The sequence below is a fragment of the Bos mutus genome, chromosome 6 (assembly GCF_027580195.1).
Source record: "Bos mutus isolate GX-2022 chromosome 6, NWIPB_WYAK_1.1, whole genome shotgun sequence".
NCBI lineage: Eukaryota > Metazoa > Chordata > Mammalia > Artiodactyla > Bovidae > Bos > Bos mutus.
Window position 1 is genome coordinate 54,551,730 of NC_091622.1, and position 72,089 is coordinate 54,623,818.

General features: G+C 37.4%; 1 pseudogene; it reads right to left on the minus strand.

Annotated features, from left to right (window-relative positions):
• Positions 1-46,566: 46,566 nt before the first annotated feature.
• LOC106701556 (endogenous retrovirus group PABLB member 1 Env polyprotein-like) lies at positions 46,567-48,141 on the minus strand (annotated as a pseudogene).
• Between the last annotated feature and the right edge of the window lie 23,948 nt (positions 48,142-72,089).

Below are 72,089 nucleotides of genomic sequence, written 5' to 3' on the forward strand. Positions count from 1 at the left end.
AGTGCTACACTAACTATCCCTATGTCTAGGATAGCTGTTAGTTGTTTCATATCTCATGACAATTTTTTTATCTAGTAGTATTATTTTCTTGTAGAAAGGTATTATATTCTCCATTTACGAATGTGAAACTGTAACTAGTCCATGTAATTAGTGTTAGATGAGTGCAGAGAAAAAGAGAGCAAGCCGGGCAGTCAGGCAAGAAAAGGGAAATTTATTAGAGGGAAAAGAGAGGGTGATGCTGTTAAGGAGAACCAGCATCCTCCCTTTCTGACAGGGTTCTTTTTATACCCCACCAATGAAAACTTCTCCGAAGGTATGGTCACATAGCCGGAGAAAATAGGTGCCAGTGAGAACAGGATGCCATTAGGGTAATTTGGTCAGTCTCATGGATCACTGTGATTTATTCTTTGTTTGTGAGGTCAACATAATGAGACATCTTATCAGTGAGACCCCATGTGGACCCTATCAATTAGACTTCACACATTTATGTGTTTTTAAGAAATGACCCATGTATTACAAAGGCTATAACTCAGAAACCACCAAAAGCAAAAAATGCATAGGGTCAGGCATGTGGGAAGGAAGGTGGCCCTTCCATCCCTCTCTGCCACAGCCCCAGCCCCTTAAGTGTTTGCCAACCCAGAAGCTCTCTCAGCCCCTTTAGTTAGGGCTTGTTATGGAGATTTTCTTATGTAAGTGTGAAAGGTTAAATCAATACCTGTTAATGATCAATTCCACCTCCAGCCCCTGTTCATCAATAGAAGATGGAGAGAAGGGGTGAAAACTTCAACCCTCTATCCATATAACTGTTTCCCCTGGTAACCATTCCCCCATGCTGAAGCTACCCAGCAGCCCCTTCAAGCCCCACTCAGTCATCTCATTAGCATAAAAAGACACATTACTTGAGAAATTCCAAGGATTTTAGGAGCTGTATGCAAGGAAACAAGGACATAGATGAAATATACATTTGTTTTGTCACGAAGGGACTCTCAGTTACAGTACTGGATAAGGAACTATGGCTGTGTTCTCCAGGAGGTCGTAAATGCTGTAAGTCAGCATCAAATATTTGGTGCTGTTTCTCCCTTCAGTTTAGGAACCAAGGGCCAAGATGAGAGCAGCACCACTTAGTATTTGTTTAGTGACTCACTTGCAAACATTTACTTCGTGTCCTTGCAACCTTAACTCTGCTGGTCTCGTCATCTTAGTTCCGAAAGGAAGTGTTTCGGAACACTTAGTCTCCTGTGTTTCCACCAGGAGACACAACAATGATTTATTGAACTGAAAATTAACTGGCACTCACCCTCTATTGGGCTTCTCATGCCTCCAAATCAATGGGAAAGAAGGGAGTTATCATGCTGGCTTGGATGATTAATTCTGACAACCAAAGGGAAATCAGGCTACTACCCCACAGTGGAACTAAGGAAGAATATAATACAGAAGACCCAAGGTGTCTGTTAGCATTACTGCACCCTTGATTTCGGATGCACACAGCAGTAAGCAGCAGCTGGAAGCAAGATGTTAGTTTCCTGGACTGAGAGTCCTAACCACTGAACCACAAGGGCCAGCAGTTAGGCTAGAGTCCCTAGTCCTTGCCTGCCTAAGTCAAGAACAAATTCAGAAGGTAACAAGTAGGTACGGAGAAGGCAATGGCACCTCACTCCAGTACTCTTGCCTGGAAAATCCCGTGGATGGAGGAGCCTGGTAGGCTGCAGTCTATGGGGTCGCTAAGAGTCGGACACGACTGAGCAACTTCACTTTCACTTTTCACTTTCATGCATTGGAGAAGGAAATGGCAACCCACTCCAGTGTTCTTGCCTGGAGAATCCCAGGGACAGGGAAGCCTGGTGGGCTGCTGTCTATGGGGTCGCACAGAGTCGGACATGACTGAAGTGACTTAGCAGTAGCAGCAGCAACAAGTAGGCAAGTTAGTTGACAAGAAAAGTAGATGCAGAAAGGTGCATTGGCAAGCTCAGAGAGAGAGTTGCACCTTTGGAAAAATTAAATCCTTTGTAAGTGGGTAGTTTTCCTGATCTTTATCTTCCCTCAAGCAAATCATCTTGCTTTGTCCCTCACCAGTAAATTGGTCTCAGGACCCTCCCCTGAGGTGCACATGCACCCCTCAGCCAAAATGGATCTCAAAGTGAAGCCTTCTTGGAAGAGCAAGACTCATATGGCCTGGACTTATCCCCTGACTTTTGACCCCAAGGAGCCTCTCTGTGCATGCATAGTGTCTCTCTTTTCCCAAAAAGGCAGGAAGTGGAGTTTCCTTGCTAAGTCGCTTCGGTCGTGTCTGACTCTGTGTGACCCCATAGACGGCAGCTCACCAGGCTCCCCCGTCCTTGGGATTCTCCAGGCAAGAACACTGGAGTGGGTTGCCATTTCCTTCTCCAATGCATGAAAGTGAAAAGGGAAAGTGAAGTCATTTAGTTGTGTCCGACTCTTCATGACCCCATGGACTGCAGCCTACCAGGCTCCTCCATCCATGGGATTTTCCAGGCAAGAGTACTGGAGTGGGCTGCCATTGCCCTAATCCTTTACTAAAACAGGTTTTTGGCCTTCTTTATCCTTGCCATGAGTATTAACTTGACTATTGCCATGACTATTACCTTGAGGTGTATATTTTTCCAGGCAAGAGTACTGGAGTGGGGTGCCATTGCCTTCTCCAATACAAGAGACAAAGACTGGCTATTTACTCGGTTTCTGTTGTTTCTTCCATTCTGGAGAGCAAACAGGAGGCTGATTGTAAATTCCTCAACTTGAGCCCACCTGTATCTTGTCTCAGGAAGTCCAAACAGGAGGCTAGTGGTAAGTATCCAATGTGAGGCCTGCTTCTTCCTTCCCAATGAAATGCAAATATTAGGCTCGTTATTAACATCTAACCTAGAGCCCATCTATCTAGTGCCTCTCTGTGTGATTAAAATCAGTGAAAACTATAACACTCAATCCAGGCTGGACTACTAATGGTTCAGACTCTTCAGGGAAGAAAGTTTGGGTCACCTTACCAGGTAAAGAACCATGACTAATTGAGGTGCTTCCTTAAGGCAAAGAGAATATGGAATGGCTATTGCAAAACAATAGTTATGCATACTAGCTATGACTACATGGCCAGTTACAGAAATAAGGAATGTAATTGTGATGAAGATGTCCTCCTAAATTTGTTTAGAATATTTTCACTCCAATGCCAAAGAAGAGCAGTGCCAAACAATGTTCTAACTACTGTGTAATTGCACTCATTTCACACACTAGCAAGGTAATGCTCAAAATCCTTCAAGCTAGACTTCAACAGTTCATAAACCAAAAACTTCCAGATATAAAAGAGAAGGGTTTAGAGAAGGCAGAGGAACCAGAGATCAAATTGCCAGCATACAATGGATCATAGAAAAAACAAGGGAATTCCAGAAAAAAACATCTATTTCTGCTTCATTGACTATTCAAAAGCCTTTGACTGTGTGAATCATAATAAACTGTAGAAAATTCTTAAAGAGATGGGACTACCAGACCACCTTACCTGCCTCCTGAGAAACCTGGATGCAAGTCAGGAAGCAACAGTTAGAACTGGACATGGAACAACAAACTGGTTCAAAATTGGGAAAGGAGTATGTCAAGGCTTTATATTGTCATCCTGCTTATTTAACTTATATGCAGAGAGTATGTCATGAGAAACGCTGGGCTTGATGAATCACAAGCTGGAATCAAGATTACTGAGAGAAATATCAATAACTTCAGATATGCAGATGATAACACCCTAATGGCAGAAAGCAGAGAGGAACTAAAGAGCCTCTTGATGAAAGTGAAAGAGGAGAGTGAAAAAGATGGCTTGAAATGCAACAGTCAAAAAGTGAAGATAGTGGAATTTAGTCCCATCACTTCATGGCAAATAATGGGGGAAAAGTGGAAGCAGTAACAGATTTCCTTTTGTCAGGTTCCAAAATAACTGCAGATGGTGACTGCAGCCACAAAATTAAAAGATGCTTGTTCCTTTTATGCTATCATAAAAGTAAACAGGATATTAAAAAGCAGAGACATTATTTTGCCAACAAAGTGTAGTCAAAGCTATGGTTTTTCCAGTAGTCATGTATGGATGGATGTTAGAGTTGGACTGGACAGAAGGCTGAGTGCTGAAGAACTGATGCTTTCAAACTGTGATGCTGGAGAAAACTCTTGAGAGTCGCTTGGACTGTCAGGAGATCAAACCAGTCAATCCTAAAGGAAATCAACCCTGAATATTTATTGGAAGGACTGATGCTGAAGCTCTAATAATTTGGCCACCTGATGTGAGGGACCAACTTATTGGAAAAGACCCTGATTCTGGGAAAGATTGAGGGCAGAAGGAAAAGAGGCGACAGAGAATGAGACGGTGGGATAGTATTATCAACTCAATAGACATGCTGCTGCTGCTGCTGCTGCTAAGTCTCTGCAGTCGGGTCCAACTCTGTGTGACCCCATAGATGGCAGCCCACCAGGCTTCTCTGTCCACGGGATTCTCTAGGCAAGAGTACTGGAGTGGGTTGCCATTCCTTCTCCACAATGGACATGAGTTTGAGCAAACTCTGGAAGATTGTGAAAAACAGGGAAGCCTGCGTGCTGCAATTCATAGCATCCCAGGGAGTCAGATATGACTTAGCAGATGAACAATACAACATATATGTATGGAAAATGATTTTTCTTATCCCCTTATTCATGTAAGATAAAATATATTGACTTTATATATAGTACTTAAGTTTTGGGATGTCAGAGAGTCAACCTCAGTTAAGGACTTTGTCTCTTATTCTGGGGAAGAGCAAAATCATTTTTAGTTGTATGCAGGATAGTTGTATCATGTTGGGTGGAAGTATGACCTTGTCATTATTTTTTTTAATATAAATTTATTTATTTTAATTGGAGGTTATTTTTATTTGGAGACTAAATACACTTTAAGGAGATGTATATGGATGCCAAGCTGACAAGGGATATATTTGTGATGGTTAATTTTGTGTGTCAAGTTGACTGGTCCGTACATTGCTCAGCTATTTGGTCAAACATCACTCTGGATTTTTTTGTGAGAGTGTTCTCAGATGAGATTAACATTAAAAAAATATTAAAATCTATTAAAGAGGGATAATAAATAGGTGACATTAAGGATGCAATCAAGCTCTATAGTAAGGTCTTCAAATAGTTAAACAATGCAATTGCTATTTTGGAAAGAATGGTCTTAACAAAAGAAGCTTTTAGATCAATGTTAGGAGTTTGAATTGTTGTGTTTGTTGGAACTCTCCATGAAATGTCTTGCACTGAGCAGGGTTTAAGAAATATTGGCCAATGTCATCTCACTAAGATAAAGACAAAGCCATGGTTCAAATTTCCCCTGTCGGTAACTTTTAATCTACAAAAATTTAGATCATTCAGTTATCCCCCAAATCTTGAGATTTAAATCAGAATTTGAGTAAAGCCTGCACCTGCCATAATGTGAGTGAACCTCATCCAATCAGCTGAAGACCTGAGTAGGACAAAAAAAAAAACAGCGTCCTGAACATTAAAGAAAATTCTCCCAAGAGATTGGTGATGACTGCAAGAGATGAAGGATGTGAAAAGGTACAAACTTCTAGTCATAAAAAGGTAAGGGATGTACATCATGGTAACTATAGTTAATAATACTTTATTGCATATTTGAAAGTTGCACATAGAGTGAATCTTAAAAGTCCTCATCATAAGAAGAAAAAATTGAAACGTCCATATGTTTATGAATGTTAACTAGACTTATTGTGATGATAATTTCACAATACATAAATACAAATATTGAATCACTGTGTTGGGCACTAGAAACTAATATAAAGTCGTATGTCAATTATACCTCACTGAAAAAAAAAAAAAAAAATTCTCCAGTGGACTGTATTTCCTTAAACTTTTCCTGATTATCCAGTAAACTGGCTAGGAAGAAAATACGTATGCATGCATGTATGTAAAATGGATACTGTCTCAATCTAGGGCATCGTGTGGACATTTTATATCTGTCAGGGGCACTGACATTCCATGCAGTGGAAAATTCACATATAACTTTACAGTTGGCCCTTTATACCTACAGTTTCACATCCTCAGATTAAATCATTTATGGACATTGTAGTACTGTACAATGTATTTATTGAAAAATATCTGCATGTAAGTGGACCCACACAGTTTAAATCTGTGTTGTTCAAGGTTGATTGCATATTAGTATCTCTTATCAAAGTAACTAATTTGCCATAAATATCTTGTTTATCTTAAAACATTAGTTTTTTTCTTTTATTTTCTCTCTGAAGTGGGCCATGTATTTCATGCTTAGGAAAGAAAAGTAAATATCTTCGTTAATGTGTCATTTAATAAAATAAAAAAAAAAGTTTAAAATCTATTCTCAATAAGGAAAAAATGATGAAGTTAATTCTTTGGGCATATTTTATTAATGAAATCATCCTAGTATTCCTTTTATCATAATCCTTTATTTTATCTTTTCAGTTGCCTTTTACAAAATTCTGTCCGAAATGATAATTGTTACTCAAGACAATTTTCTCCTAGTAGTGAAATTTCCCATTTATGGTGTTTTCATGGGCACTCTTGTTAATTCCTTTTCAAAATATTTTCTTGTAGATATAGTATTTTGAAATTTTTACAGTTAATCACTTACATGCTAATAATGTAAGTAATTATAAGGAAAGTTTATGCTGATCTTTCCTAATATAGTAAAAAAAATCTATGGTTGGATGTCTAGGCTATTTCAGGGTAGATTAATTTGTTGATAAACAAACTGATAAATTTTTGCAGTGACCCCTGAAGCAGCATAGTATGCTCTGGCATCAAATTTTTAAGTCGATTTTGTATTTGTTGAAATGAATACCAAAGGAACAGTATATAGGATACCAATTAAAGGGAAATAAATATTTCAAGATAATTTATAATTATGGAATATAGAATTTTTCATCCATCCTATTTGCTTTCCAGTGTAAGAACACTGACTTTGCAAGTTTTTTAGGTGGTAGAAAAGAGTATTTCTTGGGGGGAGGGATTGGGGTGTTTTTTTTTTTGCACTACTGAGGAAAATACAGCAATTTAGAAAAGGCTGTATAAGCAACAGTCTACAATTATATGGACTTGGGAAAACCACCTCAAATATTTGAATCTCTGTTTCTTTATACATAATATGAAAATAATTATGCCTACCAAGAAAATTGTTCTAAAGTTTAATAATAAATCATAGGCATATCTGCACCATGTCTGTAAACTTGGTTTATATTTAGCATGTAATTTCACACTATGGAGTGAAACTCTACAAACCCTCAAAAGAGAGTGAAATATGACTAGCGATAAACAACAAACAACTCCATGTTCTTTCAATACATATCTAACTACTCTGTTTAGTTAAGCAGTAGAGGGACCATGTAAAATTAACCACTTAAATTTTAGTGTTTCATCTATCAAGGAGTTACATGTTGTCTAATATTGAGAAAAATGTTTAAAATTTTATGAAAAATTCTATCTGAAATACTGTGAAAAATGTATAAGTAACCTTTTCCCAAATTGGAATTGTAAGATTTAGAGAGTTACTATTAGTAGCTTTTGTGTGTTTATGACACACTGAGGTAGCCAAATTTCAGTAAGAAAATCTAAGGCCCACAAGCAAAGAGAAGGCAAAAATGAGAGATGCATATAAAATTCCACCAACATCTGACACATTGGTTCTAGTTTTATCACAGACCCAAGTATATCACTGGAATGTATTACGTTTTTACATTTCTTTGGCTTCTTAGGTGACATTAGTGGTAAAGAACCCACCTGCCAATGCAGGAGACTTAAGAGATGTGGGTTCAATCCCTGAGTTGGGAAGATCCCCTGGAGGAGGGCGCAGCAGCCCACTCCAGTATTTTTGCCTGGAGAATGCCATGGACAGAGGCGCCTGGTGGGCTACCACCCACAAGATCACAAAGAGTTGAACATGACTGAAGTGACTTACCTTGGCACAAGTAACAAATTATTTTTCTCAGAGCTATGAATGCTGATTAAAATAGAGGATGTATGATCTTATATATTGCTCTGCTGAGTGGATCGATAATGTATACATACACACACTCACACACAAATGTTTATTTTCCTCTGTTGAAAGACATGAGAAACATATTACAGATTTGACATTTAGGGATATGCATGGAAAAGCAGATGCTGGATTTTTCTCTGTTGAGTCCAAACTATGCAAGTTTCTAAGATGGTAGTTCTGTTGTGGGTTTTTTTTTTTTTTGGTTCTCAATTATTTGCCTTTATAGTAGTTGATAAGGAAATCTTGTACTGAATTTCAAAGCACTCCAAGTTTGGGGACATCTCTTCTTCACTGTATCTCCAAAACATTAACACAGTCCATGGCAAATGTTAAGATTTAAGAATAGAATTACTACATACATGGTGAATACCGACATGTGGTGTGGAAAGGTGTTAATGCATCAATGGATAGGCAATGCATGATAGGCTAGATGGGATCAAAAACTAGATTGATAATTTTATTATCCTTCCTATTCCCAGAATGTTTGAATAAATGCATTGTGATCTATGTCTTTCTAGAATAACCTCAATGGTAAAAATGTATGGTTGTCTCAACTCCTACTGTTAATTGCTTACAAAGATGTTAGCAGTCTTTACCCTAAGATGAACAATCCTCAAAAAATCAAGCTTGTTGGTGATCTCTTCTTTCATAACCAAGGAATATCTGATGTGTAACACTAAGCCTCAGGATAGCATATAGAGAATCCCCTGGTGATGGTGGTTTAGTCCCCTGCTGCTGGTGCTGCTGCCAAGTTGCTTCAGTCGTGTCTGACTCTGTGCGACCCCATAGACGGCAGCCCACCAGGCTCCCCCGTCCCTGGGTTTCTCCAGGCAAGAACACTGGAGTGGGTTGCCATTTCCTTCTCCAATGCATGAAAGGGAAAAGTGAAAGTGAAGTCGCTCAGTCGTGTCCGACCCTTAGCGACCCCATAGACTGCAGCCTACCAGGCTCCTCCTTCCATGGGAGTTTCCAGTCAAGAGTACTGGAGTGGGGTGCCATTGCCTTCTCTGGGTTTAGTCCCCTAGGTAAGCATTAATGTCTAGTTCAAAGAACACCTGGGCATTTGGTAAACAGAGCTCATCAGTGATTAATTCACACTAATCAGATGTTATGTAATTATTCCTTGGGGCAAAGCCCATGTGGAACTAATACATGCTAACTTTATTTTATTAAATTTTAAAAATATAACTATATAATTTATATTATTGCAAACACTGAACACCTGTCATGGAAATGTGCAAAATTCCTCAACATACTACCATTTTCACTAATGAGGTAACACATGTCATATAAGTAAATATTAAATATTAAATTCACTCTCACTTAATTGTCTTAAGCCAAATGTTTCAAGTATGTGGTGAATATGCAAGATTTCCATTACATAATTTCAAATTTCTCGTTTTAGTACCTTGTTCATTTGAGATTTTCATAAATTCTGAACTGATTTTGAGATCTCTGTCAAGTTCTGAAATGTCCCCTTATTTGAACTGAAGTTCAAATTGAACCAACTCTTATTTTTAGACCCACATCTTTATTTTTCCTCTTAGCTCTTTTCTCTCAACATTACAAAATACATATGGCTTTATTTAATACCTGTATTAATCCAGTAAAGTTGATTATCATCTCATTCTTTTCTTTTATAGTTTTGCAAATTAACAGATTCTGCCTCTAAAATAAATTTCTCATGTTTTATATCACTTTTGAAATGTGGTAGAGAATACTAAATTTAGAAATTCTTTGCTATATACAGAAAAATTATAATGTAATTTTCGAAATGTTGGCCTTTTCTCTAAGGACTCAGTGAAAAACTGTCTTAGTAGAGAGAGCCATATGAACACAAGTAATCTCTCATAAATGATTTTGAGCTTCCCAATACCTATTTTTTCTTTAATTTTCACTTGTTTTCCAAAAAATACATATAATATGTCTTGACATTTATATTATTTTGCCAGATTGCATGAGAATTCTTTAGATGGCTTGTCTTATTTTGACAGTTTCTTAAAATTTATCTTATATGCACCCATTGGCCATCATCAAAATTTCATTAAATCCAAATGTCAGATTTGGCTGTGTATTTAGAGTAAGAAAGAGATGATGTGAATCTGAAGAACGTATCAGTTTGTGCTTTGAGTGAAGAGAAGGCAAAAATTAAAAACATTTACCTGGCCAAATGCAACTCTGAGTTCAACTGATTATTGTTGAAAGGCAGATCTACAAAGCTTTAAGGGTATTTTGTATTACTTTTTAAAGGTATAGGACGATCTTTATTTTGTGATTTAGGATACTTACTCTGTTTATCTCTGTCTTATGCCAGAAAGTGAGACCTTCTCTACACATTTCAGTATTATTTACATGGGGAATACAGAACAGTGCATAGGTAAATAACTTATTTAGAATTGTTATCACAAATATACACAGCTCAAAGTACACAAACTGCATTCTCCTAGTTCATCCATAGTAAACACATTGAAACAAACTTTTATAACTCACAGAGGTAGTGCATGGATTAGAATAGTAAAACAGTATAGTGAAAAATCAAACATTTGTGTGAACTTGACTTTCTTGAAAGAATAAAAATATAGAATTTTCTGTTTTGAGATAGCACATGATGGAGACATTACTATATTATCATCCTATCCCTGGAATACATCAGGAAAAATAATCTTTAAGAAAGGAGTATTCACTGTGATGGACTTTTAGGTAAGATTTTAAGCTGTATGTGTCATAGATTGTACATGTTCTATCTGTCCAACAAAGTTCTGACAAGCATAGCATGAAACAATATCTTTAAAAGTAGATATTTTACTTTAGATGTATTAAGAAGTATCAGTATATATTTATTGATCTAACATAGAATTAAATCCATACTACCTTGAAATACAGTTTAGTATCATTATGATTCTCTAGACATTGTCCCTGTTAGGTGTCTTACCAACTCTTCTCCATACCCTCAGCCCCTCCATACATACTGACTTGGCTTCCTTAGGATCTCTTAGATTAAACTTAAGGTTTAAGTCCTTATACTCAAGTTTTATTTATTTTGGAATTTTGCAGAAATCATTGACAGCAAAGTCTCTGAGTTACTAAGTGCTTCTGTAATTGTATAGACCAGCTAAATACACTCATACATGACCTTTTCAAAAATCACAGGTTCTCTCCAACAATAACTCAGCCCCAGTCTCTTTCCCTCATTACCTACATGACTTCAGAGATGATTTTTCAAATTGGCATTTGTCTGATTCTTCTGTTGATAAAAAAATAATAATTTTTCTGGATAAAAAGGAGTTAAACATATCTAACAGAAAGTTTTATATTGTGTCTAGAAAGATTGTAAATCCCTTTGGAAGCTGAAAAACTACTCTGTTTTGAGAAAAAAAAACAAGACAAAAATTACCTTTTTTTTTAAGCAGGGTAGAATAATTCTTAACAGGGAAATGGTGTTTTTATACCTATACTGTTATCTGCAAATAACTTAATTTTCTAAATTATTTTGTTGTATGGCAAATTGTACTGTAATAGAATGAAATTATTATTACCTGTGCTTAGAATGAGCTGTGGGGTGTTCATAGAACTCAGTGTAATTAAGAATTCTTTTATACTTATAGCTTTTTGTATGTGAAGTCAGATTGTAAATTTGTAGAAAACAATATTGAAAAGTTTGCTAAATAGTATATTAAAATTTCTTGAGTTCTTATAAGATAGTATAGTATAGGTAGGTTATTTTTTTTTCAGTTACTTTGAAAAAGTATTTCAGTGATTCTAAATTACCTCTAAGAGTAATAGAGGCCAGTAAAACTTTGAAGAAATGATGATGCTGCTTAGTTAAGATGCTAGCTCTTCAGGATAGGCAAGCCATTCATCAGCAAAAAGAAAGGGCAGAGGTTAATTAAACCTCTGGTTTAGAAAAAAACAAAATAAAAGTTATTTACAGTGTTAATTTAGTCACCTAGGTTATCTCTTTTGGTACTGGTAGTAAAATCTCAATCAGATGCTCAAACGAGTCAGAATTGTAGTATCAGGGATAACATTTACTCATTTATTAAAATGGAGCTAAAATAAAATACCCTCCTGCTGTAGCATTCTAATTAGTAATTCAAAAGAATCTTGTGAAGAGTAAAATGACTTCTCCATTCAACTCTTTCCTATTTGTAAACAAAAAGTTGACCACCAAGGTAAAAATACAATAAAAAATTAATTTTTGCTGCTCACATTTACTGGAATAGCATCAGAAAGAACTAAAAATGAAGACTTTTTTTTCCCCTTTAAAGTGCAGTAATGAATTTCTATATGTACTAGCATAAGCAGATTGGGACAGAACCAAAAATTAATCAAAAGCTCTTATGTCAGGCTATTTCTCATCTTTGTATTTAAACCAATGAAAACTCGTGGAAGTATAGAATTAAAACCATATAGATCAGCCACCAACCCTGACAAGTGTGAAGTGCCTGTGAATCCAATAGCTTCAATCACTATGGTTCTCTAGTCAGCTTCCATTCTTACGAAGGTTGCAGTCTTATGTTTAGCAAGTTTTATCTAAGTGCTTTAAAAAATATATATATTTGTCTACTTTTATTTACCAACTTTTGACCTAAATTCTACTCCAAAAGACAGAATAAAGTGTGCTTTCCAACTTGACAAAAATAATTATAGTATGAAATGAAGAGCTATTTCAGAAACATACTGAGTGTCAAAATACCAGTAGAAATATTTTTTTCAGTAAACTATAATCTACATTTATGAAATTACATCAACTTCATCTTTCTGACCTAATCCAACTGATTTTCTAAATTTTGGGGCTTTATCTTAAGCCCTTGGAGCTCATAGCACAGAGAAATAAATTGAAAATAAATTAATGGTATTCAATTATGTGAACATAGCATACTTTGTATAACAACACCTTTATTTTTGAGTATTTTGAAAATATACTATTGATGTAAATGAACACCTTTTTGCCAACCAGTCATTCACATTTCTCTCGCTATAACCTATGTATAAATTCTACAAAAAGAAAATGACTCTAATAAGGAAAATTTGGGGGATTTTAATGTAGACTACCAAATTAATTTCTAGTATATAAATTGAGAACAAAAACAATTTATGTTCTAATGCTATTTTACCACTGCCTATATTGGATGAGGCTGTCCATTGTTTTCATCCCTAATAACAACTCTTTAATTGAAAATTTTCCTTTTTTTGAGATAGATATTATACTTTTATTTATGTTTTTCCTTTCATTTATTCTTAAGCTGGAATATATATGTGACTTTATACACACACACACATATCACACAATGACAATACACCATTAGAATGTAAGCTTGATGACAGCAAGGAATTAGTCTCTCTTGTTCTTCCTCTGTCTGTGACAAACATAGCTGTGCTTCATGTTGCATATAAGCATTAAGAAATGTTTAAATAATGAAGGAGGAAAACAAAGCTTGAGTAATGAACTTATTTGCTTAAAAAAGTTAACATGATCATTAAGAAATCAATAATGCAGAAGTGAACTTGTTATGATTAGCAATATCCTCCCAATTAGAAATACCCCTTAATCAAATGAACTAGCCATCTGTACATGTGATTTGTTAAATTATGATAAAAATATAACGAGTTTGTGTATTCCAAAGACATAAATCACAATACAAACATTGCTATTTCAAATAGTATTAATACACATTTGGGGACAGTGCCAGAGAAAAGAAACAAAGGCTGAACTGTTATCAAAATGGTCCCTTGCATGTTTGAACAGGTGAACCAATTTGAATTAATCATAAGTAGTTTGGTAAACCACTCCACTATTCTTGCATAGAATATTCCATGGACAAAGGAGCCTGGCTGACTACAGGCAAAGGATCACAAACAGTAGGAAATGACTGAGCAACTTGAGCATGCATGCACATACACCAGTGCAAGCACACACGTGCATGCACACACACACACACACACACACACACACATACAAACAGAACCAAAAATATTTGGTGGAAAACAAAAAATTCAGATTCTAGACCAGAAAACATGTCTGCAAAATGTATATTGGACTGAAGTGTCAGAAATATGCCCCCCCATACACATAGATGACTTAAAAACTAGGTAGATATGTGCTTTATTGATTACACCAAAGCTTTTGACTGTGTAAATCACAAGCTGCAGAAAATTCTCCTAGAGATGGGAACACCAGACCACCTTACCTGCCTCCTGGGAAATCTGTATGCAGGTCGAGAAGCAACAGTTACAACGTGACTTGGAACAGCAGACTGGTTCCAAATAGGGAAAGGAGTACATCAAGGCTATATATTGTCACCCTGATTACCTAACTTATATGCGGAGTACATCATGTGAAATGGCTGGCTGACTGAAGCACAAGCTGGAATAAAGATTGCTGGGAGAAATATCAATAACCTCAGATATGCAGGGAAGAAGGCAATGGCAACCCACTCCAGTGCTCTTGCCTGGAAAATCCCGTGGACAGAAGAGCCGGACACGACTGAGCAACTCCACTTTCACTTTTCATTTTCATGCACTGGAGAAGGAAATGGCAACCCACTCCAGTGTTCTTGCCTGGAGAATCCCAGGGACGGGGGAGCGTGGTGGGCTGCCATCTATGGAGTCGCACAGAGTCAGACACAACTGACGTGACTTAGCAGCAACAGCATGAGCAGATATGCAGATGACACCCTCTTTATGGCAGAAAGCAAAGAACTAAAGAGTCACATGATAAAAGTGAAAGAGGAGTGTGAAAAATCTGGCTTTAAAAACTCAACATTCAAAAAAAATTAAGATCATGGCATCCATCCCAACAGTTCAGTCCAGTTCAGTTCAGTCATTCGCTCTTTTCTGACTCTTTGTGACCCCATGGACTGCAGGACGCCAGATCTCCCTGTCCATAGCCAACATCCAGAGTTTACTCAAACTCATGTCCATTGAGTAGGTGATGCCAACCAACCATCTCATCCTCGGTTGTCCCCTTCTGCTCCTGCCTCATACTTTCCCAGCATCAGGGTCTTTTCAAATGAGTCAGTTCTTTGCATCATTTCAGTTCAGTTCAGTCGCTCAGTCATGTCCAACTCTTTGTGACCCCAAGAACTGCAGTGTGCCAGGCCTCCTTGTCCATCACCAACTTCCGGAGTTCACCTAAACCCATGTCCATTGCTTGACTTTCACTTTTCACTTTCATGCATTGGAGAAGGAAATGGCAACCCACTCCAGTGTTCTTGCCTGGAATATCCCAGGGACGGAGGAGCCTGGTGGGCTGCCGTCTATGGGGTCGCACAGAGTCGGACACGACTGAAGTGACTTAGCAGGCAGGCAGGCATGTCCATTGAGTCAGTGATGCCATCCAACCATCTCATCCTCTGTCGTCCCCTCTCCTCCTGCTCTCAATCTTTCCCAGCATTAGGGTCTTTTCAAATGAGTCAGCTATCCACATCAGGTGGCCTAAGTATTGGAGTTTCAGCTTCAACATCAGTCCTTTGTGTCAGGTGGCCAAAATATTGCAGTGTCAGCTTCAGCATCAGTCATTCCAATGAATGATCAGGACTGATTTCCTTTAGGATGGACTGGCTGGATCTCCTTGAAGTCTAACGGACTCTCAAGAGTCTTTTCCAACACCATAGTTCAAAAGAATCAGTACTTCCACACTCAGCTTTCATTATAGTCCAACTCTCACATCCATACATGATTACTGGAAAAATCATAGCTTTGACTAGATGGACCTTTGTTGGCAAAGTAATGTCTCTGCTTTTTAATACGCTGTCTAGGTTCATTGTAACTTTTCCAAAGAGCAAGCAACTTTTAATTCCATGGCTGCAATGACCATCTGAAGCGATTTTGGAGCCCAAAAAAATGAAATCTGTCACTGTTTCCATTGTTTCCCCATCTATTTGCCATGAAGTGATGGGCTAGATGCCATGATCTTAGTTTTCAGAATATTGAGTTTTAAGTCAACTTTTTCACTCTTCTCTTTCACTTTCATCAAGAGACTCTTTAGTTTTTCTTTGCTATCTACCATAAGGATGGTGTCATCTGCATACTTGAGGTTATTGATATTTCTCCTAGAAATCTTCAATCCAGCTTGTGCTTCATCCAACCCAGCATTTCACATGATGAACTCTGCATATAAGTTAAATAAGTAGGGTGACAATATACAGCCTTGATGTACTCCTTTCCATATTTGGAAACAATTGTTTTTTCCATGTACAGTTCTAACTGTTGCTTCCTGACCTGTATACAGATTACTCAAGAGGCAGGTCAGGTGGTCTGGTTTTCCCATCTCTTTCAGAATTTTTCAGAGTTTATTGTGATCTACACAGTCAAAGATTTTGGTGTAGTAAATAAAGCAGAAGCTTTTTTGGAACTTTTATTGAACTAAGATGTTTTTCTGCAACTCGTTTGCTTTTTTGATAATCCAATGGATGTTGGCAATTTGATCTCTGGTTCCTCTGGATTTTCTAAATCAGCTTGAACATCTGGAATTTCATGGTTCACATATTGTTGAAGCCTGGCTTGGAGAACTATGAGCATTACTTTACTTGTGTGTGAGGTGAGTGCAATTGTGCAGTAGTTTGAGTGCTCTTTGACATTGCCTTTCTTTGGGATTGGAACAGAAACTGACCTTTCCCAGTCCTGTGGCCACTGCTGAATTTTCCAAATTTGCTGACATATTGACTGTAGCACTTTCGCAGCATCATCTTTTAGAATTTGAAATAGCTCAACTGGAATTCAATCACCTCCTCTGTTCATAGAGATGCTTCCTAAGGCCCACTTGACTTCACATTTCAGGATATCTGGCTCTAGGTGAGTTATCATACTATCTTGATTATCTGCATAGTGAAGATCTTTTTTGTATAGTTCTTCTGTGTATTCTTGCCACCTCTTCTTAATATCTTCTGCTTCTGTTAGGTCCATACCGTTTCTGTCCTTTATTGGGTCCATGTTTGCATGAAATGTTCCCTAGGTATCTGTAATTTTCTTGAAGAGATCTCTAGTCTGTCCCATTCTACTGTTTTCCTCTATTTTTTGCATTGATCTCTGAGGAAGGCTTTCTTATCTCTACTTGCTATTCTTTGGAACTCTGAATACAAATAAGTATATCTTTCCTGTTTCCCTTTGCCTTTCACTTCTCTTCTTTTCAAAGCTGTTTTTAAGGCCTCCTCAGACAACCATATGGCCTTTTTTCTTGGTGATGGTTTTGATCCTTGCCTTCTATACAATGCCATGAACCTCTGTCCATGGTTCTTTTGGCACTCTGTCTATAAGATCTAATCTTTTGAATTTATTTGTCACTCCCACTATATAGTCATAAGGGGTTTGATTTAGGTCATATATGAATGGTCTAGTGGTTTTCCCTACTTTCTTCAATTTAAGTCTGAATTTGGCAATAACGAGTTCACGGTCTCAGCCATAGTCAGCTCCTAGTCTTGTTTTTGCTGACTATATAGAGCTTCTCCATCTTTGGCTGCAAAGAATATAGTCAATCTGATTTTGGTATTGACCATCTGGTGATGTCCATGTGTAGAGTCTTCTCTTGTGTTGTTGGAAGAGGGTGTTTGCTTTGACCAGTGCATTCTCTTGGCAAAACTCTATTAGCCTTTGCCCTGCTTTATTCTGTATTCCAAGGCCAAATTGGCCTGTTATTCCAGGTATCTCTTGAATTCCTACTTTTGCATTCCAGTCCCCTATAATGAAAAAGACATGTTTTGGGGTGTTAGTTCTAGAAGGTCTTGTAGGTCTTCACAGAACAGTTCAACTTCAGCTTCTTCAGCATTACTGGGCAGGGTGTAGACTTGGATTACTGTGATAGTGAATGACATGCCTTGGAAACAAACAGAGATCATTCTGTCATTTTTGAGATTGCATCCAATTACTGCATTTCAGACTGTTTTGTTGACTATGATGGCTCCTCCTTTTCTTCTAAGTGTTTCTTACTCACAATAGTAGATATAACGGTCATCTGAGTTAAATTCACCCATTCCAGCCCATTGTATTTCTCTGATTCCTACAATATCCATGTTCACTCTTACCATCTCCTGTTTGACCACTTCCAATTTACCTTGATTCAGGGACCTAACATTCCAGGTTCTTATACAATATTGCTCTTTACAGCATCAGACTTTACTTCCATCATCAGTCACATCCACAGGTGGGTATGGTTTTTGCTTGGCTCCATCTCTTCATTCTTTCTGGTTTGTTTCTCCACTGATCTCTACTGATTTCTCCAGTACCATGTTGGGTACCTACTGACCTGGGGAGTTCATCTTTCAGTGTCCTATCTTTTTGTCTTTTCATACTGTTCATGGGGTTTTCAAGGCAAGAATACTGAAGTGGTTTGCCATTCCCTTCTCCAGTGGACCATGTTTTGTCTGAACTCTCCACCATGACATGTCCGTCTTGGGTGGCCCTACACGGCATTGCTCACAGTTTCATTGAGTTAGACAACAAACAAAATAAAACTACAAAACATAGTTTTGAAAGTTTTAGCCATAGCAATCAAAGAAGAAAAGGGAATAAAAGGAATCCAGATTTTAAAAGAAGTAGTAAAACTCTGTGTTTACAGATGACATGCTCCTCTACATAGAAAATGCTAAAGACACCACCCAAAAATTACTAGAGCTAATCAATAAATATAGTAAAGTTGCAGGATATAAAATTAACACAGAGAAATCCCTTGTATTCCTATACACTAACAATGAGAAACCAGAAAGACATATTAAGGAAACAATTCTATTCACCATTGCAATGAAATAATAAAATACTTAGGAATAAATCTACCTAAAGAAAGAAAAGACCTATATATAGAAAACTATAAAACACTGGTGAAAGAAATCAAAGATGACATAAATAGATTGAGAAATATACCATGTTCATGGATCAGAAGAATCAATATAGTGAAAATAAATCTACTACCCAAAGCAATAGATTCAATGCAACCCCTATCAAGCTACCAATGGTATTTTTCAGAGAACTAGAACAAATAATTTCACAATTTGTATGGAAATACAAAAAACCTGGAATAGCCAAAGCAATATTGAGAAAGAAGAATGGAACTAGAGGAATCAACCTGCCTGATTTCAGACTAAACTACAAAGCTAAAGTCATCAAGACAGTATGGTACTGGCACAAATACAGAAGTATAGATGAATGGAACAAAATATAAAACCCAGAGATAAATCCATGCACCTATGGACACCTTATCTTTGACAAAGGAGTCAAGAATATACAATGGAGAAAAGACAATCTCTTTAACAAGTGGTGCAGGGAAAACTGGTCAACCACTTGTAAAAGAATGAAACTAGAACACTTTCTAACACCATACAAAAAATAAACTCAAAATGGATTAAATATATAAAGGTAAGAACAGAAACTACAAAACTTCTAGAGGAAAACATAGGCAAAACACTCTCTGACATAAACCACAGCAGGATCGTCTATGACCCACCTCCCAAAGTAATGGAAATAAAAGCAAAAATAAACAAATGGGACCTAATTAAACTTAAAAGCTTCTGCACAACAAAGGAAACTATTAGCAAGGTGAAAAGGCAGCCTTCAGAATGGAGAAAGTAATAGCAAATGAAGCAACTGACAAAGAATTAATCTCAAAAATATACAAGCATCTCATGCAGCTCAATTCCTGAAAAATAAACAACCCAATCAAAAATGGGCCAAAGAACTAAACAGACTTTTCTCCAAAGAAGACATACAGATGGCTAACAAACACATGAGCAGATGCTCAACATCATTCATTATCAGAGAAATGCAAATCAAAACCACAATGAGGTACCATCTCATGCTGGTCAGAATGGCTGCTATCAAAAAGTCTACAAACAGTAAATGCTGGAGAGGGTGCAGAGAAAAGGGAACCTTCTTACACTGTTGGTGTGAATGCAAACTAGTACAGCCACTATGGATAACAGTGTGGAGATTCCTTAAAAAACTGGAAATAGAAATATACACTGAGAAAACCAGAATTTAAAGAGACACGTGTACCCCAATGTTCATAGCAGCACTGTTTATAATAGCTAGGACATGGAAGCAACCTAGATGCCCATCAGCAGATGAATGGATAAGAAAGCAGTGGTGCATATACACAATGCAATATTGCTTGGCTATTAAACAGAATGCATTTGTAACAGTTCTAATGAGGTGGATGAAACTGGAACCTATTATACAGGGTGAAGTTAGAAAGAAATCATCAATACAGTATAAATGCATATATATGGAATTTAGAAAGATGGTAACTATGACCGTATACATGAGACAGCAAAAGACACACAGATGTAAAGAATAGACTTCTGTGGGAGAAGGCGAAGATGGGATGATTTGAGAGATAGCATTTAAACATGTATGTTTCCATATGTGAAATAGATCTCCAGTCCAAGTTCAATGCATGAGACAGGGCACTCAGGGCCGGTGCACTGGAATGACCCTGAGGGATGGGATGGGGAGGGAGGTGGGAGGGGTTTCAGGTTAGGGGCCACATGTACTCTCATGGCTGATTTATGTCAATGTATGGCAAAAACCACTACAATATTGTAAAGTAATTAGCCTCAATTAAAATAAATAAATTAAATTACAAAAAAATAAACTACAAAACCTCATTCTGCTCTTCAGTAGCAAATATATCTTATAATTGAGATTAATAAAAGTGTTCAGTGACTGATAAATCTGTTGAATACTAAAGTCTTACAGCCATTCAGTCAACTCAAATATTAGCCCTAGTAAATGAAAGGGCACGGATATTCCAAAGACAATGAAAAAATTCAATATTTATTTTTATTATTAACATTATTATTAATACAATACATATTTAAATTATTAACATTGAATTATGGGTGTACCTGACATTTAAGGAATTAAAGAATGTTTAACTAAAGAAGGATGCCACAAGAAGCCATGGGAAAGTACTCTGAGAGGTAATGTCTCCATGTTAAGGATGAGGAGTACTTTCCATTCTGTTCTCTCTTTATATCCATTTGTTCACCTGACCCATGCAAGCTTCAAAAACTTGAGTGAGATAAGGGAATTAAGTGTTTCTATTTTGAAGTGCACGTTGGGACAGCCAGGGCACCATACCAATTGAAGAACTCTCTCCAAAGTGTCTGTTGACTCCTGATCTGGCCAGATGCTCTTGCTAAAGCTTCTGGCAACTCCTGCTCTTCACATTTTTTTTTTTTTTCTCTTACACATCACTTCATCACAAATTGATGAGGAAACAATGTAAACAGTGACAGACTTTATTTTGGGGGAGCTCCAAATCATTGCAGATGGTGACTGCAGCTATGAAATTAAAAGAAGCTTGCTCCTTGGAAGAAAAGATATGACCAATATAGACAGCATATTAAAAAACAGAGACATTGCTTTGCCTACAAAGGTACATACAGCCAAAGCTATGGTTTTTTCAGTAGTCATGTGTGGATATGAGAGTTGGACTATAAAGAAAGCTGAGTGCTAAAGAATTGATGCTTTTGAAGTGTGGTTTTGGAGAAGGCTCTTGAGAGTCCGTTGGACTGCAAGGAAATCCAACCAGTCCATCCTAAAGGAGATCAGTCTTGAATATTCATTGGAAGGACTGATGCTGATTCAATACTTTGGCTTCCTGATGCAAAGAACTGACTCATTTGAAAAGACCCTGATGGTGGGAAAGATTGAAGGCAGGAGGAGAAGGGGATGACAGAGGATGAGATGGTTGGATGGCATCATTTACTCAATGGACATGAGTTTGAGCAAGCTCTGGGAGTTGGTGATGGACAGGGAAGCCTGGAATGCTGCAGTCCATAGGGTTGCAAAGAGTTGGACATGACTGAGTGAACTGAACTGATGTCACTAAAGAAGATTTCACAAATAAAAACAAAGTCAATTTGGGGGAAAAAAAAAAGTATACCATCTATAATTTACCTCACATAAAATTAACCCAGTTTCCCTAAGTAATAAAAGACACGTGGTGCCTCCAGGAAGGGTGAGGCACTATTTCCAGTCATACAGAGTAACATAAGTAACTGGTGGTGGTTTGGTCACTAAGTCATATCCACTTCTTTGCAGCCCCACCAAGCTCCCCTGACCATGGGATCTTCTAGGCAAGAATACTGGTGTGCATTGCTGTTTCCTTTGCCAGGGGATCTTTCCAACCCAGAGACTGAACCCACATCTCCTGCATTGCAGGGAGATTCTTTAACAACTGAGTTACCAGATGTAACTAGAGTCCAGTATATAACAGAGCAGCAAATCGTGTGGGGTTCCCACAGTTTGGTGGATACCTCTTCATTCATAGACCAAGACAGATGAGCTAGGCAAAGATAGAAGCAGGACTGGATCTGTATCTCTGAACATGACTAATGACAGTGTTAACAGCAAGCAAACATTTGAAATTTCAGAAAATTTTCATGACTTTAGGAAGAGATCCCAGCTTGGTACAAACTGGCAGCACTTGCTGAATACCTACCAGGTCTGTAGGGGTAAGGAGATTTCAAGATTAATCATGTTGCCTGGGAAACTTCTCAAAATACATATACTTACACAGCACCCATATCTCTAGGGTACAGTGGTTTCCAACATTTTGTGTGTAAGAATCAGAGGAGAACCTATAAAAATGCAGAGTTCTAGAAATTTTCTTTTAGTAAGTCTGGGGTGGGCTTCTGAGTTTTAGCACATGAAATAAAGTGTGTTCCAGGCACAGCTGTAAGAATTCTGAGTCCTCATGAAGCCTATATTCTAGCAAGAGTTAAAGTAGAACTCTGAAGAATAAACAAATTATATATTTTTAAAAGTTAATAAAGTCTATGAAAAAATAACTATAACATGGAAAAGTGAAGCTTGAAAAATCAAAGCAGTAAAAGCTACAGTAAGAAATGTGGTTATGGTAGATGCTGAAAAGTGATATTTGAGCAATTTGAATAACCGTCAAGTATGGCAAATGTAAGTGGTCATGGAAGACCCTCTTTGTGGAGTTGGGAGGGGAGAATCTATTTTTAACCAGGAAATTCTCATAAGCTTCTCCACCCCCCTCTCAACATTTGCCTGCTGACCTCAGAACTCCAAGGATGTTATTTAATGAGACAGTGGACCAATGAATAAGTTTATTACAAAAGATAGTGTGAAAATTCCTTACAAAAATGTTTCACATCGAGATTAGAAAGAAATTTTCAAAAATCCATAGTGAAATATAATGTATAAATTTAAAATACATTTAAGAGATTGAGAAAAATAATTGGAGAAAAGATAAATCAATGTATAATCAAGTAGAAGAAAATACAATTTTATTAACAAATTAAAAAACATCTAGAGAGCAGAATTAAAAGGTAGTGTAGAAACCAAAGTTGAGATGCTTTCAAAGACATTGAAGAAAAGGAAAGTGAAATGAAAGTATGAAATATATGATATATAGTATATATAATATGCTAAAACTAATATATACTCTATAACTAGTGTGTGTGTGTGTGTTCATGTGTTAGCTGCTCAGTCATGTCCAACTCTTTGTGACCCCATGGACTGTAGCCTGCAAGGCTCCTCTGTCTATGACATTCTCCAGGCAAGAATTCTGGAGTAGGTAGCTGTTCCCTTCTCCAGGGGATCTTCCTGACCCAGGGATTTAATCCGAGTCCCCTGCATTGCAGGCAAACTGTTTTACCACTGAGCCACCAGGGAACGTAATAGTGTACAACTTTTAAAATTTTACAATAATTTATTACATTTAAAATTACAAATATGTTTTTAAAAACACATACAACCTACAAAATAATGAACATGTGTAAGATTGCAAATCTTAAAAATTAATTACTTCATAGTTTTATAGATGGATTAAAATAAGCTTATTAGAGCAACTAGAATAAAATAATAATAAAACAAATACAAGAATAAGATACTTGGAAAATCCATAACAACCAAGTGAAATACACTGAAGCTAATATAAAATATGTTTTTTTGTAGTTTAGTCACTGTGCATTGTCCCACTCTTTTGTGACCTCATGGACTATAACCTGACAGGCTCCTCTGTCCATGAGATTTCCCAGGCAAGAAGGCCGAAGTGGGTTGCCATTTCCTTCTTCAGGGGATCTTCCTAACCTAGAGATCAAACCCACATCTCTCCTTCATTGGCAGGCAGATTCTTCACCATTGAGCTACCAGTATAAAGTATGCATTTGTTAATTTTTTAAAGTAGTTTAATTAATTCTAGCAATAACCAGTTAAAAATCATAATGACAGGCAATCTTATTAAATCACAAGTAAACAGTAGCTAAGAATAAATTGATTAAGAATTTCTGTGATCTAGTTAGATATATACATACATATGTGTATATATATGCATATATATGCATAAATATATAAACAAATTTGGTACAGTTCTATTTTTCTATTAAATTTATGCTTATTCTTAAAATACATATGTGTTTTTTCTAGATGTATATAGACATTTCTTTGTTATATTGTATGTATATCTTTGAATTAATAAACTGAATGTCTATTTTTATAAGCAGGAAATTCCAAATAAGCCATATGTTCCCAGAAAAACAAGGGAACCAACCATAAACATGAAATATTAATGAATACCAGAAATAAAAAACAAATAGTACTCAGACCAATGTTTCAGAATGATAGGTTACACTACCAGAGTTCTCCAGAAAAAGCTAACTGAACACAAACTCCAACTCAAGTATTCTGAGACATATAGATTTCTGAAAGGGCATATCCCATTACTTCTTTTATTATTCTGTATGGAAGATTAGTAGGGTTCTGGCAGAAAATAAATGGCAAATACAGACTTGTAATAGATGTCTTTTTCATTATAGGAGACTGGAATGCGAAAGTAGGAAGTCAAGAAACACCTGGGATAACAGGCAAATTTGGCCGTGGATTACGGAATGAAGTAGGGCAAAGGCTAAGAGAGTTTTGCCAAGAGAATGCACTGGTCATAGCAAACACCCTCTTCCAGCAACACAGGAGAAGACTCTACACATCGACATCACCAGATGGTCAACACTGAAATCAGATTGATTATATTCTTTCCAGCCAAAGATGGAGAAGCTCTATACAGTCAGCAAAAACAAGGCCAGGAGCTGACTGTGGCTCAGATCATGAACTCCTTATTGCCAAATTCAGACTTAAATTGAAGAAAGTAGGGAAAACCACTAGACCATTCAGATATGACCTAAATCAAATCCCTTATGACTATACAGTGGAAGTGAGAAATAGATTTAAGGGACTAGATATGATAGAGTACCTGATGAACTATGGATGGAGGTTCATGACATTGTACAGGAGACAGGAATCAAGACCATCCCTATGGAAAAATAATGGAAAAAAAGCAAAATGGCTGTCTGAGGAGGCCTTACAAATAGCTGTGAAAAGAAGAGAAGTGAAAGGCCAAGGATAAAAGGAAAAATATAAGCATCTGAATGCAGAGGTCCAAAGAATAGCAAGGAGAGATACGAAAGCCTTCCTCAGAGATCAATGCAAAGAAATAGAGGAAAACAACAGAATGGGAAAGACTAGAGACCTCTTCAAGAAAATTAGACATACCAAGGGAACATTTCATGTGGAGATGGGCTTGATAAAGGACAGAAATGGTATGGCCCTAACAGAAGCAGAAGATATTAAGAAGAGGTGGCAAGAATACACAGAAGAACTGTACAAAAAAGATCTTCATGACCAAGATAATCATAATGGTGTGATCACTCACTTAGAGCCAGACATCCTTGAATGTGAAGTCAAGTGGGCCTGAAAAAGCATCACTACAAACAAAGCTGGTGGAGGTGACAGAATTCCAGTTGAGCTATTTCAAATCCTGAAAGATGATGCTGTGAAAGTGCTGCACTCAATATGCCAGCAAATTTGGAAAACTCAGCAGTGGCCACAGGACTGGAAAAGGTCAGTTTTCATTCCAATCCCAAAGGAAAGCAATGCCAAAGAATGCTCAAACTACCACACAATTGCACTCATCTCACACGCTAGTAAAGTCATGCTCAAAATCTTCCAAGCCAGACCTCAGCAGTACATGAACCGTGAACTTCCAGATGTTCCAGCTGGTTTTAGAAAAGGCAGAGGAACCAGATATCAAATTGTCAACATCCACTGGATCATGGAATAAGCAAGAGAGTTCCAGAAAAACATCTATTTCTGCTTTATTGACTATGCCAAAGCCTTTGACTGTGTGGATCACAATAAACTGTGGAAAATTCTGAAAGAGATGGGAATACCAGGCCATCTGACCTGCCTCTTATAGAGAAACCTATATGTGGGACAGAAAGCAACAGTTAGAACTGGACATGGAACAACAGACTGGTTCCAAATAGAAAAAGGAGTACATCAAGGCTGTATATTGTCACCCTGCTTATTTAACTTATATACAGAGTACATCATGAGAAACGCTGGGCTGGAAGAAGCATAAGCTGGAATCAAGATTGCTGGGAGAAATATCAATAACCTCAGACATGCAGATGACACCACCCTTATGGCAGAAAGTGAAGAGGAACTAAAAAGCCTCTTGATGAAAGTGAAAGAGGAGAGTGAAACAGTTGGCTTAAAGTTCAACATTCAGAAAACTAAGATCATAGCATCTGGTCCCATCACTTCATGGGAAATAGATGGGAAAACAGTGGAAACAGCGTCAGACTTTATTTTTTTGGGCTCCAAAATCACTGCAGATGGTGATTGCAGCCATGAAATTAAAAGACGCTTACTCCTTGGAAGGAAAGTTAGGACCAACTTAGATAGCATATTAAAAAGCAGAGATATTACTTTGCCAACAAAGGTCTGGCTAGTCAAGGCTATGGTTTTTCCAGTGGTCATGTATGGATGTGAGAGTTGGATTATAAAGAAAGCTGAGCACCAAAGAATTGATGCTTTTGAACTGTGGTGTTGGAGAAGACTCTTGAGAGTCCCTTGGACTGCAAGTAGATCCAACCAGTCCATCCTAAAGGAGATCGGTCCTGTGTGTTCATTGGAAGGACTGATGCTGAGACTGAAACTCCAATACTTTGGCCACCTTATGTGAATAGTTAACTCATTGGAAAAGTCTCTGATGCTGGGAGGTATTGGGTGCAGGAGGAGAAGGGGACGACAGAGGATGAGGTGGCTGGATGGCATCACCGATTCGATGGACATGAGTTTAAGCAAACTCTGGAAGTTGGAGATGGACATGGAGGCCTGGCGTGCTGCATTTCATGGGGTCGCAAAGAGTCGGACACGACTGAGTGACTGAACTGAACTGAACTGAACAAAGGTATAAGCAATTTAAGAAATTAACAAAGGAGTGTAATAATCCAATATTAATAGGAAAGCTCTGTGAGATAGAATTGTAATCAAATAATTCTGTTTGTATTCCAAGTGTCAGTCATCTATAAAGGCAGTATGAAACATTTCATGCCAAAATTCTTAAAAATAGTGCACTGGGACGACCCAGAGGGATGGTATGGGAGGGAGGAGGGAGGAGGGTTCAGGATGGGGAACACATGTATACCTGTGGTGGATTCATTTTGATGTTTGGCAAAACTAATACAATTATGTTAAGTTAAAAAAAAATACATCACATAAAATATACGAAAAAATCTTACATATAGTATATAAAACTAGATTTGTTAAAAATATTCATGGATGGAGAATCTATGCCACAAACAATATAGCTAATTTCACCACAAATCTGAGAAATTTATATTCAAACAAAAAATGAATTGCTATTAATTTAGCAAGAATATTTATAGAAGTTCTAAAATATCAGTCATGATATTGTTTGAAAAAGTCTTACTGCAATTACATAAAATATTATATTTTTATATAAAGTTTTTAAAACATTTATTTTTAAATTTTTTTTATTATAATATGCCCTCATGTTACTTTTCAGTATATTATATACTCATATTTTTCTCTTTAATAATTATTTGTCTCACTGTTCATTAAATATTTTAGTCATTCCTATGACCTCACAATATTATTTATATTCTTGGGTTTCTGAGTGTTATATTCTGCTTCTTAAGTTTAATTATTATAGAGATCCTTATTCATTAAAAAATAATGGCTCCATTTATAGAAAATTTGAAAGAACCAATGCCTACAGGATTATGCATTTAAAATATGTTTTCTCCATGGTGTTTATATATTTAAAAATTATTTTTCAGTGTGTGTATTTTATTCCAAACTCTTTTTAAAAGTATTTAGAAATTCTAATAATTATACTACTTTAATAATTATACCTAATGGTGTTTGTAAAATAAAGTGTCTATAAAAGACAATCTATTTAATAAGTGCTCAGATATATCATTCCACATTTTTTAAAAAAACCCTCTATGTGCGCTACATGGGAGCAAGATTTAAACTGTAGCTTATGAACTCCTATATTTCTGTATTGTTTTATTTTAGGATGTGCTATAATTTTAATAACTCAGGCAAGGTCAATTTGGTGAAATTCTAAAATGTAAATGCAAGATTTTTCTCATGTGTTGATAACAATGCTCCTTCACCTCTGTTAGGGAACTCAGGCATTTATTGGCCAAATTTTCCAGATAAAAACACAGCTTTTCATCTTATGGATCTCAGTAGTATGGTCTCTCCCTTTTCATGTTAATGTAACAGAATTACCCCAGATGCCAGGTCCATGGGCCAATTACACCAGTTTACTCTTGTTTATGAGTTTCTTATATTTGGAAACTGTTCATTTATTCAACTCATAAGACTTTGATGAATTAAATCTGTTATTACACCCTTATAACTTGAAAATCTTCTCATTTCTAAACTTACAGTGATATTACTAATTAACTTTTGTGATACATTGTAGCTTCAGAAATCCTAAGATACATAACACACACACACAAAAAAAAACCCCTAGATAATGTTAAAAACAATAAAAATTATAAACCTAGTTCTGCAGAATTATGGTCCTAAATCAAGTGATAATAAGTAAATTAATTTTCATTAATCCCAAAATATAATTCCTATTTCTTTCTTTAGACATTAATAAAAACATATATTACCCTCTGAAAACTAGAAACTTCTGTAAATTGGTAAAATGAGGTGGTTGGTTGTGACCAGTTCTAACTGGACAGGGCTCTGTTGTTTAACATTTGCCATTATGATTGGCATTAATAGGTCCCTTGGCTGGCAGCACTGTCAGACAAAGGAAAAATTACATGAGACAGATGCATGAACTTCCATTCCTCCACAGAATGGAGCATTTGTATCCAGGAATTGGAAATGTAAGTAGAGCACAGGAAGGCATCACCTAAGTATTTAATACTGTGCTGGTCCTATAACTAGAGAATCAATTTTCTGTTAGTCTTCTCACCTGAGACCTCCAAGTTTGTTTTTGAAAACTGCACAATATTAAGGCTGCTTTCCAATATATGAGAACAATGTCTCTCTCTAGTGTAATGATAAATGTCTCAAGTTAGGCTATGATAAATATTGATGGGTACGCTATTTCATTAAATAAAAATTCAGGATTGTTGCAGAATGTATTATTTTAAAAACACAAGCCCTTAGCCTAAGAAAAATCACAGTTAGAGGTGATAACTGTGCCCTGCATGTAAGCAATATAAGCACTCTTTATCCTCTTGTGATATTTTTCTAGAAAACGGAAATACACTTACAGTCATGAGTGCAGGTGGTTTGCAATTTTGGTCAGTGCCTTCCTCTATTTCTCTCTGGGAAATTCTCTCTCTGGCCCTATCTTTTCCCCTTGATTTACGATGAATCATGAAAACTTATGGAAAGTTAAAACAGGGGGAGAAAGACTAATAATTATCTAAATGATACTGTTGTCCATGTTGTAACTACTGACCATGGCATTTCACCTGGAGGACACAAAGCAGGTGGGAAAATTAAACTATGGAGGAGTTGACGGACTGCAGTTCCAAGGAGATCAAAGAATAAAAGAGGAATCTGGAATGATGGGAGGTACTGATCAGAAAATTCAATTCAAAAATGAAATTATAGTGGGAAAACATAATAATGAACAGAGGGGTTCAAGGAACTGATAGAAGCTAAGATGACCAGAAATGTCAAGAATACCAGAATGGTCAAGTCAGTAATGAACACATAAAGATTTACTTGAGATATTGCCAAGTCAAGAGGAAGAAGACTCATAAATCATTATTGAAGATAGAGGTGAGAAAACAATAAAGCTGTAAGTTGATAACCCCATTTAATACATTTAAATAATCAATATATTTAGATATAGATACATTGTATACTAGATGTTAAAAAAAATCATTTTTTAAAAACTTTCCATAAAGTACAGAGCTTCTTATTTATCCTTCAAGGTAAACTAAATTTCTGCCTCAGAGCTCTTGCCACTATTCTTCTTGCACAATCTCTCATCTTCTCTGTAATTTTACATCATTCAATTTCACTCTAAAACACCCTCACATTCTACAAGATTTCCCCCCATAAACTCTACTATATTCAGGTTTTTAATCTCTCCTCAGTATTTTTCCTGGAGAAGGAAATGGCAACCCACACCAGTATTCTTGCTTGGAAAATCCCATGGACAGAGGAGCCTGACAGGCCACAGTTCATGGGGTTGCAAAGAGTCTGACACAACTGAGCGATTTCACTTCACTTCACTTCAGGAGTTTTCCATTTACATGTGTTTTTTTAATTGCTTAAACTGCATCTGTTCATTTTTTTCATTAATTCTCTTCATATTCAGTCTCTCAAACCATAAGCCAGAGCTTTGTCCTTTTTTCCTCCAGGATCATTTGATTTTTTGTGTAAAGTCAATATTTGAGAGAAACATGAATATTCAGGTCTATGCAACTTCCAGAAAAATTGAACCTTTATGAAGAAGTCACAAAGAGAATCATATGAGCTACAAAATGCTACTCATTAGATAAATTTCTCAATCAGGGATCATTATATTATTTTACGAAGTCACAAGCTAGAAATACAGGATTTGTTTAATTTTCTGCCTTCTGCTCCTCTCCACTTAATAAGGCAACTGCTTTTATTTTGATTTTTGTATCCATAGTAACTAAGACAGTGCATGACTAATAGAAGTTATTTAATACTGACTAAACTAACAAATAAGTACATTTTATACTAAGATTTTCAAGAATTTCTGGACAATGCAGAATTAAAATGTATATATTTTAGTGTTCACATTTTTGTATTTTCTTATTTACTGATATAAGACAGTAAATAAATAATGGCTACAGTACTAAAATTAGTAGTATGTATCTACTATTTCATTAAATAATTTGTAGTAGATGATTTTATTTGTAACTTCCGTTTTTTGCAAAAGAAAACAAAAATTCAGTTCAGTTCAGTTCAGTCACTCAGTCATGTCTGACTCTTTGCAACCCCATGGACTGCAGCATGCCAGTGTTCCTGTCCTTCACCAACTCCCATAGCTTGCTCAAACTCATGCCCATTGACTCAGTGATGCCATCCAACCATCTCATCCTCTGTCATCCCATTCTCCTGCTGCCTTCAATCTTTCCCAGCATCAGGGTCTTTTCCAATGAGTCAGTGCTTCGCATCAGGTGGCCAAAGTATTGGAGCTTCAGCTTCATCGGTCCTTGCAATGAATATTCAGGACTGATTTCTTTTAGGATTGACTGGTTTGATCTCCTTGCTCTCCAAGGGACTCTCAAGAGTCTTCTCCAACACCACAGTTGAAAAGCATCAATTCCTCTGCACTCAGCTTTCATTATAGTCCAATTCTACTTTCATTATAGTCCAATGTGAGTACATGATGACTGGAAAAACCATAGCTTTGACTAGATAAACCTTTGTTGGCAGAGTAATGTCTCTGCTTTTTAATATTTTGTCTAGGTTGGTCATGGCTTTTCTTCCAAGGAGCAAGTGTCTTAATTTCATGGCTGTAGTCACCATCTGCAGTGATTTTGGAGCCCCCATAATAAAGTCTGTCACTGTTTCCATTGTTTCTCCATCTATTTACCATGAAGTGATGGGACCAGATGCCATGATCTTTGTTTTCTGCATGTTGTTTTAAGCCTACTTTTTCACTCTCCTCTTTCACTTACATCAAAAGGCTCTTTCGTTCCTCTTTACTTTCTGCCATAAGGGTGGTGTCATCTGCATATCTGAGGTTACTGATATTTCTCCTGGCAATCTTGATTCCATCCTGTGCTTCATCCAGCCCAGAATTTTGCATGACATACTCTGTGTGTAAGTTAAATAAGCAGGGTGATTGATGTACTCCTTTCCCAATTTGGAAACAAACAAAATATGCATGCCACTTATTAAAAGCAATAATAAAATATGCAAACAAAAATTGCATCAGTTCAGTTTAGTCACTCCGTCGTGTCCGACTCTTTGCGACCCCATGAATCACAGCACGCCAGGCTTCCCTGTCCATCACCAACTCCGGGAGTTCACTCAGACTCACGTCCATTGAGTCAGTGATACCATCCAGCCATCTCATCCTCTGTCATCCCCTTCTCCTTCTGCCCCCAATCCCTCCCAGCATCAGAGTTTTTTCCAATGAGTCAACTCTTCACATGAGTTCGCCAGGCCAAAGTACTGGCGTTTCAACTTCAGCATCATTCTCTCCAAAGAAATCCCAAGGCTGATCTCCTTCAGTGGACTGGTTGAATCTCCTTGCAGTCCAAGGGAGTCTCAAGAGTCTTCTCAAACACCACAGTTCAAAAGCATCAATTCTTCGGCACTCAGCTTTCTTCACAGTCCAACTCTCACATCCATACATGACCACTGGACATACCATTTATTAAAAGAAGCTATATTGCACCATGTTTCAGAGCATGGATTAGGGGCCAAGTGGCTTGAGTTGGAAGAATTACCAAATCAAAGTTGGATGCTTCTCACCAGTGCACAGTAAAACCAATCTACTGATGCAGAGTTGTGGTGAAGGAAAGTATAGTATTTATGTATGGCATCTAACATGGGGGAAATGAGGAGAATGCTCAATGACAATGGCTTTCAAATAAGGTTTTGTGGGGTTTTTTTGATGATTTTTGTTGATTGTGTTTTAATTGAAATACATTTGATTTCCAATATTGTGTGTGAAAAGGGCTTTTACAGGCTAGGTGAAGGAGAGGGTTGTAGCATATGTGATCAGGTCATGGGCATTCTTCTGATTGGTTGGTGGTGAGCTAACCAGGTAACTCTTGGTAGTCAACATCATCAATCTTCTGAATCCAACTGGTCTGGAGTCTATGTACTTATGGTCATATGCAGTTAACTTCTTCCATCTGGTGCAGCTTTCAGTAGCTGCAAAACAACTCAAGAATATGATTCATGATGTTATTTATAGCCCTTCAGGAGAAACTAAAAGTCCTTCATTTTATGGCTAAACTCTTATTATTTGTATCTTACTTGACTGTTTTTCCTTTGTTTCTGCATTTTCTCACTTCCCTATTTAAATTGCCCTTTGGGGAAGACCTAGGAGGCTAAACTCTTTGTTTGAACAAGAGGTGGAGGACACAAGGGTTCTGCTCCTGGGAAAGCCCCACAGGGTCCTGCTTGGCTTCGGCATATATAAAATGCTTAAAACAGTACCTGGAACACAATCTGTGCTTGCATAAATATTAACTATTTTCCTTATTTATATTATAAAGTACCATCTGAACATGAAAACATGAAATTAGAAATGAGAAATAAAGCTAAAAGTAAAATAAATGATAAAATAAAAATCTCATGTACCATAAAAGACAAAAAAAAGTATTTTTGTCCCTCCAAGAAAATCAAGACCAAATAATGAGAATTTTAAAAAAATACTAAAGTGTGACTTTTTCTTCTACCTTATCTAGCCCAAGTCAATGTTCTCATTTGGTAATATAGCTTAAATGTATATGCTAGTTGCACAAATTATTGAGTTATATGTCTATCCTTGTGACTTTGCTTGTTCTATGCCAGTTTCCTAATCTGTAAATGGAATGAAAGTAACAGTACTTACCTAATAGGAGTTTAAAAAAATTAAATAAGACAAGTTATACAGTATGCAGTGCAACTTTTCTATTATTATCATTATCATCCTTATTTGTGGCTTGGGATATAAAAAAAAAGAAAGACACTAAACTAAGATAATCTAGCACTTTGTATAATCCATTGCAATGATTATGCATAATAAAAGTATATGTAATATGATCTTCATAAATTAAAATTTCTGTGTTAAGTATTATTTCCTCATTTCTTCCTCAGAGAAATTATTGAAAATTGGTAGTTATGTACATAAATAAATAAAACATCAAGACTGTACAGTGAGTAAAATAATACAAATATATTTCTGAGAAAGGCAAAGGGTTATTGGCTATATGTAGTGTAGGAAAGATTTTGGAATGTAGTGAAATATGTTTTGAAGATTCAACATTATCCTTATTTTGAGACACAGCAACTCTAACAGCATGAGACCCATGTGTAACTACAGCTTGAAATAGTGCAGACTGATAAAGCATTTGGTCTCACGGGTGACACCAAGTTAGTGCTCCTTAGTCTATTTTACTATTTTGGGTAAAAATATTTTACATTTGTGAAACATTTTACAAATCCTGAGTGTTTTAATAAGTATACTGCATATATTAAATATCCTTAGGTAGAGAGCAATTTTGTTTTGCCAAAGGGAAAACGAAAAACCTACAGAAGTGATGTAATATACACGGTTAGGGTTTTGAAGAGAAAGCGAAGTTCAGATTCACCTAAATTACTTTGATTTAATAATTCGTGTCTGTTTGGAATTTGTTCAACTTCCTTGGACTTAATGGTGTTTTATAAATGCTAACCCCACCCTGATATGAATTAAGAGAACTTAAGAGTAAATATACTCCTCTGGGTGATATAAGAAAAAAATAGGAAGCTGTCATAGCGGGCAGAAATCATGGGAAGACTATTGTGGATCTTAGTGCTTCCATGTATTTTTTTCTCTTGGAAAATGTTTATTAAATGAGAAGAGTGACTTTTAAGAACTATTATTTATTGAGGTATAACTCACATAATGATTTGATATTTATATATATTGCGAAACAATCACCTCAATAAATCTAGTTAACATCCATCAATATACATAGTCAAAATTTTTTTCTCTTGTGATGAAGACTTTAAGATCTACTTTCTTAGCAACTTTCAGATACATAATATAATATTATTAACTATAATCACCATGCTGTACCTTACATTCCCATGACCTTTCTACTTTATAACTGGAAATTTGTAATTTTGACTCCCTTCAAAAAATCATCGTTCCCCATATGACTTAGATTAGACTCAGAGATGCTCCTATGACAAAGCCAGAGACAGACCCTCCAAATTCCCATTCTTTGCCTCATGAATAATTAGCTGAATTCTTTGTCCCTACTGATCAACTGTTACCAAGCTTTGGTTAAGATTCTCTCCTACTGTGACTCTACTTCTGTTTTATAAATAAATTCATTTACCCTTTTTTTTTTTTTAGATTCTACTCATAATTGAAATTGCAGACAGCAAACTTATAGTTACCAGGGGATAAAGAAACTGGATAACTGGGATTTACATATACACACTCAAACTCCAATACTTTGACCACCTGATGCAAAGAACTGATTCATTTGAAAAGACCCTGATGCTGGGAAAGATTGAAGGCAGGAGGAAAAGGGGACGACAGAGGATGAGATGGTTGGATGGCATCACTTACTCAATGGACATGAGTTTGAGTAAACTATGGGGGTTGGCAATGGACAGGGAGGCACTGGCTGCTGCAGTCCATGGAGTCGCAAAGAGTCGGACACAACTGAGCGACTGAACTGAACTGAACTGCTATGTAAAATAGATAATTAATTAAGAACCTACTGTATAGCACAGGAAACTCTACTCAATAAAAAATAATGGCTTATATGGGAAAAGAATCTAAAAATAAAAGTGGATATATGTATAACTGGTTCACTTTGCTCCACACTTGAAACTAACACACCGTTGTACATCAACTATACTCCAATAAGTTTTTTAAAGTTAAAATAAGATTCTCGTCTTCCCCAGATCCCTGAACTTTGACCAAACCTCAGCCTAAGCAAGCATACTACCTCACCCTGCTGGAAAATAGACTGACCAACATACTACACTTGCTTATCCTACTTCCCCATACCCAATCTGTATAGCCTAGGTTGTGCTGAGTCACTTCAGTTGCGTCCAGTTCTTTGCAACCCCATGGACCTTAGACTGCTGGATTCCTCTGTCCATGGGATTTTCCCACCAAGACTACTAGAGTGGTTTGTCATTCCCTCTTCCAGAGAATCTTCCTGGTCCAGAGATTGAACGAACCCACATCTCCCACATTGCAGGCAGATTCTTTACCACTGAGCCCCCAAGGAAGCCTAGGTTACTTTTATATTTATATATATATATATATATATATATATATATAAAAGACTCTTGACCTTGCCTTTGAGATGCTTGAAAGTTCTTCCTATTGTAATCATCCCTTTCTTCTTTCTCCTCCCCTATGGCAGTAGTCCCTTTCTTCCCTCTTGCAATAATGCTTTCAAATAAAGTCTTTCCTTACCTAAGTCCAGAGGTGTCTTTCATTGACAAGAGAAAAGTGAAAACTAAAATAGAGAAATCTCGTGGAGATGCAAAGCAATTACTGACAATATTAAGGTAGATTTTCACGATTGCTTTGCTAAACTAAGAACCAGAAAACCTGAAGTCATTCCCTAGCTCCCATTCTTAACATTTGATATGACCTTGGGCAAGCCATAAAATTTTTGAGACTTGAATTCCTTTCCTGATAAAGTAAGAATCACAATGCTTACCTCCCGGGATATTGTAAAAAAAAAAAAAAATTGAATGTAATAATGCATATGAAGGTGATTGATAAATTGCAAAATTCCTTCCTTGCATTTATTACTTATAAATGGCTCTCCTCCACTTGTTGTTGATCCCTCAAAATAGTTCCTATCTTATAATGGTTTAAAGGATGGTTTAAAATGCCTTGGCAGCCCACTCCAGTACTCTTGCCTGTAAAATCCCACGGATGGGCAGGCCTGGTAGGCTGCAGTCCATGGGGTCGATAGGAGTCAGACATGACTGAGCGACTTCACTTTCACGCCTTGGAGAAGGAAATGGCAACCCACTCCAGTATTCTTGCCTGGAGAATCCCAGGGAAGGGGGAGCCTGGTGGGCTGCCATCTATGGGGTCGCACAGAGTCGGGCACAACTGAAGTGACTTAGCAGCAGTAGCAGCAAAATGCCTTTAAGGTGATCAATTGTGATCATTCCTGCAGGGCAAAATAAAAAGTGAATAGATAATAATAAAATTCAGCCAGAAATAACTCCCTATAAGCTCTGTTGATTTTTTAACTTGACCATAAGTATTTTCTGAAAAAAACCCTTCAAGCAACAGAGGCAGAATTATCTAAAGGGCAGTCAACACTAGACTAAAGAACACAATATAAAGAAAATGAAAACATGAAATTTATATGACTTTAAAATATTACATAGCATTATTTTGAGAATAAAAAGTTTAAGAAATGTTTTAAATAAGGAAGACAATTCCTGTTACAAAATCACCATGAAGCTAGACTGTTTTTGATTGAAGCTTAACAAAAGTACTTTCTTGGGACTATAGAATCAATTTTGCCATAAGGTCTTTTTCTAATTACTAATCTTTAAGATAAGAAACTTTTTAACTTATTCTATCTGATACAGAGAGGTAGAAATGTGAGACTATTTTTGGAACCCTCAAAGTACCTTTTTAAAGTTTAATCCTTGAGGTTACACTTCTTTTTTTCACTTTCTCATAAGGAAAGTCTTCTCCCTAAATAAGTATATTTATTTTAGTGTTCCTTAAAATAGAAAAGCATTTTTTAATTTATATTGTTTTCCCATATCTAATATTATAAACAATACAGAACTGATCATTTTGGAGCCAAATCCACTTATTTGAATTAATTTTACTAAAGTATTTTTTAAACTATATATATATATATTTTTTTATATAAGAGAAAGTATGCTATTTGCATTTCAGATTTGTATGTTTTACTAGCCTCTTCAAGGGCTTAATATACTAATTACTGTATTTAATATATTTGTTTCTATACTGAATAATAACATCAAGGAATTTTACAAATTTAATTTTATATCATACATGTTTTCAGTCTTGAGTAATAAGAAATCTCATTTAAGTTATGAATCTTCATTAAACTGTAGAGGAATCCCATTGTCCTCAACACTGCCATTGATGCGCCTAGCTTTTACTTTAGTTCTGGTCCTTAGAAATGTGAGCCATATATGTTTTTGCTTTGTTTTGTTTTTATATATTTTCTCAAACTGGTCACTTTGCAGAATAAACACAAATAAAATATTTTTAAACACTAAAGCAGCAATATTACTCTAAGGTTTCCCTTCAGAGACAATGGAACATCTGAGTAAGATCCATTGAAATTGCAAAAAGCTGGATATATTGTACTGAGTCCTCTTTCTGTAATTTTTTTAGCATAAAGATCCCTTGAGTTTCAGTTTCCTTATTTATAAAATGAAGTGTACAAACAAAGTATTCTATAAAATCTCTTAAAAATCCAGCTTCCTAAGATCTAGTTAAGTTGATCCTAAGATCATTAAGGGTATTATGAATTAGAGCTTTTCTCTGTTGAATTTTTTCTACTAAATAAGCTTGATTTCTCAAATATGACACATCAGCATTTACTGAGTATTCCTCATGTATGAACAAGTGTAAATAAAAACTATAACCTATCAGAGCATACTTTTTAGTATAAGACATTGAATTTTGCAAATAAATAAACCCAACCTTCACCTCTAGGTCCCTTCTTTGATCTTTCCTTCAGTATTCCACCATAACATCTATTACCCACATGTCCTGATATATTTTCCTGAGTTTTTCCAACGTAAGTGTAAGTGATATGCATTGTTTTATAGTATATCATTGATTCCTGAAAACAATAAAGTATGCTTAAATACTTGTGTAATTGTGCTGACCACCATATAGAACTTACTGCAGCCACATTTTCTTTGGTTTGGTTTTACAATCATAAAGTAAATATGCTTTCAAAAGAAAGATACTCCATTCAAATAATATCTTGTGCAGCAGACCTTTCAAATGAACCTTTCATGTCACAGAGTGAACTGCAGGAGAGCTCAAATCCTACATTTTGCTCTGACACCAACAGTGCTTTACTCAACTTGTTTACTCTCTGAGTCTCTCTTTATTACAAAACACAGATAATGAACTTTGCTTTGTGTGAGTCAAAGGATTATGCTCAAATCAAGGAACAACTATGTATAAAACTACATTGTGAACCATAAAATACAAGATGTCTTATTCAGTTGGAAATGTCACCTTTTTGGGTGTCTCTTCTTAAATAGCTATCATATAGACATGACTTACCTCTATCATACAAGGCTCATAAAAACTGTGAATACTTACAATTTCTGATTTCAGAACTTGCAAGTGGAAATCCAAACTTTCTGCATCTAAAACTTGCTGTTCATCAGTCATGTTTCTATTTTCCTGTCACTTCTGTTTTTGTTTGTTCTCACCCAAAGCTACTATAAAGTTTGATTAAATGTATTTCATCAACAACTATCTGAGAGTGACCTTGGTATGAGTGCAAAACTTTGAATATTTTTAAATATATAATATTTTGACATAGAAAATCATCTCCAAAGCTCCCTGGAAGCTTCTACTTCTCTTGTAGACCAAATAAATCTGAGCCTTCTTGCTCTAACCCACAGGCCTATCTTAGAAACATATGAATTATTCTTCCCAAAACACTGAAGATTAATAGAAAAACCAGAATTAACTATTGATCCAAGGATCATCTATAAAACAAGATGAAAAAACCCATATAGAGTGAAAATTACCTTTTCTTGGTGCTTATTTGTCTAAATAGTTTCTAGATTTCCATTTGGGTAGAACAATCCTAAAAGATAGGTGTATAAAGCCAAGAAATCACAGTATGGCAAGACACTAGTGAGCTGGAACCAAGAATAGTTTCATAGGTCTCAAATCATCTCACTCTAAGGAACACATTTCCATCAATTAGAACATCATCTGGGTTGTCCACTCAGTTTAAACTTGTATTATTTTGGCTTTTGGTTTACATCTAATTTTGCCTCAGCCACTTGCCTCAACTCATAATTGCCCCATCTCTTCTCTTTAAAATTGTTTTTTCTTCTTGAATTATCCTTGCCTTCAATTTGAAAATACATCTACCATCTCCCTTCCTGGGCTTCCCTGGTGGCTCAGACAGTAAAGAATCTGCCCCTAATGCAAGAGATCTGGGTTTGATCCCTGGGTAGGGAAGATCTCCTTAAGAAGGGCATGGCAACTCACTCTAGTATTCTTGCCTCAGAATCCCCATGAACAGAGGAGCCTGGAAGGTTACATCCATGGCGTCACAAAGAATTGGACATGACTGAGCAACTTTCACTTTACTTAATCTGCCATTTTTCTTCCCTTTCCCTCTTCTCCCAATACCCAGATTATGAAAACTACTTGTCTGAGGGTAGAGCAATAGAGATGCTGTATACCTCTTGGAAGCTGAGAAAGTATACCTTTTCTACTTAAAATAAATTTGCTCCTGGGTAATTTCTTGTCTCATTTTACAGAAGCCATTTTCAAGTTTCTATTAAACTGTACCAGCTGGAGTAACAAATTTCCCCTTGTGATAAAATATCTAGCACTTACCAAGTGGGAGTTTTACCTATTTCATGTCTAATACATACAAAGTGTAAAAGCATCATCCTAGTCTGATTGCAGCCATGAAACTAAGAAGAGCATGTATGATAGGTACTGGTTATATGAGTTTACTAGGGCTGTTATTAACAAAATACCATGCTTACTCCTTGGAAGGAAAGTTATGACCAACCTAGATAGCATATTCAAAAGCAGAGACATTACTTTGCCAACAAAAGTTCATCTAGTCAAGGCTATGGTTTTTCCAGTGGTCATGTATGGATGTGAGAGTTGGACTGTGAAGAAAGCTGAGCGCCAAAGAATTGATGCTTTTGAACTGTGGTGTTGGAGAAGACTCTTGAGAGTCCCTTGGACTGCAAGGAGATCCAACCAGTCCATTCTGAAGGAGATTAGCCCTGAGATTTCTTGGGAAGGAATGATGCTAAAGCTGAAACTCCAGTACTTTGGCCACCTCATGCGAAGAGTTGACTCATTGGAAAAGACTCTGATGCTGGGAGGGATTGGGGGCAGGAGGAGAAGGGGATGACAGAGGATGAGATGGCTGGATGGCATCACTGACTCAACGGATGTGAGTCTGGGTGAACTCCGGGAGTTGGTGATGGACAGGCATGCCTGGCGTGCTGCGATTCATGGGGTCGCAAAGAGTCCGACATGACTGAGCAACTGAACTGAACTGAACTGATGATGATTGATTATGGTATGAAAACTCATTACATTGACCAGATAACTTCATTTAGGGAAGAGCATGTATGATAGGTACTGGTTATATGAGTTTACTAGGGCTGTCATTAACAAAATACCATAAATTGAATGACTTTTTTTTTTCTTCTCACAGTTCTGAAGTTTAGAAGTATGAAATCAAGGTGATGGGCAGGCTGATTCTTTCTGAGAACCATGAAGAAGTATCTATTCCATGTGTGTCCTCTAGCTTCCGATGATTTGCTGGTGACTTGGCATTCCTTGACATATAGAAGCATCACCCCCATCTTTGGTTCATCTTTACACAGTGTTCTTCTTGTGTATATCTGCCTCCAATTTTCCCCTTTTTGTAAGAACACCAGTCCTGTTGGATTAGACATCTACCCAATACCAGTATTACCACTTCTTAACAATATCTGCAATGACTTTATTTCCAAATAAGTTAACATTCTGAAGTACTGGAAGTTAAGACTTAAATGTACAATTGGGGGGTGCAGACAAAATTCAAACCATAGCCCTGGTATTTTCGTCAATTACTTTCCTATAACATAATACATTTTTTTAATTCTTATTTGAAAAACTGAAAAATAACTCTGAATTATATTGACAGAGAGGAATTCATTGAAAGGATAATGAGTACTTGAAGGAATTGTCAGGAAGTTTCAGGAAAGCATGCACAGATATGTGCCTGAAGCTAGAAGTCTAAGAAGGAGACATAAGAAACTCTATGAAGACAGAACCAGAGACAATATCAGGTCATGTAATAGTTAAGTAGGGAACACATCTTCAGCTGCCACTGAATGCTGAAACCCTGCACCTATCAGCACCGTGTCAGTACTCAGTTTTGATAGCTTACACTGCTGCCTTTTAAAACTGGAACAACTGCCTTGCTGCTGCTTCTTTAAATCCCTGGCTTACCATCAAAATTTTTGATTCAGTGAATTGATGGCCAAGTCTAGATATTGTATCTATGTCTTGGCCTTCTGAAAAAAGCATTTCATCTCCTATAGTAGGAGCTGGGCTCTCCTCTCAACAAAACACACATATTGGGAAATTCTGGAAATGTGTAAATAGGCTTCATATGTTGGACAGCCTAAGACTGTAAATGTCCACAGTAAGGTGCTGTTATTATATCTCTTTCTTGTCTTGAGAGTATAGTTAATATAAATAACAGTATGTTAAAAGATCATCTGTGGAGAAAGGAGTTAGAAGAGTTGAAGCTTGTTGTCATTGTGGCAAATAATAGTGAAACAGACATCATTAAACATTCAAAGGTAGGAGACATTCCTATAACCCCAAGCCAGGCATTGAAATGAGAGCTAGGACTTAAATAAGCAAAGAGACAAGGTGTCTGATAAAAGATATGACACTGAGGGAAGAATGGATAAGACATCTTTGGGGGTCCAAATGATGTACAATTTTGTTGAAGGGATACATTTGTATAACTATGGAATGGTATAAGGTTCTCCATTTGGCCAGGTCATTTATGGCCTGTTATGTCAAATGGTTTGAATGTTATTCTGCAGAGAATGAAATATTGTTTAAGAGAAGGGAGAGTTCTTTTTAGGAAGAGTATTCTAGCAAATGATATTTTGCAGAGGAGAGTTTTGCAGGCATTAAACAAGTTAGCAGAAAATGCAACAGTTATGAAAAATAATTGCAATTGATATAGCATTTTGAAAATATAGAAAAATGGTAAAATCTGTGAAATTTTATAGAAAGAAAGTAATAGAAGTTGGTAGAGAAATAAAGCACTGGAGAGATATATACATCTCTAATGTGTTTTTTTAAAATTTTATTTTATTTAACTTTACAATATTGTATTGGTTTTACCATATATCAAAATGAATCTGCCACAGGTATACATGCGTTGCCCATCCTGAGCCCTCCTCCCTCAACCCTCCCCATACCATCCCTCTGGGTCATCCCAGCGCACCAGCCCCAAGCATCCAGTATCGTGCATTGAACCTGGACTGGCGACTCGTTTCATATATATTATATATATTTCAATGCCATTCTCCAAATCATCCCACCCTCTCCCTCTCCCACAGAGTCCAAAAGACTGTTCTATACATCAGTGTCTCTTTTGCTATCTTGTATACAGGGTTATTGTTACCATCTTTCTAAATTCCATATATATGTGTTAGTATACTGTATTGGTGTTTTTCTTTCTGGCTTACTTCACTCTGTATAATAGGCTCCAGTTTCATCCACCTCATTAGAACTGATTCGAAGGTATTCTTTTTAATGGCTGAGTAATACTCCATTGTGTATATGTACCACTGCTTTCTTATCCATTCATCTGATGATGGACATCCAGGTTGCTTCTATGTCCTGGCTATTATAAACAGTGCTGCGATGAACATTGGGGTACACGTGTCTCTTTCCGTTCTGGTTTCCTCAGTGTGTATGCCCAGCAGTGGGATTGCTGGGTCATAAGGCAGTTCTATTTCCAGTTTTTAAGGAATCGCCACACTGTTCTCCATAGTGGCTATACTAGTTTGCATTCCCACCAACAGTGTAAGAGGGTTCCCTTTTCTCCACATCCTCTCCAGCATTTATTGCTTGTAGACTTTTGGATTGCAGCCATTCTGACTGGCATGAAATGGTACCTCATAGTGGTTTTGATTTGCATTTCTCTAATGTTTTAAGCCTAGTGACTACATGAAATGTAGTTTCTTTGGCACAAGAAATAAGACAGGGAAAATGGCCTGCCATCCAATACTGATATCTTTTAAATGCTGTATTTAAAACAGTAGCAAAATATTCCAAAGAATAGTATGTGCAAATAAATAAAAGCATGGAATGCAGAAGAGATGAACCTGAAGACATAGGTTTGAAAGACAATTATAGAGACATAAAAACAATCCAAACAACTTTACTCTGAGGAAGAGACAGTGCAAAGAAACAGCTTCAAAGTAACTAGAGCTCATGCATCTAAAGCCAAGATGTGTTAGTTTGATATTATTCATTAATTCTTTTTTATTAGAGTATAGTTTCTTTTTTAAATGTAGATACAGCAATGTGAATCAGCTGTATGTATATATGTATCCCCTCTTTTTTGAATTTCCTTACCATTTACATCACTACAGAGTATTGGGCAGGGTTCCCTGGGCTGTGTAACAGGTTCTTATTACTTATCCATTTTATACATAGTATCAATGGTGTATATATGTAAATCCCAATCTCACAGTTCATCCCACCACCACTCATCCCCTTTGGTATCCATACGGTTGTTCTCTATATCTGTGTATTCATGAACTCTTATAACTCTTATAATTTGAATTATAAAAAATGAATCATTACCCAAGGTAGTGATCAATTATTAAATTATTTATCATTTATTCTGTTGTAATTCTATGAATTATTTTTATGCATTATATATGATATGTTTATTAAGTAGTACATTACAGTCTCAAAGAATTCAGGATGACATTATATAACTTCACTCTCTACATATATGTTCATATAACTTTAATTATGGAATATAATTAAAATTAAGGATCTTACCATGGTTCAAACCTTCAATATCAATAGCCATGATATAAATTATATTAATATTTTCTCACTAATCATCTTCAATCTAATTCATATCTGGACAGTACATGAAATATTTAATAATTCTCTGTAATTATTATAATTTTATTATAATAATCATTACAATATAATCAATATATAATTATATATTATAAGTAATATATAATTATTATAATAATTTTCCCATGGTAAAAATAATTGCTTTTTATTGTACAGTTTAGCCATTGAACTCACTTTAGAAAAATAGAGAATCATGAATTCAGAATACATTTGTATCTCAATTTAAATTTTTCTGTAATAAAGACTGTGGAAAATTACATTTGCTTATTAGTGTTCATTATTCTGAGTCCAAGTAGCAAATCAGACTAAACTAGTCTGGCCAAGTGCAAGTCTGAAACAGTCCATGACTCTTACTTCATAATGTTGTAGTGACACGTTCCGGGAAACAAACTCACTCAGAAGGACAATGCAGATAGTGGAGTGCAGTTTATTACACCGGCGGGCCCAAGGCAGAGTCTCCTCTTAGCCAAGGACCCTGACCAGTTTTTGTGAAAATCTTATATACCCTAAATGTACGTTCTTAAACCCACCTCCCCAAGTTATCTGAAACTAGTCTGAACAAAGGAAAAAAAAGATACAATCAAAGTTAACCTGTGATTCATAGGCCTTTTGATGAAAGTGAAAGTGGAGAGTGAAAAAGTTGGCTTAAAGCTCAACATTCAGAAAATGAAGATCATGGCATCTGGTCCCATCACTTCATGGGAAATAGATGGGGAAGCAGTGGAAACAGTGTCAGACTTTATTTTTCTGGGCTCCAAAATCACTACATATGGTGACTGCAGCCATGAAATTAAAAGACGTTTACTCCTTGGAAGGAAAGTTATGACCAACCTAGATAGCATTTCAAAAGCAGAGACATTACTTTGCCAACAGAGGTCCGTCTAGTCAAGGCTATGGTTTTTCCAGTGGTCATGTATGGATGTGAGAGTTGGACTGTGAAGAAGGCTGAACACCGAAGAATTGATGTTTTTGAACTGTGGTGTTGGAGAAGACTCTTGAGAGTCCCTTGGACTGCAAGGAGATCCAACCAGTCCATTTTGAAGGAGATCAGCCCTGAGGTTTCTTTGGAAGGACTGATGCTGAAGCTGCAACTCCAGTACTTTGGTCACCTCATGCGAAGAGTTGACTCTGGAAAAGACTGATGCTGGGAGGGTTGGGGGCAGGAGGAGAAGGGGACGCCAGAGGATGAGATGGCTGGATGGCATCACTGACTCTATGGACATGAGTCTGAATGAACTCCGGGAGTTGGTGATGGACAGGGAGGCCTGGCATGCTGTGATTCCTGGGGTCGCAAAGAGTAGGACACGACTGAGCGACTAAACTGAACTGAACCTACTGAAGCCTAGGTAGTTAACAGTGGACAATTATCAATAGGCCTGTGGTTATACCCCAATAAGCATAATAGAATTTATTATTCTACTTGGTTATACAGATAATTAGAGTATTTTTTTTTAGGCGCCAGAGAGTCTAGGTACGAGACCTGGGGCTCTTCCACCTAGGGGGTCTAGTTTTTCAGTTGGTATGTTGTTTCCATAGATACTGAGCATATAGCTCAAAGTCCACAGTCCAGCCCAGAATGGAGTCCTGCTTTCAAGATGGAGCCTGTTCTGTCTGTTTCCTCATTCACTACCCCCTCTTGATGCTCTTAACTCATAATATGAGCATCACTCATAGGGATATATTGCACTCTGCCTCTCCGACTGCCTATTTGGAAGAATGACACAATACTTTGGGTACAAAGTTCATAATACATTGTAAAATGCAGGGTCCACAAAGCAGAACTATCAAGGCAACTGTAACAATGGTAAATATAGTTTTCTACCAATCGCCCTTCCCCCAAGACAGGACCAAAGTCCAAAAAGGAATGTTTTCATTTGACATTGCTTTTTCCTGGTTTTTCATGTCATCTAAAGCAGCTGATACTTTGCCAGATAAATCAGGAATATATACACAATGTTCAACCTTAATTATACCACAAGTCCCTCCTTGAGCAGCTTTGAGCATGGCCAAAGCCATTCTATTTTGAATTACTGCTTTTCTTATTCGAATTTGTTCTTCATTTAAGGCTTGGATGGCTTTATCACTATCTAGGAAGGCCTGTTTTGTGAAGTTAGTCAAGGCTTCTACTTTAGTCATAATATTTGTTGTCCCTATAGGAGGTGCGAATAAGGCAGCAATATACTCATTCCATTGAAACACAGACCTTGTCCACCTAGTATGTAAATAAGGTAGATTTACTGGGGCTTATTATAGGTTAGGCTTTATGCTTCCATGCTGCTAAGTCACTTCAGTCATGTCTGACTCTGTGCAACCCCATAGACGGCAGCCCACCAGGCTCCCTCGTCCCTGGGATTCTCCAGGCAAGAACACTGTAGTGGGTTGCCATTTCCTTCTCCAATGCTGCCATGGGCAAAAGCAAATCCCAGTGTGCAGCGGCCTACCCAGCTGATTGGTAACCAAGGCCAAAGGTTAGGCCCACAAAGCCATTGGGTTCCGTTGGGCGCCACCCAGCAGATTCCAGGGTTATATTTCCAATCAGAGCCTGGCCAATGAATGAACTGGTTGGGGTGGTATGTGACCTCGAATGTTTGTTTACATTGTTTGGGGAATAGGTACCCAATATATTTTAGTTCTTTTGGGTCTAATGGATGGTCACCAAACCCTACCCTTCGTTCTTTTTGTTCCCAGCATATAGCAGTGGGAGTAATTAATTGACCCTTTTCTGGGTTCATCTGGAAATATTCATCCCAGATTTGGTAGAATTGTTCAACATACCTAGAGGCCTGGCCTCCCTTGCCAGTCAGGAAGCTTTTTTCCTCTCTGTTCTTTAAATATGAGGTATAGGCTTTGATATTCCTATGAAACTGATGTTTATATCAAATGTAACCCCATGACCAGAGACTATTGACTGTAGGTCTGGCTTACACCAAGAGAGCAGGGAGAGATTAAGATTGACAAGAGAAAGGAAAGTCTCTTTTTGTCATCCCAGAAAAGACCAGAGTGGTTTAAAAACTCCTTGGCAGAGTGGTGACACCCACCAAGGAAATCCCTCCATCACAGACAGAGGCATAGCCCCACATACCCAGCAGCTGGAGGTGTTGTGGAAGTCCACATAGGAATGCACCCATGAGATGAAAACATTGTCCTGAGTTGAAACAGAAGTTAAATTCAAAATCACATTGATGAGGCCAAGCAGCAGGAGTTGATTATGCGGCTTCATCCTGAAGGGGCTTGTCCGGGATCTTCTTTTCCTTCTTCTTATGGATGGTCTTAGTCTCTCGAGGGTCAGGGGGTCCACCTATGCAGTCCACTTGGCATTTTCTGGGTCTGCATAATATGTTCTCTTCATCCTCGTGTGGTGGATCCAGGGAGTGACAGCTGTTACTTTAACTGCAGTAGGGGTGGTTAGAAAAACAGGATATGGACCCTTCCAATGTGGGGCCAAGGAATCGTGTTTCCAGTCCTTGACCCACACCTGATCTATTGTCACAAATTTGTGAATCTGTTCCCCAAGGGGGAACGACACTCTTTCTTGTACAAACTTAGTTACTGATTTATTACCTTACCTAGTTGTTCCATCTGCTGTGAAATCAAATCTCCCCTTACCTGAGGCAAATTTGTTGACACCTGTTTTATTATGGGAGGGGGCCTCCCATACATAATTTCATATGGAGAATAGCCATGGCACCGTGGGATCATCCTGAGTCTGAGCAGAGCCATTGGAAACAAGTCCACCCAGGATCAGTCAGTCTCTATGATCCACTTGGAGAGTGTCTCTCTAAGTGTCTTCTTGGTTCCTCCCACCATCCCAGAACTCTGGGGCCTATATGCTGTATGTAATTTCTACTTGATGTTTAAAGTTTTGCTTACTTGTTGTACTAAATCAGCTATGAAAGCTGGGCCATTGTCTGATCCAATGCTGGCAGAAAATCCAAATCTGGGAACTATCTCCCTAAGCAGGCACCGGTCTACTTCTGATGCTTTCAGTCCGGGTAGGAAAAGTTTCTATCCATCCTAAGAACATACATACCATGATCAGCAGGTAACAGTATTGTCAGTGAGGTTTCATTTCAGTGAAGTCCACTTCCAGGTGTTCAAATGGCAGCATGCTTTTTAGCTGAATCCCTGGAAGTTTCTGTCTGTGCCGAGAGGCAGCTTTGACCTATGAGCAGGCAGTGCAGTTCTGAGATTCTGTCCTGCATAGGGAAGAGAGGTGAGGAACCAAGAAATATTTTTGAATTAGCTTTTCCAGTTTATCATGGCCTAGGTGGGTCGCTTGGTGTGTTTGGCTTACCAGAGTGAGTGTCAGCTCCTCCAGTACCAATAATTTGCCACTTGGCAATTCCCACCGTCCCTTTTCAGTCTTGTTGGCCCCTTCTACTTTGGCTAGTTGGTTTTGGGCTTCAGTTATTCTGGAGAGTCCGGCATTGGCTCAGGCAGCTCCACCAATATGATAGCTTTAATAGGGACTTCACTTGTCACCCCCAAGCCCTCGGCTGCTTGTTTAGTGGTCTTATCTGCCAGTCTGTTTCCCTGAGCCCAGGGGGTATCCTCTTTTTGATCTCTTCATCAGTGTATGACTGCAACCCTTTCTGGTTTCCAGGCAGCATCTAATAGGATCTTAATTTCCTCCTTATTTTTAATGTCTTTTTCACTAGCTGTCAAAAGGCCTCTCTCCTTATACAGAGTCCTGTGTACATGTAGTGTGGCAAAAGCATACCTGGAATCTGTGTAAATGTTTGCCTTCTTACCTTTTGACAGCTGGAGGGCCCAGATAAGAGCATATAGTTTGGCCCGTTGAGCAGACCAGTGTGATGGCAGAGAGCTAGTCTCAGTGATGGTTTCTTCCATGACTACTGCATATCCCGACAGTTGTCCTTGTTTCACCAGGCTGGTGCCATTGGTATACAGGACCAAATCTGGGTCCGGGATTGGCTCGTCTCTCAAGTCAGGTCTGCTGGCATATTTTCCTGCAATCATGTGAGGTTCCACCTTCTCCCACAGGAAGGAAAGTGGCCAGATTCAGGGCCTGATAAAGCTCAGTATTAACATGGGGGTTCTCACATAACAATCCCTGATATTGAGCAATGTGGGATGTCAACAGCCATTTATGGGGGTCCCCTTGTGGAAGAGTGTTGACGTATGCAGTACTTTTATGATCAAATCTTGACCCAAAGTCAGCTTGGTTGCCTCCCGGACCAGTAAGGCAACTGCAGCAACTGCCCATAAGCATCTCAGCCACCCAGTGGCAACACTGTCCAGCCATTTCAGGAGATAAGTCATGGGTTTGTCCCATGTCCCCATAGTCTGGCACAACACTCCCATAGCCACCTTGTCCTTTTAAGTCACATAAAGAGTAAATGGCTTAGCAAGTTCTGGCAGGCCCAAGGTGGGTGCTGACATAATTGTACTGGGTTTGAGTTCTATTACCAGTGGGGCTTGTTTTGCAAACCTGGGTCGGGGGGGCAGGGGGTTGTCTTCAGCCTAGACCTCAGGGAATTGTTGAGTTAACTCTCTCTCTCTCTCTCTCTCTCGACTGTTTGGCCCGTCTGGTTTTCCTTCCGGGAGATTGTGCAAACTCCATTCATCTTGAGGGATTACCGAGAGGAAGAGTAAATGGGTGGTTGAGCCCACTCGAAAAGTGGGTCTTTCATGGGGGGAAAAGTCACTTGTGTCCCCAATTTAGATAGCAAGTCTCTTCCCAACAAAGGTACTGGGCATTCAAGGATGTATAAAAATTCATGAATCCCTTGGTGTCCCCCCATCTGACATTTTTGGGGTAGGCTTGAGACACAAAGGCTTCATTTATCACTATCTGAGACCCAGCAGCCTCTGGATCTATTGGCATATGAAGTCTATAGGCCTCACACAGTCTTTCGTAGAACTCAGAGGGTGATTCACTTTCCCTTTGAATCACTTCGGAGGGTTTTGCCGTACTCATGGGTTTTTGGGCCCCCCTCTTGACACTTTGTAAAATAGCTGCCTGATATCTCTCCAGGTGGCCCATCCCTTCTTCTGTGTTACAGTCCCAACTGGGCCTCTCACTGGGGGTGGCTAGTTCTGCCCACCGCTGTGGGTTTGCAGTACCCCCAGGTGCCATTTCTCTTAACCATTTTCTGGCCTCAGTTAGGATCCTGTGTCTTTCCTCAGTGCTAAAGAGTGAGACTAGTAGTTGGATTATGTCATCCCATGTAGGGCGGTGGGTTCAAAAAATGGTCTCCGTTAGCCTAATCATGGCTTGTGGCTCCCCTGAGTATGGTGGAGCATGTCTCTGCCAGTTTAATATATCCATAGAGGAAAATGGCTGGTAATAATAGGCTACAGGGGGCAGATGGTAGTGCCCACAGGCTTTCTGAACCAGAGGCTGTTGTAGCTCTCTGATGGGCATCTGTGTGGGGTTCGTTCCCTCTGTTCCTTGGCAGAGCACAGCCTCTGAATAAGTCCTGTGTTTTCTTCCCGCTTCCCATCAGTACTCACCAGGAGAGATGGATACAATCTAGGAGATCCGGCTGAGGTGGAATCCTGGGGCCGTTGACCAGAGGTCTCCATTGCTGGGATCAGAGGCTGCTGAAATGGCAGCTCAATGGGAGAGCCGGCGGAGGAGCAGCGACTGCTTCAGGAACTTCATCTGGCCCTGGATGGGGCATTAAGGCAGCCTCTGGTCCTGGTGCACTGAGAGGCAGGTGCGTGATTATCCAGTATGGTGGAGGGGTCAGGTTATCCCCATCCAAATCCTGTAGAATTTCCTTTTTCATCATCAGTCAATTTTTGTGCCATTAATATTTTTCCCTTTCTGGATACAGAACTTTGTCCAACTAGGAGGGTCTTGAGTTAACCTTAGCCATGAATCAATATATGGATATTGATCTGGGTGTCCTGGCTCTCCTGTGACTACTGTATAGACTGCTTCCACTATTTTTAAGTTCATGGTGTCCTCTGGTGGGCATCCTACTGCCACAGGGGGCCATTCGACCTCACAGAGTATATGGGGGTGGTTAGGCCTCATCTTCACCCCATAGTCTCCTCCAAATCCCTCCTTTAAATTTTTAATCATGCACTCCAATACAGTTGCCTTAGATTCACTTCCCCCCATCTTGCTTACCTTCTCACCTTCCTCTACTTTTACTTTTTTTTCTGTCTACAAAGTTCTTGGTACCCTATGTACTTCTTATATTTCCACTCAATGAAACACTTAAATTGCCATTCTGCCTCCTTCCTAATTGGGGTGAGAAGAGCCTTACCTGCCAGATCCCAGAGAGAGAAGGGGGATTGGCATGTCTTCACCTGCTGTTCAGCATGGCCAAACCAGAACACCACGTGATCCAAGACTGTTTCTCCCTTTACTTGTAAAGTCTGTTCTGCCTTGGTGGGCTTGATCACGTATGGATGAAAACACAGATGGATTAAATATCCCACATCCCAGGCCATATCCAGAAAAGGGGCCCTATCCATGCCCCTTCTAGTCCCTTCCAGGAGAGTGATCAGTCCCCTCCACCCTACCAGGTGGGTTCCTCCTCACCTGAGCGCTCAGTTCCAAGCTGCCATCCACTACGTGCTAACATGAAAGGTTTGGGCATTGAGAAGCAGAATCCTTCCAGAAGGGTGAGGCACCTTCCCCCTTCTAGAATATTTAAGCTGCAAGGCCTCAGAGTAGTCCCAAATGGGACTTGTTTCTTCAAAGTGAGGAGTTTCCCAGCCAATGCACCAAATGTTGTAGCCACGTGTTCCAGGAAACAAACTCACTCAGAAGGACAATGCAGATAGTGGAGTGCAGTTTATTACACCCGTGGGCCCAAGGCAGAGTCTCCTCTTAGCCAAGGACCCCAACCAGTTTTTGTGAAAACCTTATATACCCTAAGTGTACATGCTCAAACCCACCTCCCCAAATTCTCTGAAACTAGTCTGAACAAAGGAAAAGAAAGATACAGTCAAAGTTAACCTATAATTCCTATGCCTTAAACCTGTGATTCGTATGCCTCAAGCCTAGGTAGTTAACAGTGGACAATTATCAATAGGCCTGTGGTCATGCCCCAATTAGCATAATAGAATTTATGATTATATTTGGTTACACAGATAATTAGGGTATTCTTTTAGGTGACAGAGAGTTTAGGTACAAACCCTGGAGCTCTTCCACTGGGGGGGGGCGTGTATCTGGATTTCCAGTTGGTATGTCATTTCCATGGATACTGGGCATATAGCTCAAAGTCCACAGTCTGGCCCATGATGGAGTCCTGCTTTCAAGATGGGGCCTGTTCTTCTGTTTCCTCCTTTAATAATAGTAGTGGTGAGCTGAAAATAAATCCTACTTTGGCCACCTGATGTGAAGAACTGACTCATTGGAAAAGATCCTGATGATAGGAAAGATTGAAAGCAGGAGGAGAAGAGGCAACAGAGGATGAGATGGTTGGATGGCATTACCAACTCAGTGAACATGAGTTTGAGTAAACTCCGGGAGTTGATGATGGACAGGGAAGCCTGGCATTCTGTAGTCCATAGGGATGCAAAGAGTTGGACATGATTGAGTGACTGAACTGAGCTGAGTCTAGCCAAGTGCAAGTCCATGACCCTTACTTCATAATAGCAGTGGTGAGTTGAAAACAAATCCTGACTGATATAAATACAGACAAACCTCATACACCAAAAATTAAGTTACTTACTTTTTGTTTTCCTTTACAAAACTTTGGACAAGATTGAACTCAGATCTCCTGCATTGAAGGCAGATTCTTTACCACTAGCACCACCTAGCCACAGGACCTGACAAAAACTGGTTAGAATCAACTAGTTCCAAGAAGGCAGAAAGTTTGACTTCCACTAGACCTTGTGCCTCAGAATATTTTCATTGTATTGCATGAGCATATGCTAAATGACATACCCTTGGGCCAGGTGGGGCAGTGCTAAAGGAATCTGCCTGCTAAGCAGGAGACACAGAAGATGCAGATTTGATCCCTGGTTTGGGAAGATCCCCTGGAATAGGAAATGACAACTTACTCTGGTATTCTTGCCTGGAAAATTCCATGGCAGAGGAGGCTGACAGGATACAGTCCATAGAGTCACAATGAGTTGGACACAGCTGAGCAACTGAGCATACATGCAAATGACACACCCAGCAGTGCCGGGTTTGAGGCTAACCATCAGAGGCCAAAAAGTATTTAGTGGCCCATTTCCTGGAAATCTCCATTCCTTCCCCAAAATAGTTGGAAGAATCGTCCCACTCACTAGCCTGTCAAATTACCCAGCCCGTAAAAATTAATCATGCCAAATTTTAAGGCCTCTTGCCCCTTCTGAGATGGCCCCTTGTGGAGTATATTTCTTCCAAGCCCCCTCTCTCTCACTGACCCATATTCTGACATTACATGCAGTCTGAGTGTGGAGTGTGTTTGTCTCTAAATAAATCTACTTCTTACCGATCACTTATCTCTGAATTCTTTTGTGATGAAGCAGATGCACCAACAACACAATCATCTGACTACAACTCCTTTTATTTTTTAACTCTCCTAGTAAAAATTCTAAGGCTGTTACTATTGAGCAGTGCCTTCTTCATGAAATACATATTTCTCTGCTTTCAGCAACACCACAACCTTCTGATTTTCTTGGACACGCTTGTCTACTCTTTCACAGACACTTCAGCTGAACATTCTTTTCACGAAGCGTCTAAATACTGTTCTTTAGAACTTGAGAGTAAGTCTTGTCTTTCATCTGTACGCTTTTTCTGGGTAATTATATCCATTCCTTGGTTTTCTTCCAGTCATTTGCTGATTATTTACATATATAGTATAGAACTATTTCTTGAATTCTATAATTAATATCAACTTCTTATTTAATGTCCATCTCTTAAACTGCACATTTGTTTTCATTTACAATTTCCAAATTTTAACTTTTTTTTCCTCAAAACTTATTTCCTTCCCAGATTTGTCATGCCAGTAAATGTCAATTCTCAGTTCATTTCACTTCAGTTCAGTCACTCTTTCGTGTCTGACTCTTTGCGACCCCATGAACCGCAGCATGCCAGGCCTCCCTGTCCATCACCAACTCCCAGAGTCCACCCAAACCTATGTCCATTGAGTCGGTGATGCCATCCAACCATCTCATCCTCTGTTGTCCCCTTCTCCTCCTGCCCTCAATCTTTCCCAGAATTAGGGTCTTTTCAGATAAGTCAGCTCTTCGCATCAGGTGGCCAAAGTACTGGAGTTTCATCTTCAACATCAGTCCTTCTAGTGAACACCCAGGACTGATCTCCTTTAGGATGGACTGGTTGGATCTCCTTGCAGTCCAAGAGAGTCTTCTTGAGTCCAAGTCTCAAGAGTCTTCTCAAACACCACAGTTCAAAAACATCAATTCTTCTGCTCTCAGCTTTCTTTGTAGTCCAACTCTCACATCCATTCATGACTACTGGAAAAACCATAGCCTTGACTAGATGGATCTTTGTTGACAAAGTAATGCCTCTGCTTTTTAATATGCTGTCTAGGTTGGTCATAACTTTCCTTCCAAGGAATAAGCATCTTTTAATTTCATGGCTGCAATCACCATCTGCAGTGATTTTTGAGCCCCCCAAAATAAAGCCAGCCACTGTGTCCACTGTTTCCCCATCTATTTGCCATGAAGTGATGGGACTGGATGCCATGATCTTAGTTTTCTGAATATTGAGCTTTAAGCCAACTTTTTCACTCTCTTCTTTCACTTTCATCAAGAGGCTCTTTAGTTCTTCTTTAGAATCCCTGGTGGCTCAGAGGTTAAAGTGTCTGCCTGCAATGTGGGAGACCTGTGTTCGATCCTTTCTGCCTAAGGGTGGTGTCATCTGTATATCTGAGATTATTGATATTTCTCCTGGCAATCTTGATTCTAGCTTGTGCCTCCTCCAGCCCAACATTTCTCATGATGTACTCTGCATATAAATTAAATAAGCAGGGTAACAATATACAGCCTTGACAAGATATCACCTTTAACTCAGGTGCCATCTTTCTACTTTCTATAAAAGACCTTTGCCAACTATTTCAAATTGTCTCTCATAAACTTGTGTATTTATTGCCATACTTGCTACAAATTATATGTCTACTTGTTCTTTTAATCATTTTTGTGTCTTTTTTTTCACTACTTTAGCTACATACCTTCTTTAACTATACACAACTTTATTCACTACTTTTTCATACATATAGCAATGAAAATGCTTACAAACTTCCCTCCTGTTATCTGCATATAATTATGTCTTTAATTTGTAGGTGACAAATCTAAATTTTAGGAGTGTATACATTCTTAATATAATTAGCTAAAGAAATCCTTCTTGAATTCCAGAGGCAGAGTTAAAAAAAATCACCTCAGGTGATTACATTTCAAACAGAAAGCTCTACCAATCAGTACATTATAATTAGATCTGTCATTTCTCTGTTAAGAACCCACTAATTTCAAAGTATGATTCTTTTGCAAAAAGATCAACACATATCTTTCCCTCCCACTTCATTTCTATCATCACCATAAGTATGAGTGAAAGTTGTGTTTCTTAGAAAAACTCAGGTTAAAGATGATTTCTTATAGCTTCTTATATAAAAATGATGTCACTGAAGTAGTAAACGTTAGACATGAATCATATGCTTATTATTAACTTGAAAAGCATATGTGTAGTTTTGCTGTCATATTTCAAAAATTATTTATGATAAAACTTATACTAAATTTTCCCATAAAAACAAAATATTTCAATCAAAGAAACAGTAAAGGTATAATTCTCTAGATATACTAATTGCTAATTCTGACCACTGTCCTTTTTAAAATCAGTTCGCTACTATCATATTTCACATTACACATCATTTGGAACTGAATTGATATACTCTTTCTACATGACAAAACTCAAAGTAATGTGTTAATGCTAGTCTGAATAATTATCTCTTGTGTAAGATGGATCATGAGCATATTTATGAGTTAATATTATATAAATCAATATGAATATTGTATGTAAAGTGATGAAGAATAATACTGTCATGATTTTAGTGAGTTTATTGTTGAGCAGAATAAAAAGAGAGGAGAGGAGAGGAATTACATCCTATTGCTTCAACAAAACATGTGGAAATGAATGTTTTAATTAATTATTAGAAAAAATGATGGGGAAAGTTTGCTGCTTCTCCTTAGAGAAAATTACATCAAATGCTTGTTTTGACAGGACCAAACAATTATTGCAATGTCTAACATCTGTAAAATACTATGATTATAAAGGATATTTCATCTAAATCAATGTAGCTATCTTATTGCTTCCCTCTGATACGTTTTATTTGTTTCATTTGTTGACTGACATCAGACAAAAACAAGATAAAAAGTCAAAGTTATGATATGAATGTTTCCTTTTCTCTTTCTTAATGATCCACATTTTCTGACTTGAATAATGTCTCTTTCCACCCCCAAGTAATTTCTTAGACATAAGACATTATGATACTACTTATTCTCTTAAATGCATATTTGAATTCACTTTTTCCTTCATCCTTGTATACAGTCAACTGGTTTACAATTAGTTATGTACTATAAAATCTCCCTCAGTTTAATTCATAAATTAATTTAATAATTCATGGTATCAGCACAATACTTCATATAGAGGTCTAAAATATTTAAGGAATAGCCCTTATCTTCCAACAGTTGAATGTACAGTGATTCTACTGAAAGAATAAAGGATACAGAAAAGGAGAATAATGAAAGTGTTACAGTAGATGCAAGGAGGGTTAAGGTTTTAGGAAAGGTTCACAGAAATGATATTTTAGGTGTGTCTGGAAGGATTCTTTTTCTAAATAAGAAAAGGAACAGTTACAGTGAATAGAATGAAACATGTATAAACTTCAGAATTGTTAGAGTTTGATCAGGTACAGAAATTATAAAGGATTAATTAATGAAGCAGATAAGAAGCATATGTGAAAAAAATATCCCCCAGAGGAGAGCCTACACAACAGCCTTGCCTTTTCCTATTGTATGGATTATCATAAGAAGATTTTAATTGACCTCTTCACATTTTCTGCTATCTATATCCACATTTATGTAGTTTACCATAAAGTGATTTTATGAGACTTTCTCATATTTCCCTCTGCTATGACAAGTACATCTTTTACATATATTAAAGCAATTATTATTTCATTAAATTGCCTTTCTGTTTCCAGTCACATAATATAGAAACTAAATTTGTAACAGAAGATAACAGAATCCACTTTATTCTTGAATATTCTATATAGACATTTGGAACAGAGCAAGGCCCTATCAACAGGGTTTGCAGACAAGTTTAGTTCAAATTTATAGATTACCTTTAATTTAATTCCACAGATGAAACCATACTATCATAAACATAAATAACCTTACTTTTATATGCATTGTTAAAAATATGACATGTTCTAGGTTACCAGTTACCAGGGAAAAAATCTCCAATGATAAAATTTAAATTCAGTATTGTTATTCAGGGGCTTCCCTGATGTCTCAGAAGTAAAGAATCTGCCTGCAATGCAAGAGACAAAGAAGACATGGATTCGATCCCTGAGTTGGAAATAATCTGTGGTAGAGGAAATGGCAGCCCACTCCAGCATTCTTGCCTAAGAAATCCCATGGACAGACAGAGGAGCCTGGCAAACAACAGTCCATGGGGGTCACAAAAGATTGGACACAACTGAGCAACTGAGCACACTCACACATATTGTTATTCTAAATATAAGCCTTTTGTTTTAGCTTAATAAATTAGGATTTTCAGAGACGCTGGCTCACATTTCTGAATTCATGTCATTGCTGAACTTGTTCTTAATTGTTGAAAGGTGGAGATTTATGAAATGCACATATACATTTCAAATTAAGGTAAACATCAGATTGTTTTTCAGACTAGCATGGCTAGATGACATGTAATGTGGTTTTAGGGAAACAATATTAACATAGACTATATCTATACTTTTTATTATTCACAAAGTATTAATCAGCTAATCTTAAACTCACTATTCACTTTTAATTAACTGACTAGTTTATTCTCCCTTATTAATTAACTCTAATTCTGATATAGTCTTTATTCTTAACAAATCTGAGATTGGGTGAATTATTTGTTTATCTATCTCTCTAGCCATCTATCTATGTGTTTATTTTTTTAGCAGATTCTGGTCTTTAAAATAATAGTTCAGCTGATGACATATGTTGCCTATTGTGCCTCCATGATTTTATATACTGTATGTTCATTTCAACTTCAAATTCAGTAGAACTTGACCACTTCCTTATGTCTGTCCTGAATTCTCTCATTTTGTAAAATTTTTATTGAGTACCTGTTTGTGTGAGTGTATGTGTGATCAGTCCTGTCTGACTCTGCAGCCCTATGGATGGTAAGAACCCAATGGACGACCAGGCTCCTGTGTTCATGAAATTTTCCAGGCAAGAATACTGGATTTGGTTGCCAGTTCCTCCTCCAGGGATATTCCCAACCTACAGATTGAATTGAGGTCTCTTGTGTCTCCTGCATTGGCAGGCAGATTCTTTACCATTGTGCCACCTGGAAGCCCCACTGAGTCCCTATATTCACTATATCATGCCTACGAAATTCAAAGAACCATAGAGGGAAAAGTGGTTAGTAGAAAGTGTTCCCTATTGTCAAAAAGAATCTGAAAAGAGAGAAATATTTAAGGCATTACTCTGAGGAATAATGAGATTTTTTCCAATAAGATATTGGAGAAGAATGACCCGCAAACTTCAATAGCTCTGCAAAAAAAAAAAAAAAAAAAAAGCCTCTTTCCTGGCTTTTGCAACCTGACCCTCTAATATAGGTTTGAAAATGAAAGTTCATTGACACTCTCTAGACCAGTTACATGATCCCTTAGCAGGCTCTGGATAGATAATTTTAGGTTTCTCTGCATCATTTGTATTGTTCATTGCTTTTGGAACTCCAGCTGAAACTAAAGCTGAAGTAGTCTTTTAAAAAATCCAGTTACTTTAGGGAAAGTAAATGAAAAACTAGAAAGCTATTGTGCAAGTGCTTTAATATTTGTATCATCTTCACATTGTATATTTAAAGTCAGATAATACAAAAAGTAACAGAGTGAGAAGTGATTGTATATGTATTTTTATTCTAGTGTAAAAATTAAAAATCTTTGTGGTTTTTGTTAGGTCTCTGTAGCTGCAGGACTGTGAAAGCATAATTGCTTAGTTCTCCTTAAATTTTATCAAGTATGTATTTGGCCTTCCCTGGTGGCTCAGATGGTAAAGAATCTGCCAGCAATGCAGGAGACCTGGCTTCAGTTCTTGGGTTGGGAAGATCTCCTGGGTAAGGGAATGGCTACCCACTCCAGTATTCTTGCCTGGAGAATTCCATAGACAGTGGAGCCTTGTGGGCTACATTCCATGGGGTCACAATGAGTTGGATATGACTTGAGCAACTAGAGAACGTGCACGTGTGCACGCACACACACACACACACACACACACACACACATGTTCTTGATGAAGCTAGAAATGATAAATGTGTGATGGCCCTAATTGTTTAAATGTGTCATTTTTTGCTGCCAAGAAAAATAAAAGTGAAGATTAAATTATTCAGTATAAATTTTGTAAATGATGGTTGTGTTAAGGGGCTTAATGGAAGGAAAAGACAATGGAATCTTGACAGGAAATATATACATGTGTGTATATATATGTACGTATATGCATATACTATCAGTTCTGTTTTATTAAACCTAACTTTCTTAGTTAATGAAAAAAAAAAGGCTTCCCAGGTGGTTCATTGGTAAAGGATCTGCCTGCCAATGCAGGGGACACAGGAGGCATAAATTCGATCCTGGATTGGAAAGTTTCCCTGGAGGAGGAAATTTCAACCCACTCCAGTACTCTTGCCTGGGAAATGGCAAGGACAGAGGAGCCTGGGGGACACACACACACACACACGGAGATTTATTACCAAGTATAGGAGGGATTGGGGGAAGGAGGAGAAGGGGACAACAGAGGATGAGATGGCTGGATGGCATCACTGACTCAATGGACGTGAGTCTGAGTGAACTCCGGAGTTGGTGATGGACAGGGATGTTTTATGCGTGCTCATCGATCCATGTTAAAGAGTCGGACATGACTGAGACTGAACTGAACTGAATAGGCTCCTGAAATTCTACAGCTGGACTGAAACCAGGAAAGCCAGTGATGTAATTAAGTTTAGGTCCAAAGGTCTGAAAATGGTGGGAAGAGTGGGGACAATGGTCTAAGTGCATGTTTTAAGTCCCAACAGCTCAGGAACCCAGGGCAGGAGATGAATGTCCCAACTCACTCAGAGAAAGAAAGAAGAGAGTTTGCTGGGGTTTTTTTGTTTTGTTTTGTTTTTGTTTTCAAATTTGTGTTCCCTGGAGCCCTTGAGGAAATTTCTTAACCCGTGACTTTCCAGTACTGATTCAAATTGCCTCAGGGAAATGGTGAAATAATGGACAGAGGAGCCTGGCCAATTAAACAGTGACAGGGGATTGCAAACAGTGAAGGAAAAAGACATGACCAAGAAATTGACTGAGTTATTTCCACTGTATAATGAAGGAGCTAAGTTAAAAAAATAGAGTTTGATACTTACAGCTAACACACACACACACACACTACTTTAAGAATACAGATTTATTTCCTATGTTTAATAAAAAATGAATTATACTTCCTTTTGATGGGATTGGGCTAAAGGAGTGAGAAGGGGACAACAGAGGATAGAGATGGCTGGATGGCATTTATTCATCATGACTCAATGGACGTGAGTCTGAATAGATGAACTCCAGGAGACTTTATTTCTTTGCTCAAAATGGACAGGGAGGCCTGAAATTGCTTACTCCTTGTTATGACCAATTCATGGGATCAAAAGCAAAGAGTCATGGACATGACTGAGTGATTGATGCTTTTTTGATCTGATCTGATCTGATGTCCATTTGAAGGAGATCAGCCTGGGATTTCTTTCAAAATCTTAATGTATTTGGTTATATTAATAAATGGATTCTGGGATTAACACTGTTCATCTGAATGTTTTTTTTTTAACTGTTCAGAATTTTTTTTTTTATTTTATTTTATTTTTAAACTTTACATAATTGTATTAGTTTTGCCAAATATCAAAATGAATCCACCACAGGTATACATGTGTTCAGGAATTTTTAAGATGAGTCCAACTGATGACATTATACATATATGCACTACTGAATTCATTTTTTCTAATATTTATATAACTATATGTTTACAAGTCAGTTTGTCTAAAATTTTTTATTCTCATATTTTCCTTGTCTGATTTTGTTCTTAAAGTTGTGGTTTAGTTGATAAGTTGTATCTGACCCTTGGAATCCCATGGACTGTAGCCTGCCAGGCTCTTCTGTCCAAGGGATTCTCCAGGCAAGAATACTGGAGTGCGTTGCTATTTCTTTCTCCAGGGGATCTTTATGACCCAGGAATTGAACTCAGATCTCCTGAATTGCAGGCAGAATCTTTACCGACTGAGCTATAAGGGAAGTCCCCATAGAGCTTAATGTGTTATACATTATGTAGTGAATAATGTAGTGATTCTTCGTTTTATCTACTCTAGAACATTTTGTAAATGATTGCATATCTCATCCTTGATTTTTTTAAGTAAATGTATATCTCTGTATGATATTATAGGACATTTTCTGGTTTTTTTTTTATACAATAAAAATAATGCATAGTATTTTTATTGTCAAGTATATATATATATATATGTTTTATATTTGTGTATATATATATCATATGTATGAAAGAAACTGTCAGAAAACGTTCAAAAAGTCACATTATTTAAAATAAACTTCAACAAATGAGAGAATTTCAAATTGCACAGAAGAGAGAAAAATTTTACCTTGTCTACCAATCTTGATAAAATACCAGACTCTCTACTAGAATAATGGATTTGTATTTGAAGGCATACAAAGTATAGAATGGGCTTTCTTGGTGACTCAGTGGTAAAGAATCCTCCTGCTAATGCAGGAGAATTGGGTTCAGTCCCTGGGTTGGGAAGATCCCATGGAGAAGAAAAGGGCAACCCACTCCAGTATTCTTGTCTGGGAAATCCTATGGACAGAGGAGCCTGACGGGCTACACTTAGTGATTAAACAGCAGCAGCAGCAAAATATATAATAAGGAAAAAAAATACTGGGGAAAAAAATCTACTTTTTCTACTTTGCTTATCTACATAAATAATCCACCCCCCCTTTTTGTCTATATCTCCAGTTTAGTTCAATTCTAAGCCAGAAAATCTGTCTGTTCCAATGAATCATTTTTCCTCAAGTATGTTTTTCGTGGAGTTAAGAGTTAGCTTTATGTTAACTAAATAGCAATGAAGATTAAAAGCCTCTTTATCTAAAAAGTTATAGAATATTCCCTAGTAAACAAAATAATCTCAACTTGCATTCTACATTTTGTTGTACTATTTTCTGTCACACCTCTATTGTTTTTTAAGTCCAATCTATCTTGAAAAAAATAGCATGCATTCTTCATACATATATAGTTTTATTTACCAGAATAATTTTGGTTTAAAGGTGTTAATTTAAGGAACCAAAGTAAATTGAGAATCTGACTCTCTTGCCATTTCTTTTATCTGCAAACTCTGTCAAGTGACAGAAATATTCTATTTTCAGCATTTATTCCTGCACTGACTTTGATAGTCTCTGCTCCCACATGTAGAACACAATTGCAGTTCTTAGAAACTGCATTAACACTAACCTCACTAATTACATTAGAATTATTTTTATGCTCTTAAGTTGGAAATGCAGAATTCAACAAGATGTCATCTCCCTTGAGAATAGCAGAAGCATGACTTATCTTGTGGCTGTACTTTTAATTACAAGGGGTCACTTTAAGATATGGCCTGATACAAAGTGCTTGTAGGTAAGGATAATAAAGTTCTCTAACTTTAATTTGTAATGGTCTAAAAATATAATATTTCCCATAGTTCTCTGAGACCCATTTTTGTTATATTTCATTCTGATAGTTTATTTTTGGAGTACAAGCAAAATCATTTATTGTTGAATAAAAAATGGGATGTGCTATTGACATTCTTTTTTCAAATTTTATTTTATTAATAGTTTTGGGGGAAAATAAACTTTCCTCATAAATAAATGTGCCTAGTGCTCTTTGTTTATGGCTTTGAAAGTAAATATAAATCAAGAACAAATAGTATTTTAGCTATTTTACTGATATAACTTCATTTAAATACTTTTATTTGTCCATGAAATGTAAGATATAATCATAATGCACATAAGACTAACTTCATCTCTGCTGTTATTATCAATCCCCAAAATAAAAAAAATCCTTCTTCAAAATTCTGATTTCATAATTGCTTCTTTTTTTCCTGAAGTTATGAATTTGCTGATTCTGTAAGCTTTTTAACTACACAAATGTGTCACCCAGGTCCAAGGTCAGGAGTGGTGGCTGTGCTTCACTGGACCAGCCATGTGGGGATACCCCATGTCCAAGGTCAGAGAAACCCCAGTAAGACGTTAGGCACTGGAGCAGCTATGGGGAGATACCCCATGCCCAAGGGAAAAGGAGAAGCCTTAGCAAGATGGTAGGAGGGGCAAATTCACATTTATAATCAAACCCCATTCCCACCAGAGATGCACAGAGGGCTCAAACAAACCTTGTGCACACCAGCATGCTGGGACATATCTGCTTATATCTTTCCTTTTCTCCTTTGCTTTTCACGTCTCTTCTCCTCACTCCTGTTTGTAAGGCCTCCTTAGACAGCCATTTTGTTTTTTCCCATTTCTTTTCCATGGGGATTGTCTTGATCCCTGTCTCCAGTACAATGTCAGGAACCTCAATCCATAGTTCATCAGGCACTGTGTCTATCAGATCTAGTCCCTTAAATATATTTCTCATTTCCACTGTATAATCATAAGGGATTTGATTTAAGTCATACCTGAATGGTCTAGTGGTTTTCCCTACTTTCTGAATTTGGCAATAAGTAGTTCATGATCTGAGCCACAGTCAGCTCGCTTCTTGGCCTTTTGGCTAAGATCAAGTGTAATATTAAGCTTCGCATATTAAAAAGCAGAGACATTACTTTGCCAACAAAGGTCCATCTAGTCAAGGCTATGGATTTTCAGTAGTCATGTATGGATATGAGAGTTAGACTATAAAGAAAACTGAGCGCGGAAGAATTGATGCTTTTGAACTGTGGTGTTGGAGAAGACTCCTGAGAGTCCTTTGGACTACAAGGAGATCAAACCAGTCCATCGTAAAGAAAAGCAACACTGCATGTTCATTGGAAGGACTCATGCTGAAGCTTAAACTCCAATACTTTGGCCACCTGATGTCAAGAGCTGACTCATTTGCAAAGACCCTGATTCTGGGAAAGATTCGAAGACAGGAGGAGAAGGGGACGACAGAGGATGAAATGGCTGGGTGGCATCATGGACTCAATGGACATGCGTTTAAGTAAACTCCGTGAGTTGGTGATGGACAGGGAGGCCTCTTGGCTGCATTCCATGTGATCGCAAAGAGTTGGGCATGACTCAGCATCTGAACTGAACTGAACTGAAATGTCTCCATTTTTAACTATACTTAGAGTACAAGAAACATCGTACATCATATTTAATTGTCTTAAATCTATCTTGATCTTCTCCATAATATCATTTCCTGGTGATCCTGATTCCATCAGTTTCCAAGTTTATCTTTCTTTTGCTCTAGTAAGAAAACTGCTTCCATTAAAATGCAGGTATGTCCTGGGTCATGTGTCTTTAAAAATTTCAGAAGTCTAATGGACCTCCCCTTCTTCCTTCACCAGTCTCGGAGATATTCATCCAGACTCCCAACTTCTATGGCTCTAAGCACACTGCCATCACCTGCATCCCCAGAGCCATTGATGGGAACTTCCATTTTACATGTTCTTTTTTTGGCATATGCTGATGAGCTTGCTGGAATCCAACATCACTAGTTATTTCTGAAACATGGATTATTTTCTCCTTAATAGACCTCGCAGCAGATGGTAGGGGAAAAAATGTTATTTTTGTACCTTGTTTCAACTAAATTCAATCCATGTGATGAGATCTGGCATTTTTGTTTGAATCTTTGATGCTTATTATCATGATAATATGATTCCCTGAGCATCCTGAGAATGGATGTGATTCGAACTGGCTTTGATAGAATCTGATGACCGTTGTCAAAATTATAAGTTTAAATAGACAAAATTGATAAATTATTTCATTCTCTTTGTTTGTATTAGCTGCTTGTATCTGTACTTTTGCTATACCCATATATTTAATTTCACCATCAAATAAAAATCTTTGCTATGTCCACAGGTCCATTCTCTACATCTGCATCTCCATTCCTTCCCTGCAAATAAGTTCACCAATACCATTTTCTAGATTCCATATATACATGTTAATACACAATATTTGCTTTTCTCTTTCTGACTTACTTCACTTTGTATAACAAGCTCTAGGTTCATCCACCTCACTAGAACTGACTCACATTTGTTTTTGTTTTTTGCTTTTTTTTAATGGCTGAGTAGTATTTCAATGTATATATTTACCACATCTTCTTTATCCATTCGTCTGTAGATACACACACACACACACACACACACACACACACACACACATATATATATACACACACACACACACATACTGTCGTTTGTAAAATAGATAGCTGGTGAGGAGTTGATATATAACACAGAACCCAGTCTGGTGCTCTGTGATGACTGAGGGGTGAGATAGGGGGAGGGCAGGGAGGCTCCAAAGCAAAGGAAGATATTTATAATTACAGCTGATTTGCATTGTTTTTTTTTTTCTAATTTTATTTTATTTTTAAACTTTACATAATTGTATTAGTTTTGCCAAATATCAAAATGAATCCACCACAGGTATACATGTGTTCCCCATCCCGAACCCTCCTCCCTCCTCCCTCCCCATACCATCCCTCCAACACAACACTGTAAAGAAATTTTCTTCCAACTAAAAAATAAGTTTAAATAAAGGTCTTTACTAGTAAAACCAGGTAAAGCAAAGTATTTCCAATCAATATGGCATTTTAAATCATTAGTCTTCATATAGCTCTAAATAACTAGAAATTTCTCTTCTCTGCTGCTGCTTCCTCCTCTTTCTCTTCCTCTTCTTTTTTATATGCAGGTGAGTTTGTTTGCCAAGAGTAAAACTCATATTCATTCTCCTGAATTTACCAGTGATGATGAATTTGGAAATTTTTCTATACAGTCTAGATTAAGACAATTTATATTTACAAACAAATAAGAAAAAAAAAGAAGAAAAGTTATACATGTAATGTAAAATATATCAGAATTTTGTTTAGTGATACCAATGTTGCTTTGAGATATATCATTTCTTAGTAAAACACCAATATTATTTCACTATAGGCAATTCAGCTCTATTCACTCTGATGAGTTGAAAATACTCACCTTTTATTACATGGTGAAATTAAAGATATCCTTATTACTAATAGATTATGAAAATGAAAAATTTAGGCTCTTTATTTTAAAAAAAGATAGTGGTAGAGTAGCAGCCATCTCACTTTTTGTTTGAATGGAAAACAAGCCCACATCAACAACATCTCTTGGTTTTTAATTTTTATAATTCTCTAAGATTGTTATTATTGAAACAGTTAAATTTTGGATCAAAAAGAAAAACATACTTCAAGTCATAATATAATAAAATTACTGGTCAAATGTATGTCTCAGTAAACATACTAGATTTTTCTCACAGCTGAATAATGTTTCATTGTGTGTGTGTGTGTGTGTGTGTGTGCGTGCACACTCATCTTCAGTCGTTCAGTTGTGTCCAACTTTTTGAGACCCCATGGACTCTAGCCTGCAAGGCCACCCTGACCATGGGATTTTCCAGGCAAGGATACTAGAGTGGCTTGCCATTTCCTCCTCCAGGGGATCTTCCTGACCCAAGAATCAAACCCCTGTCTCCTGTGTCTTCTGCATTGCAGGTGATTACTACTGAGCCTCCTGGAACATCTTCTTTATTCATTTACTTGCTGTTTGGAACAACATGGATGAACCTTGAGCACACTATGCTGAGTGAGACAAGTCAGACAGGGAAAGATAAGAACTGTATGGTATCATTCATTTGTGGAATTAAAAAAAGAAAAATTTGTAAAAACAGAGAGGAAATGGTTGTTATGAGAGGAGGACGGGTGCAACATAGGATAGACGTTTAAAGGTACAAACTTGCAATGAGTACTGAATAAACTCTAGATATATAATACACAGTATAGTGAGTATAGACAGCAATATTGTACTATAATCATCAAAATTGCTAAGAGACTAGAATTAATTATTTCAACTACTAAAAAAATTATATAACGTGATTCAAATGCTAATTATCACTACAGAATCACATTAAAATATATAAATATATAAAATGTATTTTAGGCCTTAAATTTACAAGCTATTGCATGTCAAATACATTTCAATTAAAAAGTACTAGATTTTTGTGATTTTGAATATTTGAGAGTTTAAAAAAATACTGAACATAAACTTCAAATTAAACTGGCTATGAACTTTTGATTAGTCTTCTTCATAATTCTGGCAACTTGAGTAATATAATTAATCTGTCTACATTAACCTATCTGAATTTATAAAATGATGATAGCTGCACCTGCTTCTTAGAAGTGTTCTGAGAAATAAATCAACATATCACTAAATTGGATGTTTTTTTTTTCCATATTATTTCTCTTAGGAATTCAAGACACAATAGCTTTTATAGTAGTGATTATTGTGATCTTTAATAATCATTGCTCCAAATGAAAATAAAAATGTTAATTTAAAACAGTAAATACAAGAAGTATAGTCCCAATATTTCTTTTTCTTTCTACCTCTTTTGGTTCATTGTAAATTAAAAGATGAAGTTGACACTCCTTTGCTTAGAGTATAAGACTTTTCACGATCTGGCCGCATTTCACCCTTGAGACTTGCAAACCCTTCACAACCTTACTCTACTTCCAGTCATTTTACATTCTCAATTAGTGACTCAAAATTCCCTGGACTGTCTCAGATATACAATTCCCTTTTGCCATAAGTCATTTTTTCAAAATGCTGTTTAATCTTTAAGCATTTTTAAGGTACCTCCACTATTCCCATTCTTTAAATCATATCTTTGTTAACTGACCACAAATATTGTAATGATAACTCTATAACAGCATGTGATATACTGAATTATGAGCTCTCCATTTACATATCTGCATCTAGATTGTGAAGCTTCCTGAAAATAGTTATTATTTACTAATTATCTTTGTATTTGGAATGGCTAGCATAGCAAGAGATTAATAATATGCATTGATAACTCTCTTGACTTTATGAAGTGAAAGTGTATGATGAAATATACAGTAATATCTTAGCTTATCACTGATAATTAAAAATATGCTTTTGATAAAATACACATGAGTGTCTTAGATCATATACCACGATGGCCAGTGTACCTAGGTACACTGGGACCTGGAGGTGGTGAAACAGATTAAAGAGTACTTTTAAGGACTTGTCCTGATCAACTCTAGTCCAGGAAACATGACCAATTTTTACTTTACTACAAAGAAGTAAAGTATCTTTGAAGTGCTTAATCACTCAGTCGTGTCTGACTCTTTGTGACCCCATGAACAGTAGCCCACCAGGGTCCTCTGTTCATGGGATTCTCCAGGCAAGAATACTGGAGTGGGTTGCCATTTCCCTCTCCAATCTTTGAAGAGTGCAATTTAATTCTGGAGTATGTCAAGGTTTTTTTATACTATCTAAATGCATATTTAAAGAGATCCAGAGGAGACTAATCTCATAAATAGAAAATCATGGCCTTCTCCAAATTTCACCATGGAAGAATTTTCATATATAATTTCATAATTATAGAGCCAAACATTGTGAATGCCTATATTTTATAAAGTGAAGGAAATATACCTTTTGTAATGAATTGTGTTTTTTAACCACTTGTGAAAAGAAAATTTGCAACTTGTATTTCAAACGAAAAATGTATAACCTAAATTTGAATTTCAAAAATTCCTATGTCCTTTAGATCAAACAGCAGTGTCTAGATGATTAGAGGTTACTCTCATCTCTGTGACTGTATTTATAACACCTTTGAAAAAACACTCATCCAATCTTGCGGAAACAATCTTGATTTTATTTTGTTTCAATTATGCTTTTATTAAAAATCAGTATAAAATGCATTATCTTTGCTTATAATTCAACTAATAATTGAGAAATTGTATGTGCTGACATCTCTACATGTGATACAAATGCATTAATGAAAAGACTCTGATGCTGGGAGGGATTGGGGGCAAGAGGAGAAGGGGACGACAGAGGATGAGATGGCTCGATGGCATCACTGACTTGATGGACGTGAGTCTGAGTGAACTCCAGGAGTTGGTGATGGACAGGGAGGCCTGGCGTGCTGCGATTCATGGGGTCGCAAAGAGTTGGACACGACTGAGCAACTGATCTGATCTGATCTGAGCTGATAGAACATAAATTATGGAATACATTATATAATGTAACTATACAGAATACTTTCCACTGGCTTATCCAGATCTTTCTCCACTCTTCTCTCATCCTGCCCTGTGCCCCCAAGAGGCTGAACTTTATTGGTTGCAGAAAAGTTCTTCTTGCTTCTGATAGCTGTTGGATTTGCCCAATCAGAGGCAGTTTAGTGAGCTTGTAATATTCCTTTCGCCAGCTCTACCACTGATGTGTTTTCTACATAGATTGATTTGAATGACATGATTGTGCTACACTAGAGTACTGCTCAATTTTTGGCATTAGCTAATTTAAAAGCATCAAAAGTAATGTATATGTATACATGTTTCTTATATGTATACATGTTGTTGTGGTTCAGTTGCTAAGTTGTGTCCAACTCTTTGCAAACCCAAGAATTGCAGCACACCAGGCTTCCCTCTCCTTCAGCATCTCCCAGAGTTTGCTCAAACTCATACTCATTAAATTAGTGCTGCCATTTCCCTCTTCTCCTCTTGCCCTCAATCTTTCCCAGCATCAAAGTCTTTTCCAAAGAGTCAGTTCTTTGCATCAGGTGGCCAGAGTGTTGGAGCTTCAGCTTCAGTGTCAGTCCTTCCAATGAATATTTAGAGTTATTTCCTTTAGAATTGACTAATTTGATCTCTCTGCTGTCCAAGTGACTCTAAAAGGTCTTTCCAGCAACACAATTTGAAAGCACGAGTTCTTCGGTGCCTTCTTTATGGTCCAACTCTCACATCCATACATGACTACAGGGAAAACCATAGCTTTGACTAGATGGACTTTTGTTGGCAAAGTGATGTCTCTGCTTTTTAGTATACTGGCTAGGTTTGTCATAGCTTTTCTCCCAAGAAGCAAGTGTCTTTTAATTTCATGCCTGCAGTCACCATTTGCTGTGATTTGGAGCCCAAGAAAATAAAGTCTGCCACTGTTTCCACTGTTTTCCCATCTATTTCCCATGAAGTGATGGGATGCCATGAGCTTCGTTTTCTGAATTTTGAGATTTAAACCAACTTTTTCATCTCCTCTTTCACCCTCATCGATATGCTCTTTATTTCTCCTTCACTTTCTGCCAATAAAGTGGTATCATCTTCATATCTGATATTTTTTATGAGATTTTTCACATGGCAATCTTGATTACAGTTTGTGATTCATCCAGCCCAGAATTTCTCATGATGTACTCTGCATATAAGTTAAATAAGCAGGGTGATGATATACACCCTTGATGTACTCCTTTCCCTATTTGGAACTAGTCTGTTGTTCCATGTCCAGTTCTAACTGTTGCTTCCGGACCTGCATACAGATTTCTCAAGAGGAAGGTCAGGTGGTCTGGCATTCCCATTTCTTGAAGAACTTTGCACAGTTTGTTGTGATCCACACAGTCAAATGCTTTGGCATAGTAAAAAAAAAAAAGTAGATGTCTTTGTGGAACTCTCTTGCTTTTTTGATAATGCAACAGATGTTGGCAATTTGATCTCTCATTCCTCTGCTTTTTCTAAATCCAGTTTGAACATCTGGAAGTTCATGGTTCACGTACTGTTGAAGCCTGGCTTGGAGACTTGAGCATTACTTTACTAGCATGTGAGATTATTGTAATTGTGCAGTAGATTGAGCATTCTTTACCATTGCCTTTCTTTGGGATTGAAATAAAACTGACCTTTTCCAGTCCTGTGGCCACTGCTGAGTTTTCCAAATTTGCTGGCATATTGAGTGCAGCACTTTCACAGCATCATCTTTCAGGATTTGAAAGA